This window comes from Manis pentadactyla, chromosome X (genome assembly GCF_030020395.1).
Source record: "Manis pentadactyla isolate mManPen7 chromosome X, mManPen7.hap1, whole genome shotgun sequence".
NCBI classification, from domain to species: Eukaryota; Metazoa; Chordata; class Mammalia; order Pholidota; family Manidae; genus Manis; species Manis pentadactyla.
Window position 1 is genome coordinate 134,491,168 of NC_080038.1, and position 72,089 is coordinate 134,563,256.

The 72,089-nt window shown below is 40.3% G+C and overlaps 1 long non-coding RNA gene across 1 annotated transcript; it reads left to right on the forward strand.

The window, feature by feature from the left end:
* The first annotated feature begins 2,326 nt into the window (after positions 1-2,326).
* On the forward strand, positions 2,327-47,321 carry LOC118913884 (uncharacterized). The gene is made up of 8 exons (XR_005025387.2): positions 2,327-2,415; positions 4,264-4,300; positions 5,067-5,263; positions 20,908-20,987; positions 40,896-40,969; positions 41,510-41,999; positions 42,159-42,733; positions 43,286-47,321. It is a non-coding gene; the product is annotated as an uncharacterized LOC118913884 (long non-coding RNA).
* The last annotated feature ends 24,768 nt before the right edge of the window (positions 47,322-72,089 follow it).

Below are 72,089 nucleotides of genomic sequence, written 5' to 3' on the forward strand. Positions count from 1 at the left end.
ACTTAAAAGCTTGAAGTTGAGCCTTGCCTGTGGGGCCTGTGTGGAGATGTACCAAGTCGTTCGGCCACCTGAGCAGAAGAGTCCCCTATAACCAAGAACAAATAGTGAAGATTAATGGAAACTTTTAACTGTATTGATACACAGCAATAAAAATGCTTTCTTTATTACAATAAAATTATAGTAATATTTAATGGGTCAATTGTGAAATTGTTCTTAAAAAACCTTCAGTAATGGTAAATCAGGATTTTACCACTAGATGGCGCATGACAAGGATTCATCATTCAATTGGTCAGTACAGAAACTTCCTTCTCTGAGGGATTACAAACCTAAATGCTATGAAATCCGAAACGTATATTAATTTTTTAAAATATAATTATTTGCAATAATTATTTTCTTTAAGGTGTTTTTTTTATTTTCTGGATTTTAGATAAAAAAATAATAGTAAAAAAGGCATATACTCAGATTTACCAATTACATATTGCTACATTTGCTTTACATATCTCTGATTTTTTTCTAAAGCATTTCAGACTAATTTGTAGCCCATTAAGGCACTTCATCTCTCAATACTTAACACGTGTCTCATGAGAACAAATCCATCATCCTACATTTTCATGCCAAACAACTTTTACATTAATCTAATGTTATTTAATATCTAGTCTATATTCAAATGTCCCAATTTGTTCTCCAAATGTATTTTATAGCTGTTTTATTTTCTATCCAGGACCCAAAGATCACACATTGTATTTGGTTGCCATATTTCTTTTCTGTCATGCCTTTTTAATCATCTTTAATCTGGAACAGTTTCCCTGCCTCTCCTTTAAACTATGACAATGCTATACAAATGCACATATATGTACATATTAAAAAGTTTAATATGCATTTCTTTACTTCCTCTACCCACTGGAAGTCCAATATTTGTAGACAATGTAACAACCCTAATTATAAATGTTACCCAAAATTGATGAAATAAAAATATATGTTAACAAAATATCTCTATTTCTAAATGCAGAAATTCTACATGTTGTGTATAATGAAAACCCATAAGTTTTGGGGGGTAATTCTTTGTTATATTATGAGCTTTTAGAAGAGAAACAGTGTTTTATTCATTTTTATACTCTCTGCCCCCAGCACAGTATTTTGAATGTTGTGAGACTCAATACATGTTTGTGGGGTGAATGAATGGTTTTTCTTCTCTTTTTTATTGTAGTAAAATATATACAACATAAAGTTGATCATTTTAACTATTTTAAGTGTACAGTTCAGTGACATTAAGTACATTGACATTGTTGTGCATGGTTCTCTTAAAAACCCTAGAGATATATGTTAACTGCAGAAAAGTCATTAAATAGATCATCAAAATAAAAAATGACTTAAACTCCCCTTAAATTTGATCATCCATAGAAAACCCAGACATAATCACTCTTAAAATTTTGGTGCACATTCTTCTGGATTTCTTTCTGTGCATTTATTCCTATCCACATTAGTTATAAAATGATCATATTATTATATATATTATATGGTAGCCTGATCTTATTTCCTTAACATGTACTCAGCATTTTCCATGTTAATAATTACAGATAAATGGGTTGTTTTTGATCTGGTTGTATTTCATCCACTGTTTTTATGACATGTATCTCCAGTAGCCATGCTGATGGGTGGGGGGGTCATGGTGACGGTGCTAAGGACACAGATGACACAGATGACTTCTGTGCATCTTTTTTTTCTCTGAGCACAGTGGATAACAACACAGTTTTAGGGCCTGCATTTCTAGTTGTGGGGCTGTGTGTAATTTGGGGGACCACAGAAAGGCATCTTTTGCTGAGGCCCCCATCTTTAGGGTAGGAGTCTAATGAAAGCATTGGACCAAGGGAGGGCACAAGAACCATCTCTGTCATTTGAATGGAATGTCATATGAATCCAAAATCTTCCTCTGGAGAACTTGTTATTCAACACCTGACTCTCCTTACTACTTACCTGGGGAAAATGTGTATTGAACAACAAAATGGTAATGCTCACTACCAGAGGCTAGACCTTGTCAATGTGCTCTGATGCCTAGTAGGACCACTGCAGGAAAAAATATTAATGAGACTGTTGCTAGGAGACGGGAGAGTCAAAAGTCCATGGCATTGTAGGGGTTCCACTGGAAATCAAAGCACTTTAGGTGTGTTTTAGATGAGAGGTTTAGCTATTAAAATCCATCCTCTGATGAGCATGTACTTTTTAGCATCTAATGTTCCATATGATTTTGTGTTTTTGGAGGAATTTTGAGGATAATCCCGGGGCATTTCATGTTTTTCCATAGAGCTAATCCCTTCTTCAGAGCACAGCTCATTTCAAGTGGCTGCAGCAGCTTTCCCCCTGCCCCTTGAGTGCGGCAGCCTCAGAGCTGGTGGAGAGGCAGAGCGCATGCAGTTGGTAAGTAGCTGAGAAATCGTTTGTAAAACATTATGCTTTTTAAAGCAAGTGACATGTTTTGATGGAATAGAATAATGCAGAACTGTGTAGGAATTTCTGATTCTAATCAGCGGTATTGGGAAAATGGGTTAATTGAATTCTCAGTATCTCACAGTCACTTTTATAGTTTAAAGCTTGTTTCTTAAATGGTGAATTGCTAGAAGGAAACAGAGAAATGTCCCTGTGTGATTCTGGTAAGATATTTCCCAAAATAAGACTCGATCAAGATGTTAGTAAAAGGAGAAATTGCATTTGGAGCATCTCAGCTGTACGATGTTTGGATTAGAAGTGATGAAATGGGTTATGGTTCAAGATGTTCTCAGATCTGCTTTCCTTTCACAACATGAAGAGAGCATGATTGCATGCTCTCTCACTATGTTATTGCATAGTGGGGAGAAAGATACCATGCCTCATTTTTTTAAATTAAGAAAACCATGGGACCGATGTCTGTACAGGAGAGAAAATGAGAAGAGGCAGCATGTAATGTTCAGATTAATTGTTTCATGGAGGAGATGAACATATATTGAAGGGGAAAAATGAAAATTTGGCTTTAGGATGAAAAATCATGAAAAAGAAATAATGAATATTGTGATTGTGCCTTTATTTTTAAAGTAATTCATTTGTATTTGTGGACCTGAATTCGTAAGGACAAGATAGTCCAGTGATTCTTTATTTGAAAAGGGATGTGAGAAGGATAGCAGAGATTCCTATCAACAAAGCTTTTACGTTTGTTTCTGAAATGTCCCTAGAAATGTGTAAGCTTTTGCATCTCCTTTTACCTGGAAATCGCTTTTGTAGATCTGATTCTGCAAGAAAAAAAGCTGAAGTGGTTTTTTTTATGTCTTTGAAATTCAGATTGTTTTGACACTTCGACCGGAAGAAAGGAGAAAAAAGATAGGTAGATATTTGAGTTAGATGATGAAACAGCAATCAGGGAGGAAAAATAAGAAGGAAAAAGCTTAAAAGGAAGTCCCCAAGATGGGCCATTTTTTCCAAGCTGAAAATGTCTGCTGGTAGCATGTTTTGCAGGGGGAAGGGGGAAAGCATGTTGAAAGCAAAGGGAGGGGGCATTGAACAGAGCACTGCGGCAAAGAGAATGACTGACGCGTCCGGGGACATGTGACCAGTCTCTAGTGTAGAGAAGACAGTTTTCCAGGAGTCCATCTTGTATAAGGAATTCTGTACCTGTTAACACGCAGAGCATGTGTAATCGTTACGTAGTACATACTGAGTTTGTTTGCCTTGGTCCTCCATCGCTGTGCATGGGTACATTTAGTCTTTTCTTTTTATTGTCTTTATTACTAGACTTTCTTTTCTGTGCCTCCACTGCTTTTATAGAACTTACTAATGTTAGTCTTGTTAAAAATGCTATCTTTCCCCTCTATTATAAAAATATCACCTAGTCAGTGTAGAAAATTTAGAAAAACCTAAAGATGATGATAAAAATTACCCATAATCCCAGAACCTGGAGATAATTACTGTTAACATAATTACTGTCAGACCCTGTTTTCTGAATACAGTCAAATAAATGTATAAAAATATATATTTATATACAAAATGAAGACAATATGTGTACAGCATTCAGCCTTCTTTAATCATTAAACAGTATATTGGGAGCAATTTCCCATACTTTTAAATAGTCCACAAGAATGTGATGTTTTGTGAATGCATATTTTTGATCATATAGGTGTGCCACTAAATGTCTGTTGAATGTTCGTATGTGCAATTTTTGCTGTTATAATTTAAGGGATATCTTTCAATATAAACCTATGTGTGTTTTTCTGTTTTTTGTTTTTTGTTTTTCTCTAGGACAAATTCGTAGATATGGAATTTCCTGGATGAAATGGTATGAATCAGTTTAAGGTTTCTCTCCCCCTCCATACATATCGCCTAATTATTTATCATATGTGGAAAAACATTATTTTCCACTTGTTTGCCTATTGATTTTTTAAATCATTTATGCTGGGTTTTTAAAACATGTTGCAGCCTTACATTTTTAGATGTCCACAGCTATCAGTTTTTGATTTGGTGATTTCTATCCTTTGATGAGTACATTCACCTGTATTTTTTTCCTTGTCATTTCATTGCTTCATTTTTTACAATTAACTAATTCATCTGAAATTTGTTTGGTATATGTTATGAAGTAGGATCTAATTTTGTTTTTTTTCCAAATAGGTCATCATTTTTGAATAATCCAACCTTCTTCCACTGATTTGAAATGGCAACAGCTGGTCTCTCATTAGATAGGGTGTAGCATCCACAGGTCGGCCATTTTCTCTCTGCCCCAGAGAGGTTACAGGCCACAGTGGTCCTCCTACCTTGCTGCAGTTTCTGGCAGCATCCTAGAGCATCACGTTCGTGCTTGGGTCTTTCAAGGATTCTAGGCTTGTGCAGTGTAGGGCAGTGGTTTTCAAAGATGAGTTTAAATTTTTGAATATTTAAAACTTTTGTTTTTACCAGCTGCTTTTTACAAGTTAAAATGGAGGAATCTGAATACATAAAACCACTGTTCCAGATGTGCTGTTCCTCTTTGACACACCCGACATTCTGTGTGTTCAAAACTTATGCCTGCAGTTAGTGTTACTCTTTCAATCTCTTTTTCTACTCCTCAGGTACTTGGAGAATTAAAGCTGTCTGGATTCAGTTCCTGGAATTTTCTAGAATGGTGTAAGAGGGAAATGTAAGATATGTATAAGGAGCAGAAATAAATAATGTTTGTCAGCCTGTTGCTGGCAGGAGTCTGATCTAGGGATTTAAAGGAGGTAGGGTGAGTCTCAGTCCATGCTATTAAGGCCACCATCTCTTGCAGGTAGGTACACAACCCAATGATTCACCTCTTCACTGCAGGTGGAAGGCTGGAGCATAAAACATGGAGTGTTTTAGTGGGAGATGGGTTAAATGGAACTCACAGAAATACTTGATTATTAAAATCACCTGCCACCCACTGTTGATCCCTCATTCCTATCCCCAACACAGCCTTCTTTCTCTCTTGACTTTGACTCTGGCCTCTAGCCGTTACTGATTCTGGAAGAGAAAAAGGGGACGTGGACGGGAGGATGCCTTGCCCGCTCTTACTACAAGGGGCTTCTTTGGCTCCCAACCATGGCCTCAGTCATTTCTTGACTTGCTGCTTTAGGCTGTGATCTGTTTGTGACTGAAGCTGGTTTCCCTAGCAACGGCAGCTTGCCAGGGCATGCGCGTTCTCTCTTCTGCAGTGGCAGAATGCAGCTGTGGAGGCGAGGGAGGGGTCTTGGGGGCTCAGTCGCTGAAGGAGCCATTCTGCAGTCATGATGTCAGTTTTTCTAGGCAGGACTGCCACCTTTATTTTATATAGAGCATTGCATTTTTAAAAAAATCTTCGGAAGGCTTTGAGCCACTGCCAGTTTCTTCCTCACAAATTTGCTGCTCTCCCTATGTCCACCAGTGACCATGCAGTCTTCCGAATCTTGGAGGCCACTAGTGCCTGCAGGGCCCCAAGGGGATTCATGATAGTGTGGGCACAGAAAAATAACTGCGTGGTTTTAAACCTCCTCCAGTTGCTAGTTGCATGACCATAGTACAGTAGTCAGTTTCCTCAGATATAAAATGGGGATAATAATACCACCTTGAGAACAGTGTCTGCTACATAGTAACCATTGCATAAGTGTTGGCTATTGTTTGCAGACATTAAAGGAGATTTGCCCTGAAACAGACTTCCACTGCAATGTACCAACTCACCCTCTAATGTCCCCTGGACAAATAACACGAACATACATTTGCCCCTAAGGCACACAGACATTCCCCATATCACCCTGACTCTCCAAGAGGCACCCTGCCATAAAGACTAACCATGACACACAGATAATCCCGACATTACCAGCTGTCCCCACATCACCCAGACCCTTCTCCTGACACACACAGTCTGTCTGAAGCACAGCACACAGATTCTCCCAGGAGCACCCATTTCTCCAGGCAAAAAGACTCGCTCTACAGCACACAAATGCTTCCATGGCATGCAGTCTGCACCACCGAACAGGGGCCCTACCCATGGCACATAAACACTGCTCACAGCCCAGATTCTCCCCACAGCACACAGATTCCCAGTGCCTGACAGATGAAACCCATAGCTGAGATTCCCCCCTCCCACCACATGGACCCTCACCCGAGCATACAGGCACATCCTGCAGCAGGACTCATGACTCCCACCAAGCTTGAGGACTCCTGCCATGGCACCCAGACAGTCCCTAGAGCATGCAGACCTGCTTCACGGCACATGGCCCTGCCCCGCATCACACAGACTCGCCCCACAGCACTCACACTCACTCCAGTGTGCACAGAGAGAGACACAAAGAGTCTCGCACTAGACATAGACTTGCCCGTGGCACACAGAGAAGCACCACAGGACCCCGACCATGCCAAAAGGATACAGACTTGCCCCATAGGACTCAGACAACACCCAGATTGTGCAGACTTGTCTCATAAAACACGAAACCCATGGCTCAGAGAGTCTTCCCACCATACACCAATTCTCCCAACAGCATACAGACTTACCCCACAAACACAGACTGTCTCCACAGGACACAGGCAACCATGGCATACAGACCCTCCCCAGCTTGGACAGACTGGCCATATGATGCACAGCCTCTTCCCAAGACAGACCCGCCCATGGTACAAGGACATGCCCCTAGAAACACAGATTAAACCCGCAGTACACAGACTGTCCCCACAGCACTCGGACAAGCTCACACCACAACACAGAGATGCTATAGTATATCTTAGAGCACCCATAACCCGCTATGATGCACAGGACTGTGCCACAACACAAAAAATTTGCATATAATATACCGGTTCATTTCACAACAAACACAGTTACCGTACGATGTAGCTACTTTACCGTGGTGCCCTCATTTGCCCTACATCATCCAGACCTCTGGCAAACATACAATTACCACACAATGCACCTGGCAGCCCTGTATCAGCAAACACACCCCAATTCCTCAGACACACTGTGATAAATACACAACTCACAAGGCACAGCACTGCATCAAAGCATGATGCTTGGCCCCACGACTGACAGATCTAGTCTTTCTCTGAAGTGTTCAGATTCAGCCCTGTGGCCACACAGACCCACCCCTCAGGGCCCAGACACAGACGTGATCCACAATACCCTCACTCATCTTATAACATAGCTGTGATGCACAACATAGACACAGTGCACAGCACAACACTCCACCCCCATAGTGCACAGAACTGTGTCACAGCACACACGTGCAATACAGATTCCCTCACTCCCTGTGGTGATTACATAGTGCAAACACAGGCCCCAAGACATGTGCAACCATTTGCTGTATGACTCCCAGATTTTCCTCAAAGCACGCAGACTGCTTCCATTACTTAACACTGCTGCCCATGAATGAGACAGGCCCAGCCATGCAAAGAAATGCACCAAAGTGCACAGATTCACCCATCAATGTACATAGTTGCCCCACAATACACACTAATACCACCAAACACGGAGACTCACCCAAAATGGACAGACAAGCCGTTCAGGGTGTAGACTTGCCCCATGACATAAGCATACCCACAAAACTTACAATTCAGACATGCCTGTAAACACATAGATTTCTTCCTCAATGCCCAGAACTGCATCACAACACAGACTTATTCTAAGATGGGAAACCTACACAGAAACGTTCCCCACTGTGTAGAAACACAACCATGTCACCTGTGCAAGGCAAAGATTTCCATCAGAGCCTACAAATAGGCTTTATCATACTGTGGAGCTACAACTCTGGCCCACAACATAGGTGCGGCTTACGTAATGGTTAAGAGCAAGGTGTCTGGACCCAGACTACCTGGGTTTGAATCCAGGTTCTGCCCTCTCTAGTTGTCACCTTGGGTAAGTATATTTCTCTGTTCTTTAGTTTGCTCATCTGTAAAACAAAGATAACAGTAGCACTTATTCAAAGGGTCTCATGTGAGTATTGAATGAGTTAGGATATGTTAAGTGCTTAGTACAGTGCCTGGCGCTTAGGAACTATTTCAATTGTTAATTTATATTACTATCACCATCCAACAACACCAGAATTCACCACATCATATGTAGACTGGCCCGAGAACACTGAGAAACACTCTAGAGCACACAGCACCCCACCACAACACCAACACACCCTACAGAGCACAGAGAGAACCTAAATCAGATGTCACTCACAACACACACAACTGCATCACATTTAAGAATTTGCTTTATAATGCACAGGGTTACTCCATTATACACAGATTAATCCCACAAAATCCAGACTGGATGCATAACACCCAGCTTCCTCCCACAAAGCACAGACCCACAACACACACACACACACGCACGCACGCACGCACACACAACTCAGCACTATACCCTATATTACACAAACACACATAGCCACACAGATTTTTATCCCATAATGTGTGGATATATCTGATACTCACAAACAGGCTTCTGAATTCATGCTCCAACACTTGTACCATGATCCTAAGTCTCATCCTGCAACACACAGACTCACCCAACAATTCAGGGGTGGCTCCCAACACAGGCTCACTGCAATACACAGACTCATGCAGAGGCACCTGCACATGTTCTACAGTCCATAGACCTGCTCCAGAGCAGTTTAGCATGCACAGACGTGCCCGGTACAAAGCATGGAATTCATTATAACACACAAACTAACACACAACATAAGTTCTTTCCCTATAAACTCAGACAGCCTCACAAATACACAGAACACTCCATAATACATATTACATCTCCCAAGACACCTAGAGGTGCTTTAATATCTACAGAGGAGCTTCACAATGCTCAGCGTTGCAGTGCACAAAACTTTGCTCTGTGATGCACAAACCCCTCCACCCGCAAAATGCCCACCTGCCTCTGATTCACAAGCATGCTGTGTAGCAGCAAGATGTTTCCCATGAGCACAGAGAGGTCCCCAAATGCTCAGACATAGTCCATGCACATACACACACACATGCACCCTACAACACACAGGCATCGTACAGTGCGCAGAACACCCCCTCGGTAGCGATCAGCCTCAGAATACCTGGGCACCTGTACAGCGTAGACACCCTCCTCAGAGCAACATGGCTCCCCCAGGACTTGCAGAATTGCATCACAATTTACAGACATCCCTGATAAAGCACAGACTTGGACAACAATACTGACTCATTCTGCAAGGCATAGAGACATGCCATAATCCAGGGACTGACTACTCACGACACATAAACATACCTTTCAAAATAGATGCTCTTGTAAACACACAAAATTCTCTGACAGCTCACAAAATCACATCACCACACATCTTCCGTTTAGAGCAGAGGCTGGCCACACAGTTCACATGGTTGACCCATGGCAGAAAGCCTTGCCACACAGTGCAAACATTTGCCCCTTGATTTCCAAACTTGATTTAAAACAATGCCCTCTGAACAAGATCCGGTCCCTCAATTCACAGATAAGCCCTGTAATCCTTGGGTAAATTTTTCAGTCCCTGGGTGCTCTGCAACCCAAGACATGCCACATTACCTAGACATACCCCACAAGGCCCAGAGACCTGCCACAAAGCAAAACACCCCCCCAAAAAGGGGCGGTACAGATTGTGGTTAAAAGCTTACACTTGAGGTTCAGACTTACTCGGTTCCAATCCCACTTATCACTTATCACTGTGTGACCTTGGGAAGGTTTCTTCACTTCTCTGTGCCTTTTCTCAGGTATAAATTGGGAATAATAATGCCTGTAAAGTGTTTAGAACAGGGTCTGGCATGGAATTAGTGTTGTCAATGTTAGCTGATCTTGTTGTTGTTGTTATTGTTGTTGTTTCTACACATGGAGCTGGACCCTAATGGTAAGAAGTAATCTACAGCCATCCGAGCTAATCCACAGCATGTGTAGTATACCCCCACAAGGCCAGAGCCACATCACAGCTCACACTCCCAACCCTTCCTTATGATTCCAATATGGACTGCACTTAGCCGACAGCACCCAGGAGTATCTACCACGCAGTGTCTCTGCATAACACCGAGACTTGTCACACAACACTTATACATAACACAGACACCTACACACAACATCCCCATGATATAGAAGCTTATCCATGCGGAGACTCAGCCCATTCAGCTGAATGCTATCATATATGTGTACATGTTCCGTAATATATGTACCACAGAGCATTGGCCACAGAACACAAAGAAGTCACTTTAAAATCCCTAGAAACCATCCACAACACACAGACTTCTAGGACACACAAAACTGCATCACATCATCCCTCTCAAAACCCACAAACATCGCCCGTACACCCCAACTTGCCCACAATGCACAGACCTACTGCATAATGCACAAAAATCTCTCCACAGGATCCAAGCTTGCTCTATAACACACACGCTTGTCCCACAGCCCAGGGATTGTCCCATTTGCCACAAACATGATCTTCAGTGTACAGAGGCATATGACAAAGCAGACATGCCCCACGATGCCTATACTAGGCACACAACACACACACACTGGCTCCATACAAAGACTTAACCAGAAATACTGAGAAACAACCCAGTAAATACTTTCATTTCACAATAACAAGACTTGGCCTGCAACATACAGAAAACCATCAACACAGAGATCCGATGCATAATACCTGGCTATGCGCCAATGTGCACACCCACTTCACAGTGCACACTCCTCCCACAAAGTGGGGAATGGCATCACAACACACTGGCTTGCCCCACTGGGCACAGTCTAGCCTCACAGTACCCAGACGTCTACAGTACACAGCTCCCAGCCCCCCAAAGGGAACAGAATTACATTACAATGCAAAGGCCCCAGACACCTTTAGTTGTCTCCACATGGTCCCCCAACAGACATGCAGGAACTATACCATTCAAATACAGCCTATAACCACAGATTTCTCCCATGATCTGCAGACATGCCCCATCATGCATCAATATCTCTTACAATGCAAATGTCTGCCTGCATTACCACACTCACGTCAGAACATCCAGACTCAACTCACTGCTCACAGATTACTCTACAACCCACAAACATGCCCCACAACATAGACCTGTTATGCTGTGTTCACACTTTGTAGACCCACAAGCTCACCCCATAATGCACATAATAATAACACAGAGCCAAGGTATGCTCCACAAAGCCCAGACTGCCGCCAATGCACATTCATCACACAGCACAGCCATGGTGTATAATACAAAGCATAAACCCCAACAAAACACGGATAAACCCGACAATGCATAGACTTGCCTCATAACACAAGGCATCCAGGCAACACACAGACTCTTCTGCGGTGCACAGGCTGAATCACAATGCACAAGGAACTCTTGTTCGTGATACTGATTTGCTGATTTGCATCACAATAGGCACAGCCGCTCCACAATGAAAGCCCTAGAACCACAACAGCCAGGCTCCCTACAAAGCATTCTCCCTACATTTCCACTGGAGAGGCCCTATACTGCATAGATATGCTCCCCAACTCACAGGCTTGCCCAACCATACCTGGACACACCATACAATGCATAGACGTGCTCTACAATGCAGACAGATGTCAGAACACTCGTATGCAGCACAAACATGTCTCATTACACTCTCAGTCCTCCCCAATGCACAGACTTATCTCATGAAACACAAGTTCATCCCACTAGTCTGATCTAATACTACACTCCCTAGACTTGTCCCTAAACACAAAGGCATATTCTAGAACACAGAGAAATGTGCCACAGCATCCACAATCACACCGTGACACCCAGATCCACACCACGCTGTCCAGAAGGGCAGCATATCATTAAGGCACAGCACACACTCTTGCCTCAAAACCACACAGCTGTGCTGTGGTGCACAGACATGCCCTACACCCAAGATATCCCTTGCAACACCCTCACCTTGCAGTGAGAGGGAACACGTGTCTGACAAGGAAAACAGGAGCCATAAAGCACCAAGACCTGTCCTGCAGCACAAAGACATATCCTGTAAAACACATCCAGAATCTATCACCCAGATTCACCCAGCAGTGGCGAGCTCATTGCACCACATACAGAAATGCAAAAATCCTAATGCACAGACACAAATGCACAACTCAGACTCTTCCCCAAAAGCACAGCATCATACCACAAAGCACCATATGCCCCACAATACACATATCAAGTCACGATGGGGAGACCCAGCTCATGTCACGTGACTCTTCCTGCAATGCAGAAACATGCCCCAATATTTATCTCTTCTCCCATGACACAGTCATCCAGACATTCTTTACAATTACTAGATCTAATGCCAAGAGTGCCCACAACTCAGAGACCCAGACCAAAGAATACGAAATAACCCCTGGGCCTACAGATTCCCCACGCATTGCATAGAGTCAACTCATGGCACATAGATGTGCCACACAGTAATCAGAGTTGACACAAAACCCACATACACACATGTTTTTACATACAGCCCTCAGCAGAAAGACTGATTCAAAACACTTGGGGTCAATGACAACACTCAATCACCTTCCCCAACAAGGAATGGAATAACAGCACAAGACACAATCCATCCTACGATATATAGAACCATTCCCAAATTAACACTCTTATGCCATCGTGCAAATATTTGCCCAAGCAGTGCACACAGATGCACTACAACGTGTAGAAACACCCTACAATGTAGAGATCTGCTCCCAGATACAGACTCCTCTCACGACACACAGGATTACATCACAGCACATGAGCTCACTATTCAATAAATAGATTAGCCTAACACACACTTCTGCTGCATACCACACTAAGTCCACGAAACCCGGGCTTGCCTCAAAATACAGGGATTTGACCCAGAATCTCAAACTCACAGTACAACACACAGGCTCTAAAGATAGCTGCCAAAACACATTAAAACAGGACATTATACCCCCGTACAAACACCCTCACCAAGCCCATGGTGGCCCCACAATGGATAGAAAGTAACAGCAGCACTCTAACTCAGCATCCAAGGGTTTGAGTTGCCCCACAAAGTACAGAAGTGCCTCATAATGCACAGCCATGACCGACAACCCACAGGCCTACCCAAGAGAACAAAGTCTCACCCCACCACACACTTGCTACACCATTCCCAAATTTGCACCAAACAGTCACACTGAGCCCAAAATACACAAACCCACCTGCATCAGACACAGCATGACAGAATCGATTCATGACTCACATTTATCTCACAGTGCCATACACACATTACAACGTATACAAAACAACCACAGCTTAGCTACTCACAAAACAATGCACAGGATCCAGTAACAGACAGCACTCTCTACAACGTCCCGACTCACCTCACAGTGCTCCAAATCGCATAAAAACACACACCCTTCCAAAATGGACACCTTCTCCCCCAGCTCCTGTATGTACCCCACGATACACAAATATACCTCATGAGGTGTAGACTCCCCATAAACACACAGTATTGTGTAACAATTTACAAACATTTCTCATAAACTTATACTCCATGATGAATGGGCTTCACCACACTGTCCAGTCACGTCCTCAGACACATGCACTCACCCCTCCCCTGCCAACAGAGGCTTGTCCAGTAGCTCCACAGGGGGCCATAGAACACACACTTGCCCCAAATGTGTAGAATTTTACACAACTTCTAAATTCATCCTATAGTGCATAGACTTTTACCCTACACGTAGTGTTACCCCAGAGACTTGGCTACAAAAATGCAACCTGTGATGCATCAGAACCACCAGACAGACCCCCGGACCCACAGACGTTCACAACACCAGAACCTCTCCACAGTCTGCACATGAGCCTCCCAATGTGAAGACTCTCCCATAACTCCCACACTTATCTCTCAGAACCTAGACCAACTTACGTTACACATGCTCTATTACAAAAGCCTCCCACCACAGCCCATGGAATCCTATCACATTCCACAAATTTACCTCACAATGCAAAACTTTTCCAGAAATTGCTAAGACTTGCTCCATAAGGCATCCAATATTACTATAACACCTGAATTTGCCTCAAAACTCAGTCTTGCACCATGATACTACAGAAATGCCTCATAATATTTACTATGAACTTACAATGAACAGACTTGCCCCACAATGCCCAGACTTACCCCATAACCCAAAGACATCATGTTCCACAGTGCAAAAATCTCCCTAAAATGCAAATCCTTACTCTACAATGCAAACTACCCCAATGATAAGAGTAGGCTGCAAACATCCAGCCATACCTCCACGTCACAGTCTTGCCACACAATGACATGACCTACAATGCATAAACTCACTCCACAGTTCCTAGATACAGCCAACTTACTGTGGACAGATGTAGACTATGACACGAAGGTTTCTCCCCCAAACACAAAATTGTGTTCTGATGCATAGATTCACCCCAAAATACACAGTCACTCTACGAGGCAAACACCCCACACAGAAAACATGGCTTCCAACCCCCAAAATTGTCCTAGGACACACAGACTTACCCCACAGGATGAAGACACTTCATATTGCACAGTTGTGCCCCTCAGCAGACATGCTTTACAACATAGCCTTGCCCCACAAGGCAGAAGGCACAACACCTGGGCAAAGCCTTCAATGAAAAGATGATGGTACAATGTAAAACACCCTGAAAACGCACACACACTTCCCCAGTCCCAGAACAACCACAGCATGCTCAGACTTTCTCCCAAATGCAAATTCACTCTGAAACACCTAGAATCAACTCACAGCAAACCCCTATCAGGTTCTCCCCACAGGGCACCACAGCTCTCAGACTCTCCTACACACACACAACCTCATCAGAATGTCACATCACCCCGCTAAACCAATACATGTTCCACAATATTATAGGCGAGCCACACAATACACAGACTTGCCCCACCACTGAAAGACACATCCTGTGATGCATAGACATGCCCTGCCACACAAATGCACCCCACAAAACAAATCACCCAACACAAGGATCCCAAACTCAAGACATGTACAGTTACACACTGGCATACCCCCAAATACACAGAATTACTCCATAACACAGATATGCCTTACAGCACACAGATAGTCCCACAGCACACACAAAAGCTCCCCCACACCCAGACTTGCCCTTAATAACCACACTCTGTGCAACACTAGAACACACTTTCCACATCAGCCTATGTCATACAAACTTGCCCCACAATCCATAAGACTGGACCACAACCTCCAGAAATGTCATACTATGTACACATACAACCCCACCTGAGGGACTCTGCCCTTTAATAAAAACCCACACAGATTCCCCATAAGGCACAGACACACCTTACAATGCAAAGACTGGACTGATGAGACAGCAATTTACTAGAGAATCTCTAAATAATCCATGACACATAGTGTCACCCTACTATTCTAAGATATACTCTACAATGTACAGGCTTCAGTGGAAGAGCACAGCACCCGGACATGCCCTACAATGTGAAGACATGTTCTACCGTCCATAGACTTCCCCACTAGTGCATCCAAAAATTACAGCCCTAAAGTAACAACCCTCAGACTCTCACAAAGCACAGGCACTCCAAACCAGATGCTCAGGACTCACAGGGCTCATAATTCATAGAGACAACCCACAATCCACAGCCTTAATGTAGAAAACAAGTTCAGTCATAGTAGTCACAGACTGACAGCACAAGAAACCCATTCATAGGACCTACAATTCACCAACTTCACACATCCCACATACGTACCCCCTAACACCTAGACCTACCTCCCTTTAGACAGACTCACCCACAACATAAGACTTATAACCACAAAATACATAGAATCAACCCACTAATCCAGAGAGACTTCTTTGTAATAAAAAGATTTTCTCCACCCCATCCAGCCTCATACGACAGCACAGAGATTAGCTCTACAGCCAGAGACCTAACTTGGAATACACAGACTCACCCCACAACATCTACACACCAACATGCCGCCTAACCCAGAAACTTGCCCAGAACACTCGAGACTTGCCCTACAGTCCTCATAGACCCATACCGCAATGCAGAAACAAGCTATGCACAGAAAGGCATGATCCACGACACACATATTCACCCCACAGTACTGCCCCAAACTTCACTGACACCCCTAATAATACCCAGACTTGCTATAGAATACTCAGAAGGCCTCACAACACTAAAAAAAGCAGCATAATACATATGCTCACTCTAGAACATTCAGATTCACTTCATGAGGCACAAACTCACTCTATCACATTTAATTGTCACAATATGTTGCTGCATAGCACATGAAGAGAGGATCTACAGAGCTTTGGCAAATGACCTCACTTCTTTACATCTGCATACCCATTTGTAAACATGGACAAAATACTTCTTTTTAGGCTACTCCAAGAATTAAGTGAGATACTCTCAGGAAAGACTAAAGGTTCAGAGCACAGTGTTTGAAGGTAGACGTGCCTGCTCCCAGTCCTGGCAAAACCACATCCTGGCACTGGAACCTCGCACATTCCATAGTAGCAATGGTCAGTGGTAGAGCAGAAGGAATATGTTGGTGTCAGTCAGGCCTGCTTTTGAATTCTGCCTCTGCCACTTACTGGCCATATGGCCTCCTCAATGGTGTGGGCTTTGGACCACCAGGAGGCAGCATGTGGGCCTTGACTTGGGCCAGAGGTGAGCAGGAAGATAAGAACATGCCAGGGTCTCAGACAGAAATGTCCCCAGTGGCAGTGGGATTTGAAGACTAAGCTACCACCAGCTTTTTGTCTTCAGATTATAAAAAGCCTGTGTTATTATACTATAGTTACCAGGCTCAATAACCAACATTTTTCAAAGAAGCTGTTTTTTAATGTTTATTTTCTCAGCTACTTCAAGAGTAGGAAGAAAATCTTGAGCCCCTTCTGCTGGCTGATCCTAGAAAAGCAGGTGTGGAAATGGCCAGAGAAGTCTTTCCTAAAGAGAGTGCTCACATCTATACTCCCACATTCATCATAGACAAGTATATATAAACCAGAATAAACACACACACACACACACAGAGTGCCATAGAGGTTCACACTGACTCAGACCTACAGGTGTGTCATAATCCCAGACACTTCTTACAACCACAGCCAAAGACATTTGTTTGTACAAATATGAACATAAACCCAGAGTCCTAACAGTGATCATCTCAAGTACACACAGATACACTTACGCATACACACAAATATACACAAGTGCCCACAGTTCTGTACATAGACACAAAGCACCATGTAGTCATAAATATACACTCTACACTTGCATAGACCCAGCAGAGCATGCCAAGACATATATATGCCAACCTAAGCATCCAGAGGATATGTGTACTGATTCATAACCTCAAAGGTATACAAACACAGATACACACACATACACACATACAAAAACACATAAATGCTTATAGAGGCTCATGAGGCACAGATTCTCAGACACTCCCAGACATTTATGCAGAAATGTAGACAAGCATACAAATCCATGCATTTTTCCCTGTGTATACATATATCCACAGAGGCAGAGAGTCATCCGTATGCAGATGGCGGTGTCTGTGTTTTATTGATATGCAGAGACATGGAGACATTGACACAAACACTGAAACATGGAGATTCATTCATAGGTAGATGCACGTGTTTTAAACATGTACCCACTGGCATTTTCATGTTCATGGAATCACAAGCATATACACACAGAGGCATAGCTGTTGTTAAAACACACATACATAAACATGCTTATGCCTGCACATGTCACATAGGTGCTTATGCTTACCATGACAACAAGTGAATGTGTGCACACACATGCATGAACATGTATAAGGGGTGCACATGGGAATATTCATGCATGTGGGCGTACATATAGAAATACACAAGCACACAGGTGTGCACACATACATGCACTTGTACATGGAGACATATACATACACACACAGCCAAAACAGAGATGGACTGACAAAGAGATCTCCACTTGCAGATGCACACTTAGATGGTGGTACATACACTTAGAGAGATACATCTTCCCTATGCAGAAGCAAATATCCACACATATAGACACATGCCTTAAGACCTACACAAATCTAAACACAGACAAACACAGCTGCACTCACACAGAGGCTCACTCAGGTGTGCAAGAGGAGCACTCACAGTCACATGCCCGTGAGATACACAGGCGTGTGTGCAGAGGCAGATATGTACATGGACGCACACCCACATAGACTCACAAAGACGGGCACAGAGGCTTGTGCAGGTGCATGTAGAAGCATATATACAGACATATACATGCAGGCATTCCACACAGATGTACAGATAGACACGGAGGCCCAGAAACATACACCTGAACAAACACAGAGGCACACAGATACACACAGAAGCATGTGTGTCTCTTGAGCAGTGCATGCAGACATAGAAATGTGTGCGCCCACACCAGCAGAGTCCAGCACAGCTTCACAGACGTATCCTTGCATAGACACTTGTGTGTACAGTCATATGTATGCATGCAAAGACAGATGAGTGTACATTCCACAAAGGCGTGCACAAACCAACCCAGGGACAGAGACATGCATGTCTACACAGGCATGCACAATTCCCATGCCAATAAGGTCCACACATACACTCAGCAACACAAACACGTGCACGCAGACACACAGATTCATTCACCCAGAGTCATCCATAGCTAGCCATTCTCATACAGATTTATGCAGACTCACACATATATGCCCCCTTAGACATGGAGATGGTCACACAGATATACAAACAGCGCAGATGAATGAAGACCCAGGCATGGACATGTGAGTATAGAAGCACCTAGACATAGATAAAGAGGTTTACAGGCAAGACTGTATGGGTACAGACACATAGACTCCCACTTAGGCGCACACACACACACACACACACACACACACAGCTATTGTGTACACATGGACACACGAATGTGCAGTAACTCGTACAGGTGAATATTTGCAAGCAGTAAATGTCAGGACTAAGCATGTTCATACAGACCTAGATGCTGTCTCATACACATGGACTCATGCAGAGACTTACATGTAGATACAGGTACAATCACATAGACTTACATAGGTACACATAGACATGGATACTGCCCCCAAAGAGGACAAGACTTCACCCACTCATATGGTGCCACACTCCAAAACCCCCTTACAGGCATTGCACACAGCTCTGTAAATGCACACACATATTCAGACACATAACTGCACATGCAGATGTACACACAGAAGCCAAGTATACCCACCCAGGAGTGCACAAATGCACAGCATATAAAGATAAGAGGCACATACATATCTACAGACATCACAGACCTAAACACACTAAAAATACAGACATAAGCACAGGCACACACATGCACATATGCACAGACACACATTACATGTCAACATAAACACACATTGGAGTGTGCTCATGTGCATACACACACACTGCTCTACAGATGTACTCCTGTGCCATTTGGCATTCAGTCCTAAATGTACATTGATTATATGAATGCGCACACACATATACACCTGCCAACATATAAAAGCATACATGGACTTAATTATGCTACAAACAGAAACAGAAACTTACACATGCACAGACATAGAGACACATGCAGATTTATACATATGAAAACACAGAGATTCAATCACATATAAAAGAACTCACAAGCACTTTTTCAAAGGAGGCTATGACTTTTAAGTACCTTTTTCCTAGCCTCTTCAAGAGAAAATGAAAATTAATGAGCTACCTCTGGTGACTATACTTATAAAAGCAGATGTGGAAATTACCAGAAAAATGTCTAAAAGGTCTGGCGTGCACCATGTGCACACACACCCAAAAGCACACGTACTTCCACATGCACAGAATCACAGACATAGAATCACACGGAAGCACTGAACTGTAAATGTGCATAGCCAAATACAGAAAGATCCATAGACAGATGCACACACACACACACACATACACCCCACCGAGATATCACACAGTATAATGATATTGAAGGACATGGCTTTAGAATTTGAAAACAAACCAAACCCGTGTTTGCATCCTGGCTCCAGCACTTACTAGCTCAGTGGGCCATTTTCCTGCTTTCTCATCCATAACATGGGGGTAATATTAGCATCTATCTGAGAGCTGTTTGAAGATTCATTAAAATGCATGATTTAGTCCCATGCTTGGAATGATAGAGATACTGCTGCAGCAGCTGCTTTTTGGTGTTGCTAGAGCTTCAGAAGTTCTTGGCTGGAATAGTGTTTGGGTTTTGTGGTCAAACTGCATGGTTATATTGTAGAGGTGTATTCACATTCTGTAAATGGTATTCATGAAGAATAGATTACCTTTGCGGACAAGGCCATTTCTGAAATTTTCAGAGACAGTAAGGGATTATTATTGTTCCTGACAGATGGAAAGACCTAAAGGAAATATTTCCGGCTATTGTTGTTTGTTGCAGTTGTCACCGTTACTCGTACACTTTTCCTGCACTCGTACGCTTTTCCTTTTTTGCAGATGTGAGCTGGAGAGAGCCAGCTGGTGGGGGAAGAGGGATCCCTGCCCAGTGCCCGTTTGCCACCTGGTGACCATATTGAGTAAGTACAGTATTTGTGGATTGCTCAGAAATATCCCTTAGTTCATGCCTCTGAGGATGGATCTATTACTTACTTCTAATGAGACAGAGTGTAGTATAAATATTATCCCTAGTTTTCACCTTTCTAAATATAAGAACTCAGGAGACTTTGTTCTTATAATTTAGTAGAAGGGAATGGAATGAGTGTGCAAGTCACGGGTTAAAAATCGTATAGTGATGTTATTGAAAATAATTTGTAATGTTTTAATTTTTTCATTAAAACTTTATTTTTAACAGACAACTTGATTAGGTCTAAGTTTAATTCAATGAAGGCAAAAAGTCCCAACTTATAAAAGGATTTGTTGATGAATCATTTATTTCTGAGTTTCTGAGAAGTTTACCAAAATGACCTTACCAAGATTTGGCAAACAGTTGCTACATCTGTTATACTTTCATTTTTAGGCATTATTTTAAGTCTATAAAAAATACTTAGATAAATACGCCCCAGCCTATACAATGATTATGATAAAATGCCTTTAATTTATTATCATTTAAATATATAACTTTGAGGCTGCAGATTTGGATCAGCAGTTTCATTAAGAAGTATATTTCTAATAAAATGTAATTAGCAAAAGCAATTTTCATATCAAAATAATGAGCCAAATCAGCTTTACCTTCAGAAAAGTGTCTGACTTCATTTTTCAATGGAGAAAATGAATCAATATTCATTCTTAAGAGTATTATTAAAACCATGGAGAAATCAATTATGGAACACTGCTTGTTAAATAGTTTACTAACAAAGTAAATAGAGTTAAATGATAATGAGATTTTTATCCACTTCAAAATAAATTAAGAGATGAAATAATAATTTTGTTTCTCACATGTAATTTTAAGTAAATATAATATGTAGCTAACATAATTCATACATGAAACAAGGAATCTGATGGCAGGCATAGCTTCCTTTGGTAAACGTGTGCAGGTGACTTTAAAACTCTGGTGTTGGATTTCTGGAAATAATTTACTAAGAATCATGTATAAAAATTTACAAATCCATTAATAAGACCACAGAATCAACCTTTTCAACCATATTTTATGAAAGAGAAGTGTATATAGCTAAAAAATAATTACTCTGGCAACTACCATATTTTATTTTTGATAATGGGGGTAGAAAACATGTAATTATTTATAAAATGAAATAAGGATTGACTTTAGTTGAAAAAGATTTCAAGATACAATCAGAGAAAACAGGCTTTAACTATTTTAACTGAATGATGTACCTTATATGAAAGAAATCATATGCAATTTCTATGTATAAATTTTAGCAGTATGAACATTTTGTAGTACAGGAAAACATTCCAGTTATATTTAAAAGAATCAACATCAGCAGTATATATGGATTTTAGTTAGGCGGTGCTTTTCTTTCCAGTTAGTGACATATTTAAGTGATTATTTTTAAGAATAGCTGCAAAGTAATGCCGAATCATAAGTGGAAAAAAAAGTTGTTCATAAGTATATCAGGTTTAGGTGAGAATACACGTGGAAGTTGAAACTTTTGAGAGTGAATTCTCTGCAAACTCTCCATGTTCACATACTTATTGAAAAGAATTCACATATTTAGTCTTGTTTGAAGACCACTGTTCTAGACTATGTTCAGCAACATTGCTCGGTATTGTTGACTGCCACTCTTGAATTTCTGCCAAATGCTTCTATGACTGATCATGTCTGAGCAAAATGTTCTGCAAGGGGCTATTTTGTTTTGCTAATAAATGCATGTATTGACTAGACCTACATTGTCCACTATGGGAGCCACTAGCCATGTGTGGCTATTGAATATTTGAAATGTGGCTAGTGTGAACTGCAATATATTATAACTGTAAAAACAATACATATTAGGTTTCAAAGACAGGGCAAACATAAGTCAAGCATTTCATTGATGTTTTTATATATATTACATGTTGAAATGATAGTGTTTTGGATACAGTGAGTTAAATAACAATGTTAAAATTAATTTCACTTGCTTCTTAAACTTTTTTAAATGTTGCGACATGGAAATTAAAATTACATATATGGTTTGCATTGTATGTATTAGATGATAGTGCTGCTCTAGAGCTTATATTGGAATTCTCTAGCTTTCTTCAAAAGCGTGACCACAGGAAAGATTGATTTGCCCACTAATCTGGCCTAGTTAATTGGTATTCTGATGTAGCTTGTCTCTTTTATTAATGTTTGGATTTCTAGGTTGGGGACTTTCTGGTTGCAAGCAGGAAAAAGTAAAAAAACAATATTCCATTAAGAATACTTAAAAAGTAGTCCTTTATTAGTACCTGGAAATTTTCCAAGTATGAACTTTGGGAAGCTTCTCAGTGAGTGCACATGAAGCTTTTCAAATTCTTCAAAACTGTCAGTGGTGGATATTGCATTCGATTGAAGATACGAAGTTTTTAATCACATTTGAGATGCTTTTTTATGTAATTATGTTTTAATGGAACAAACCACTTCCAAATAAACTATAATGCAATGCTTTCATATCCATATAATTTTAATTTTATACTTACTGAGAGCTTTTTTCAGCTGTTTAGACATATTTTTTTGTTGTATATCACAATACTACAATAGACATGGCCAATTTGAGTATTCACAGGCAATGACAAGTCCATTTCAACTGCCTGATGGCCGACAGCGATTGTAAAATGCCATTGAATATAAGGAGCATTCGATTTCAGAGATGTGAAAATGTGAAACAAATACACATCTTAGAATTGGTTAAATACGGTAAGCCATTTTCCAAGAAAAAAAACACCACAGAGGGCAGACAACCAAATTCCAGACATCAAGCTAGTGAAAACATCATTTATGTGTATTACTGTGCTTACAAAAATAAGATGTGACTGTCCTTTAAAAATTTGTCATAGCATACTTAAACAAACAAACATTACATTATACATTTCATCTAAATTATCGTTTGATGGGTTTTTTAGTATTCTTCTGTGTTTCCTGGCTTGGAAGTGGGAGGGCTGGGAAGAATCAGTGAAGAAAAACCTAGACTGTCATCCAGGCACTGTGGCACATCTCTGATTCTGACGCTCTTGATGAAATAAGAGATTTACAAGAGGTAACAAAACCAAAAGTTTTCATGCATTGACACAAATAAGAGAGCCAGTAACATGTTTCTTCCATTGTTCCTACAGTTAAACGTCATACTAAGATTTAAGCATGTCTTGGCTTCAGAAGCAGGGCCAACTTCATGGGCCTGTGACTTGTACAGTCTCATAGGGCTCTGTGCTTAGAAGGCCTCCGTGCTTGCTTTAATGTTCTGTTTTCATGGTCTTAAAATTCTTAATTTTTGAAAAAGGGGTCCCACATTTGCACTGGGTCCCACAATTGTGTAGCCGATACTGTTCAAAGGAGATACTTGCCAGAGAATAATTAACTGGTTACAAAATTAAATTAGGAGCACTGCTTTTCTAATACTGTGTACTGAATTCTTTCTGTCAGGATTCATAAACATAGTATTCATAAGCTGCTATTGCTGCTGTTGGTTTTAGCAATAATAGTTGTGGAACTAGGACTCTGAGTAGTAGTACTACTCAACAGTGCCTTATATTGACTCCCCCCATTATTCTTCCAACATGGGGCATCTTCTGTGTCTTTATTTTCTTATCTGTAAAATGGCAGTGACATTTCACCCACCCTCCTTAGTCCCAGATAAGGCTGTTAGAATCAGATTGAAATGCCCATGGAAGTACTTGTGATCACAAAAGGTTGAAACAGATATAAAAGATTATTTATTCCCCTCCCCAGCATGGAGTCTGGGCAGCAATCACCTGCCTAGTGTCCTGGGGACTAACACTGGGCTCAGCAGTGAGGTCGCTGTGGCTCATGACTATGGAGCAGGCATTGCAGGGGCTCCTAGAGCCACAAAATCAGTGCCCTTGGAATTTCAAGAGCCAGACCATTGCATCCCACTGCTGTCAAAAGGGCCACGTCAAGGCACTTGGATGGAACTTGCGGACATGCAGACATGGTGAGAGGGCAGAGAAGAGAGGGGAGGAAGTACAGCCAGGAAAGGCCAAGGGAGCTCCCACCTTGGACTGCCAGTTTTCTTATTGCAAAGACTGGAATTGTATTCAGAATTGCCATTACCTGAGTAATAAAAGGAAGCTTTTGCCTCCATTGTGTGAAGAAACTCATTTTCCTGGATGTAAAGGGGGAAAGTGGCACCAGGGAGATCTTGAGGAAGTCAGGAAATGCCATATGCAAGAGTGCCTGCCAGTGACTTCCATGGTACAGCCTGAACGTCTTGTTTCAACAACTGCAGGGGTTTGCTATGATGCAGTGGACAGAGGTGATAGCAGCATTTCAAGTGAGGCCACAGAAAATGCCATTAGAAATATCTTGGCAATGTTCTCTGTCACTGATGGGCCATGATGATCAGCAGTTTGCCTTTCTCACATGTCAGAGATCCCTGAAGACTGTTTCCTGTGGGTAGTGGAAGCAAGGATCAGGGTGCAGGATTTTAGGAGTGAGCGTCCAGGAGAAGGCTGTTGCCTGGCTAAGATGATGCAGTCTATTTGGTTGCAAATCTCTGTTGGGAAGTGAGAGGGTTACTGCCTGTGTCAGGATGCAGGCGGTAAAATGGGTGGGATGTATTTGCATTATTTTGATTCTTTTGTACCCAGGTTTGCGTACTAGGTACAGTCTGCAGCATGTACTGCAGACAGGGTAAACCAGCAGCAGAGAGCCAACGTGTGGTCTGTGATTCATTCAGATCTGACACTTCCAGCTACGTAGCAACTTGGTTTGGGGAGGACACATGGCAGCCTAGACTGGGTCTGGGGACTAGATGAGGCTGCTGATCAGGCAACTGCATTTGTGTGAAAGAGGGTTTGAGCATGTGCACTGAGAGAGGCTTTCATCACAAGGGATCCTGCAGAGGGGAGTTGGCTGTTGCATGCAGAGGTCCGGGTGCCAGCAAAGAGGTGCCTGAATGTGAGAGGATAAGAGTGGGGATCATTGTGAGGGGCTTCCTGGACTAGTTGGATGGGGGCTACCTGCACAGGTGCCTGTCACTGACTTAGGTCAAGCCAACTTAGATGGGACTCCAAGGTTTTTTGAGCTACCTGCAATTCTGTGTGAAGTCCCTACTGTGTTCCCAGACCAACCAAGAGAGGCCACACCTGTTGGTGAAGGTAGGCTTGAAGCTCAGCAAAGACCTCATTTTTAGTATAGGAAGGTTTTGGCACTTCTCTTAGGACTCCAGTGGAGACTAAGGACCAGAGAAGATGATAAGTCTCAGAGTTGCAAAGAACCCTTAAAGGCCATTTAGTGCAATCTGGTATCTCAACTTTGAAGTCTCAGTAAATGGTTTCTCCTACCTCTGCTTCAACACCCCTAGGAATGAGGAGCTCAGTATTTCCTGGGACATTCTGTTCAGTTTCTAGCCATGTTTATTAGTTCTGCCTCATAGTGGACTGCAATCTGTCTCCCTGGGATGCACATTCTGATCTCTGGGGTAAGTCACCTCCTGCCAGTGCATGGTCCTTTTGATCATTGAAGATAGCTCCTCTCCCATTTAGCTGTTCCCTTTGCCTAGCTTAGCCCTGTGGTATTCCCATTTGGTGATTTGGGTACCTATTACCCTTGTTTTCCTCCTCCTGACAGTCCAGGACAGCAGAGTACCAGAGCCTTGCACAGTCTGACAGCTGACTAGCACCCCTCTATTGACCCTGTGACACTTATGGTCAGATTGCATTGCTGCCTCACTCCGAGTTTCCAGACAGTCTAAGTCAGCTGGAAGATGCTCCCAAACCTGCTTCACTGAGGACTACAGGGATAGTGGGCTTCTGACCAAGTGTATTCCACCCACTGAAAACTAGGTCATGGTGGCACAGAGAAGAACAAAGCAGAGGGGGGAAAGTCATCTCGTGTGTCATCTTTCATTGAGAGCTTCAGTACCTGCTTTTCTTTTTTTCATATCTCTAGTTTATTTACATACCATTTCATATGGAGTCTGGGAGCCTGACAAAGTATGGACAAATAAACCTTAAATGGGATTGAGGAATTGTGTTTATCACCTGCATTACTCACAATGAAGCAGAGATGAGCTTGAAACATCCTTCCTTTCATCACGTCCCCGTCCCCTGCCACAGCCTTAGGAATGAACAGCACTACCTGCAAATAGAGGAAAACTTGAAAATACAGCAATTTGATGTTTTTCTTCCTGTAGATTTTAGCTAATAAGTTTGTTCACTACATGGGCTGAAAAGTGTGATATACATAATAATCCCCAGCAGAATGTAAAGAAAATGTGATGTGGTGGATTTGTGCTTCCTATAATTGAATAAGAGCAGGATCCAGTGTAACATTACATTTTGAGAATGTTCATATTCCTGATGGATTTATACAATCAGCACATATCCCAGTGATCACTCAAGATCATGTAATTAACACTCCATGCAAGGGTTAAATGCAAAATTAGGACAAGAGGGGACGTAGCTGTACATGTATTTATGGAGATAGTAGAACAGACTATTTGCTACTGGGAACGTTCTGGAAAGAAGAGCCATATGGGTATTGTACCATGTTGATGAAGAAGTTCCCCCCCACCCCTTCGGCATTCACTGCATTTGCTGCTCCTTCTACCTGTCCTCTTGGGGCTGGAGTTCCTGCTGTCTCAGAGCTGTTCCTTGCCTTTGCCCTACCATTAGTGCGCTGAAGAAAAAAGCAGGCAAGCTTCAAATGCAAACCAGACTCATTTTTATAAGGAAAGATAAAACACTTTTCCTGAATTTTCAAAAATCTTTACTGTAAAAGCATAGGTGTTTCCTTGGTAGGAAAAATAATAAATGCAATAAAAAAGCTTTATTTAAGAAAGGGTGGGATGAGCTGGATTTTGCATTTTTTCAATTTGGAAGTCTCTGGACTAGTGAATAAAGAATTACTTTGGAATGAGTTGTGTCTTGGCCTGCCTTTTCATGCAGAGCAGCACAGTGATTGCATGTGAAGCTAGGTGTACTGGCTTTGATCTTTGTTCTCTCTCAGCTGGCAGTGGGAAGGGATGGCTGTGCCCAGGTGCCTTCGCTAAGAGCAGAACGTTTTGAACGGGCAGAATTGGCCCCAGGCAGCATAATTCCACTGGTGCTTTGGCCTGTTTGGCTGTATCTCATCCCCACCCTGGACTCTGATTTCCCCCTCTTTGGACAACGGTCCATTAGCAGGGACCAGAGTGTACAATGGGTGATGATGTCTTGTGCACTTGAAGAGGTACTTCATGCTCCTTTGCAGGTAAAACACTGAGATAGAAGAATGGACAGTAACTGCCACTCCAGAAGAAACCACCTCACTTTTCATTTTAATGAAACTTACATAAGTTATGAGCTTCGAATTTAATTTAAATATACCAGAAACTAGGCTTCTTGTGTAGAGAAAGGAAACTGTGAGGCAGCAAAAGTGTTTCATTTAGTTTCATGGTAATGGCGGCAGGTGAACACTTGACCTGGCGGGCACAGATCTCTTCCTCTGTATATTCAGCCTCTTTCTCTTCCTCCACCCAATCAGTTAAGGGTCAGTTCTCTGATGTAATTCTGTTCAGTTTATGCAGACAAGGAAACATCTTATGATTGAGTGCCAAATAATTACAGTTTACCCCATTGGCATTTACTGGCAACTCACATGTTGAACAGGAAGGCAGAAAACTTGGATTCACATCTAATCTATTGATTAGTTGGGTAATCTTTATCTCATTACCAGTTTTCTTATCTGTAAAATGGGAAGAACAGTAATATTTCCTCTTCCTCCCTCACAATTATTGTGAGGAAAAATGAGAAGATTTGTATGAATAGACATAAAATATAATGTGCTATACAGTTGTGAAGTGTTACTGTTAATTATAATGATAAACATAAGTGAACTTTCAGATGTGGAAAGCAGTATCTAACATATTTAGTGAGTAGCTTTCATTGCTCCAGTAGTTATTAAAACTGGAGATTTTAACGTATACTTCCATTTCTTGGATCAAATTTGCAGACATCTTTTGATGCACTTTATAAAGATAAGGATAGTTCAGCTGAATTCAATCAACCTATTTGTTAGGATGGTCAGTTTTCATGGATGTAAAAAAATGGTGCTTCCCCCAGTTCTGTAATAGCTTTTAGATGACAGCTCTGTAACCTGTCCAGTGTGAGGCAGTGGTACAGACGAGACATTCCAAGTGGCCGTGGGTAAAGGAATATAAAACATTTTCTAAAATTCTCTTGATTATCCTGATGGGAGAGTTTTTGTGATGCATTTTGTTTAGCCCAACCTGAAAGATAAGCACATTGGCACAATTTATAAAATAATGAAAGATGGGGGAAGAGGTTTTGCAGATGGTGGAGGAGAATAGGTTGATTCAGAAGCACACAGGTACCAAAGCAAGGAGTTTGAGAGCAGTTCAAGGAAGGCTCGAGAAGCCAGAATAAAAGAGCAATTTGAAGCTGAGCAAATGACCTAGACACGAAAGAAGAGAAACACAGCCTTCAGCTTGTGCCCAGGAGAGAAGCAGACTCAGAGCATATACAAATTATGGGAAGAAGTAGGAGAGGAGGAGAGAGGAGCCTGGAGGAGGAAGAGAAGTAATATCTGTGGGCAGCAGCCTGGAAAAGACTTTAAGTTTTGTGACTTACAAGCATGACTATTAATAGAGGACTGTTTAACCTGTGAAATAATTGCTGTGCATCCAAAGCGAGATGCATGTGATATAAAATAAGACCTGAGAACTTCAACTGGTTTGCCAGTGCACAAAATAGATTTTGAAGAGGCTTCAATTTCTTTCCATGGCTGGGTGAGCAAATTGGCTGAGGTGGAGTTTCACAGGAAACAAGAAAATTAGCTTTGTATTTGATGCAGAGCATTAAGGCTTCCTTAAAGAGATTAAATCAAAACCTTACTACAGTCCACTAATGCTTTATTAATGTAGCAGACATTTTTTGCTTTCAAGTTTTTCATTTAAACTTCTGTTTGCGAATATTATTAAATTTCTTGAGATTAAGGACCTTTAAAGCCCTTCGTTTGCAAAGCCTACTATTCCATTCTCTGCGGGAGCTCAGAAAGCCCTCTGCACATTTATCCCACAGTCCCCATTACTGCCTCAGGTTTAAGAAAGACAAAGGGGAGCAGAAACTCTTTGCGGAGTGAAACTTGGCTGGGGCAAGCAAGATGTCCCCAAGATCCTTCCTTCACGTTTGCCATGTCACCCTCTCATTCTCCCGGATACCTGAGTGGTGATTATTCTAGGGACAGGGCATTGTATTCAGCCCCAGAGGGGAAGTCTGGCTCAGCCTCTTTAACGGGCTTGCCAGAGTGCCCATCCGGAACGGTAGGATCTCCTGGCTCTGGATTCTCTGTTCTTTAGACTTTTCTCCCACTCTCCCTTTGGCTGTCACTGCCGTCACCCACACTGCTCCTCTTCTGCAGTTTGGCTGTCCAAACTCACCCCATCCTCATCTCAGACCCACCCTTATCGTCCCTTCCACCACAAGTAAGAAACAGAAACTTCAGTGATCTCTGACATTTCCAGCTTTGCATACTCCAGGGGCAAAACCTAAAAATCTTATCAGCTCCGAGGTTAAGAGGAAGAGGTGGACAGAACAAGGCCCTAGACTTTCTTGTAGGAAAAGGCTTCTCTGTCCTTAAAATCAACGACCCTTCACTGTGCCTGTTACTCTAACTGCGTTGGCTTGCATCTTCCCAGTATGGCTCCTGAATGCAGCCAGAGTAACTGGGCTCTGTGCAAGTCCATAGTGAAGGTGCTCTTGCTTTCTCTGTGCAAACATTCATATGTCTTGGAAATGTATCATTGATTGGGAAGGCTGTCTTTCACAATTTTTTTGTGAAAATTCACATCTGATTCCTACTGGGTAGTGTAAAATTGGACAAACAGTGTATTGCTTTTCTGGGTAAATGGGGATTTTCTCACCACTGTGTAATTAAATCAGAATAAAGAAAAGAAAAAAAGAAAAAAAAAACCCTTGCTATGGAAACAAAGCTTCCATCCTTAAGCCCTGATTTCAAGTGTTTATCAAACTGCCTGTCTCTTCTCCCTCTCATCTGTGTGTCCCTTTCTCACACAGATCTAGTCAAAATGATCTAAACAAATTATATAGATATCAATCTGTAAAAAAAATGTATCTCCTATAATATTGCATATATATGTCTTTGAACACCTAGATTTTTTTGATATCATTCAACTATTTTCATGTTCCCTTCTCATGCATCTAAGCATCTTGAGGCTGGAAGTTCTATCTCCTTTACTTTCCACATCCCTTGGAGGGCCTAGCATAGCGATGCCTTGTGTAGAGGTGCCCAAAGATTGAATGCACTGAGGACAGAATCAGTGTGTACGTGCCGTTTTGGCGATTTGCTCAGTTATGAAGTGTAACAGCGACAAGCCATAGAGAAGCCGTACTGCATGGGGCCACATCAACCCTAACACAAACCATTCAAGAGAATAATGCAAGGAACAAAAAGAACCCAAACACATTAACCCACAGCCCTCTTATAGTATGCAGTTGCCTATTAGGGAAGCACATGATGATCATTGCTAAGGGTCTTTCTTTTGGGAAAGACTTTTTTGTTCCCACCTGCTCCTGAATATCAGGCAGGTTGCTATTAGTGTTTAAGTGACCTTCACTGACTCTTGTTTTCTTCAAAAATAGATGAGAGACTAAAGAGGTTTGTGTAACCAAGCAGTGGCCTTTAACACCCCAGACACCCTTTTGTTTAACACAAGTCTGTTAATGAGGCTTCTGATTGCTCCTTCCAGATGTGTGGATTGTTCCAGAAATCAATCACTCTGTTCAAGTGAGAAACTCTTGAGTTAATTCGGTCCTTTAACCACCTCATTCTTTGTGTGTGTGCTGAAACTGATGGTTGGGGAGGCATCAGATAAACTGTACAAAGCTTGCTACCATAAAAAAAAAAAACCACAACAACAACAAAGTGGAAATTCGAGATTTTAAATTTTAACATAAAATGAAAAGCTTCTGATCAGTTTCTTTGTTTTATTCAGTATTAGAGAAAATATTTCTTTGCCAGTCAAGAAAAAGGAGAATTAGGTCAGACACTACCTCCTCAATTACCAGACTCTTTCAGCATAGTGAGAACAGCCTGATTCCAGAGTGTGCAGCCACAAATATCAGTACAATCAGTACAAGCCCTTCCACCCTTGGGCCTCAGTCTCTTTGTTCATAGGTAGAAGAGTTGGATCAAATATCTACCGGCCCTTCTAGTAACTCTATGAAACATCTTTTCCTTTATTACTGTACATAGAGCCATTTGGGAATAGTAGCTAATAGGGAGGTAAAAGTCATACCCACTCAGAGGATGATGGTCCTTTAAACATACTCCCATGGTAGAAGTGTGCCTTCACCTCCAGTATAGAGTACGTGTAAAATACACACCAAACTTACAAGATTTAAATGAAGAAATCGTTGACTATCCCATTATTTTTTATATTGATATGTTGAAATGATAACATTTTGAATGTATTTGGTTATATAAAATAAGTCATAAAATTAATTTACCTTTTACTTTTCACTTTTTTCCATCTGTTATCGAAGTATTTTAGAATTATATACATGGTGCATATTTCTATTGAACAGTCCTGTCTAGAGAGTAGCTCCTATGCATGCAACCTGAGTTCCAGTTACTTAGAAACCCCTCCCCAGGTTGAAACCATCTACACTTGTGTTTCTTAGCCTGGGATGCACTTTAGAATTACATGGGACTCTTTTAAAAAATACTGATCCTCTCCTCCCTATGGCTCTAATTCATCTGATACAACTCATAATGACCTTTCTTTTATGCCCTGAATTTCTTCCATAGAGCCATAGCTGGTGTGATCATAAAGAAATAGGATGCTGTTTGATGAATGCTAGAAACATGTATAAACCGCTGGTTGGACAGCTGCTGGGCCAAAGCAGGTGCAACACTCAAAGAGGCTTAGCTTAGACTCTCAACGAGTTCTCAGGAGCAAAAGGGCCTTCGCCTTAGCTCTTCTGTGATTAAAAATCAAGCAAACAGACAGGAAACAGTAACTTGAATTAATTGATTAATTCTGTCTTAGTTGCTGCTGCTTATTTGAGTTTCTGAAATCAGCTTGCTGCATTCCATCTGGCCTCCCAGGGAGATACTTGGCATCACTTGGTCTGTTTTCAGAGAGGAAAACCGGGCTCAAGGAGTGTGACCATCTCCTTGGTTAAGAGAATTCCTTCTGCCAAATTTTTGTTATTTTGTTTAGTTTTAGTTTTAGTGGGGGGATTTTGTTTGACTCCTAAGTGGTCTAAGGAAAGGAATGTAAAAAAGGTGGTTTGATTGGAACTGAACTGCCCTTTATAATGGTGCAAGCAGCCAACAAGTTCATATTAATGCCTCATAGCATAGGCTGCATTTTCTAGCCTGACCCTCAAATTCTGGGGGTCGCCCTCTCTGAGGCCTGCTATCCCCAACTGCTCACCGGATCTGTGGTTACTTATGGTCAGGCCCTAGCATGGCCTTAGGTAAGGAGGCAGCTGCCTTCCTTCTCCTGAGAGTCCCCTTCGTTCTCAGAGCTGTAGGCACCTGCCCAACCGCTATGGATGACTAACACCGGAGTCCTGATAATGAATTTGGAACAGGTTTTTGAAATAACAAAAAACCCCAGGCTTCTAAGTCAGACTCTACTGAATTGTATTTGGGATCCTGGAAAGTCACAGTACTTCCTGACTCTAGGTGTGCCTGAGAAAGAGGTGCTGAGTTACTGGGCAGTTAATGGCCAGATTTGCTACCCCCTACAGTGATGCAGTGGAGAGTTAATAAGAGAAACATTCCCGTGAAAAATCCTATGTGTCCACAGTGCCCTGAGGTTTGACCAATCCTCTGTCTAGGAGTTTTGATTAAATGCCACTTCCCTGAGTTCAAGATTAAGTTAAAGGTGTCCCTGTTATCTGAGTTACTTTGGAGCGGCTCTGCTACTTACTAGCTCTGTGACATTGGGCAAATAAGTTATCTAAGCTCTACTTGTAAAATAGGAACTGTAATAGTACCTACTTCATAGTCACATGAGGATTTAATGAGTTACTCAACATATATCTAGCACCTTACACAGTAGGTATCGTGCCCAGAATAGCAGCTGAGGAAAGGTTTCTGGAGCGACTAAATGAATGAATTCGTGAGTATTAATGTTTAATTCATGAACAGAGATGCTTACAGAGATGCCCTCCTTTTGGATCAATCTGAAAGTACAGGGTTTAGTATGGGAGCTAATTACTAAAGCCTAATTAGTTTCTCTATCAAATACTTAGACTCAGCTTATCTCTGTTCCCCAAAATAGATGCTAGACACTGATGGAGAGCTAGAGAAAACATTTCCTACCAATTGGCTTTGAGTCTCACACTGGCCAGAGTGCACATTTTATGTTGCAGAGAGATTTTAGGGGATCAAATTGTTCTCAAATTTGTGAAAAATGATAAGTACAGATAATTTATAGCCAAATATAAGTAAATTCTACTAAGTAAGGAGCTGTAAAAATAGGCAAGCATTGAGTTAGATTGGTAATTATCAATTGTATTTTATTGAAACATGTAAATTTAAGTGCATGAAGAGAAAAGGAGAATTCTCTGAACTGCTTATATTAACCTTTCCTTCCCAAAAATAGAACAAAGGGTGACTAGCAGCCCAACTTTTCTTTTTAAGAACAGGTATAAGAGGAGAGTGATATTATCTCAACAAAGAGATATTACATAGAGCCATGGATTTAGATTTTTTTATGTAAGGTAAGATTTGAAAAGATAACATCATGCTTTTTTTACTGAGTACAGATTTCATACTGTAATCATAACCTAAATCACATTTGAATGAAACTTTGGAAATAATACAATGTGAAACCTCATAAATTAGGAGATAGTTGTGATTACAGTGAATAAAAGTGGCATGCTTTGAAATTAGGCCAAGAGTAGAGAGTGTCAACCCTGACATAATTCAATGGAAATCTAATTTTAAAGCCACATCACCTCCATGGTTTCATTTTATTTTTTTTAATCCCAGGATCATTTTCTTTTGACATCTCCATCATAGGAGCTCTGTGGAATGGGCGAAAGCAGCACAGAATAATAGGACCTCTCGTGTGTGCAGAGACAAAGTGAGAAAGAGACAAAGTGCAACAAGAGTAAGGGAGGCTGAATGTACAGCTGGCCCAGCAGATACTGCAGTGAGCCAGGTCACAGAAGCAGTTGGAGCTTTACCGTGTAGCCCATGAGCCTGGGCAAACATCAGGAAATAGATGTTTACAATGCCATTGCTTTATTTTCAATTTTGTTAGTAGCTTTTTAAATCAGCGTGGTATTTTATAGCAATTAACTATAATTACAAATCTTAAAAACATTTTTGTGGATAATTACATGCCTAAATATTGTTCCTTCATTTTCATTTAATTCTAAAAGAAATTAACTGTGCCATTTTGACAAGTGCTTCGTGTTCTTAAAACTGATTGTGAATACTCTATTGCTTAAATTTGTTGTTATACATTTTCACAAACTTTTCCCCAGTATGAAACTGTCTATAAAGGTTTGCAGTTAAGTCCCCTGTCTGTACACTACTCTTACACCTCTGATTGCTTGAAAGGGACTGTCACCACTGACAAAGAAAAACGACCCACCCAACTAATCAGTGGCAGAGTAGATGAGATTTGAGCTCCATAATTTCCAAAGGCAATTGTTTGGACACTTGGCAACAGGCCACCAAGTGAGTTATCGATCCCTTGGATCTCAGCCCATTTTGCTCACCACGACTGACTTTCTGTCATCAGGCCACTAAAACTGTGTGTTTGGAGGAGATGAAAAAAACATAAACACACTAGTAGTTTCTGTAACTTGACCGGCTCAAACTATCGAAAGTAAGATATCACAGGCATCAACAATAGGGTAGTGGAATGGGAGAAATACTGACCACTTGGGCTTAGATGTGCTGTATGCATCTCCAAAATCCAGTTAACTGGCCCAGATAACACCTGCAATGCTGTGGAGGAGAGGGATCAAGGTAACAGTACTGATGAGGAATTTCACGAAGTGTTATATTTGCAGTGAATTCTTAAAAAGAAGAGCAGAGTAAAGGGGAAGACACAGAAGCCGTATGACCAAATTCCAATTCAAATGTTTATTGACTATGCAACCTCTCATGATTTTGTAGGGGGATAAATTAGGTAATGTTGGTACAATCACTGAGGATAGGTAGTACTTGACACTTTGCAGGTTCTTAGCAAATGTTCTTTTTCTTTCTTTCCTTAACTTTTACAGTTGTGTTGTTCTATAAAGAACTCAGTTTTGAAGTCCTTAATTTCGAGATATTTTATTTTTACTAATTTCTCAATCAGTGACCTAAAAATGACCCATTATTAACTTGTAGACCCATATAATTTTTTATATTTTAAAACCTTTCTGCCATTGCATTATAGTACAAGTTTTTTGTTACTTTTCTTGTATTACCAGGCACTAAAATAATTTTTCTAATAATGTGAAAGGAATACTAGCATTGGGGTACAAGTGCACTGGCAAAAGAATGCATAGTTTTCTTTTCTAGAATGTATGCAGGTACTGTATGAACCTCAAGATAATTTTTTCTTTATAGGTTTTTGTTACTTTGTCCTGTTCTCTTGGAAAACGTTGATGTTTACTCTTCTAATTTCTCCAGTGGCAAAGCAAAGAATAATGCATTGTCTTAAATGTCAGTACTGACAGTGGTAACTGATGGCCACTTGATTGTATAGGTGTGAGTGACAGGTCCCAGAACTCACAGCCCTTCCACCACATACAGCTCACCTCAGCTTGGATGGCTGACTCCTACCCAGCTCGGCCTTGTTTCACTTGTTCGTTAAGGGGCTACATTCATTGTGAGGAATCATTCATCCAGAAAATATTTATTGAACCCATTTACTTGACCAGGAGTTCTGCTGGGTGACAGAACATGGAGATGCTGAGGTTCAAGCCCAAGTGGTTCCAACCTTAAGGTACCTATAGTCTAGTAAGTAGCTAAGACCTGTCCATGCATAACTCTAACAAAGATAAAAAACAAAAATGTCCAAAGGAAGAGCAGGAGTTATTGAAGTTCAGAGAAGGTAGTGATTACTTTCAGTTGGGGGAATTCAGGAAAGGCTTCACCCACTCACCATTCAGAATTCATTCAACAAACAAATGAGCAAGAGACTGCTAGGCTGAGGACACGAGAGAAAAAACTGCCCTAAAGGACTTCACCTTCTAGAAGGCAAACACTAGACTAATGATAGCACCCTGGTGTAGGGTTACGCGTTACAGAAGATGAGGGAAGAACAAAGTGCAGAGGGAGCTAGGAGCTAATGTCTTTGGGGAAGCCAAGGAACGAGCCAAAGTTGAAACAGAGTTTGAGCTGAGCTTTCTCTAGTGAGTTTATAGGCAAGGGAATGTGACTGCCATGCATGTAAATAGGTCTCCAGGCAAAAGGTGCTAAGTGCCCTAAGATAAATGGAGACAAAGAGCTGTGAGGGAGGATTCAGGGGTGGACGTGTTTACTTGCGGCTGGGGCCTCAGGAAAGTGTCAAAGAGGGCAAATTGGACCTGGGCTTTAAGGATGAGAAGTTCAACAGGGAGAGGGGTAAGGAGGGGATACTACAGAAGGAACAGTATGAGTAGAGGCACGGCCTGTTACTGATGAGTCCTTTGAAGTGGCTGGAGGGGACTAGCCCCAGGTGGTGACAGTGTGAGGCAAACCCCAGATGCAGCTGGATCATGGCAGGTAGTGAATGCCTAGCGGGGGTCACGGACTTGCTTGAGAATGCTGTGTGTCTTTTGTTCTGACTATGCTTTGGGATTGAGTGAAAAGTGAGGGCCCTGGAATTGGACAGCTTGGGTTCAAATACTGCCGTACCATTCACATTCAAGCTCACTGGTGAACTTGAGCAAGGCTCTCTGGGCCTTGGTTTTAACATCTGTAAAATGGGACTGGCAATACTACTATTTCCCAGGGGATTGGCTTGCTTCATCTGTTTGAATCTCTTAGGATAGTGCCTGGCAAGAGGGAACACTGCGTGTGTCAGCTGTTAGTAGCCGTATATTCGTTGTAGCAGTGACAATAAATCTCTGTTAGAAAGAGTATCTGGAGTATAAGGAATTTTCCATAGGGAATTCTTGTGCTGGGAACTTGCAGACACATACTTTTGATGACCTGACCTTCTTGAGAAAACCAGTAGCAAACCTCAGGGGTTATTTAAAGATGATCAATACTATCTGCTTTGCATAATTGTTGAGGTATGCCTCAGTTGAGCCACGTCATAGCCTCATATAATATCCAGGTCTCAGCAGCTAGAAATGGCCCAACCAGAATGTTGGCTGCCAAGACAATGTGAGCAACTAATAAAACAGGTCGAGGATCGGGCCCAAGCTAGCATTTCTGAGAGCCCCTCCATCTAGGACACAAACCACATCATCCGCAAAGCTTGTGAACAGTAGGGATCACCTGTGGTTAAGCTTAAGGCTGTGCTGAAAGTCTCGCAAGGCCAGAATTTAATTCACATGTCCCAGGTACCTTAGTTTTCACACCCCTACCCTCCAGCGGAAATTTAATGTGAACGTGTTGCTGTGTGCAAGTACTATGAAAGTGTTCCCACTGGGGGCCTGTTCACAAGAAACAGGCCCAGCCTGAGAACAATGATCTGCAAAGCTGTGGAATCTGTTCTTTCTTGTTGTTGACCCTTTGTGCATTTTTGGACACATTTGACAAGTACAGGTGCATTTAGCAGGTGGCCCATGATTCAGTATTATTCCCCTTGTGTGCCCAGCTCTAGATTCAGCATGGATGTCATCATAAATGTGACTCTTTCTTATGGGCTGCCCTCACCTTTGGTTCATTGAATCTGGTTCTTGGTCATCACTAAGCACAGAGGCTGCTGTTGTAAGACAGAGGCATCTTAGTAAGTACTGGAAGAGCCCACGTGTCTCCCTTCTCAGATGAGCTTTAGCATCGTGAGTTCAAAGGTCCCTTTACAGATTTACGACAAGCCCCTGGAAGTTCCTGAGACACAGAGCAATTAAAATGGATCTCTTTTTGAGACCTCTGTGTCTTTCACTAGCGAAGCTCTTTGCAAATAATATTTTGTAGGCCTAAAAGTAAGGGAATCATCTTGCATTGAAAAAGTTATTGTATGTCTTAATCAAAAAGGATTTAAAGGTGGCTGGTGGCAGGTATTCTGCCAGTAATCAAATAGCCCTTCAAAGATTAAGCCTTAAGTGTCTGCTGCCCAATTTATGCACCTTCCATCAGAAAGAGGATCTTAACTCATATCCTGTTTTTGGTAAACATTTAGCTAGAAAAAATTGTATTTGCCTCCTTAGAATTGGTTTTCTTGAGGGGACATTTTGGATGGCTCATGCTTATTTTAGAAGACTATCCATGGAAGTTTCCTAAAATAAATGTACTTGTGGCAAACAGAGACTTTCAAAATCATTCATAAGGTAGAACTAGAAATGTAGAAATGAGAGAAGCTAAATTCAGAGCAGTTAGGTTTATTGAAAGAACATGGCAGTTGGGTTTGAGCCTACCTGTCTGACCTCGAATAAGCTAATGTTCAGACTCAGTTTCTTCACCTGAAAAATAGGGCCAGGAAGATCTTTTTATAACATAGTGTTGTGCTGAGGGAGCATATATTAAAATAATATATGGGAAATGCTTTGTAAGTGGCAAACTGCAATTCAAATGTAGGCAATTACTGTTATTATCATCACTGTCCAAGGTCCTACCGTTTACAGCTAGCCGGTCGGTTTGTCAAAAGAAAAGAAAAGGAAGCAAGCAAGTACTCATATCTTTCCCCACTAGATGGCAGGCAGGCCACTTGGTTAAATACCATCTGGGTTAGGGATCTAACCCAAAGCAATACTCTGTTTTGCGAGGCAGTGCCGCAGTGGACAAAGGGTGAATTTGAAATTGTGAAAAGCGAGACAGCCTGTATTGTTAAAACAAATATCATCAAAACGCCATTGGTTTTCAATTTACCAAAATTTTGTATTTCTGAAACATGGTCCTTTTCCTTTGACTATGAGCAAGAGGACAGTCAGCAAATAATTTCTGCAAATAAGGAAAATGTTTAGCCCACTCAGAGTGCTAGCTAACCGACTTAACAATTACTTATAGCACCACTTTACAGTACCAGTTTCATCTATATCAGGGATAGACAAACAGCTTCTGTAAAAGGCCAGATAGTAAATATTTCTGGGTGTGCAGGTTTATCTGTCTCTGTTGCATGATTCAGTTTTGCCTTTGTACTCTGAAAACAGCCTGAGACCATAAGAAAATGAGTGGATGTGGCTAGGTTACAATAACATTTTAATTATGGATACTGAAATTTAAAATTCATATCATTTTCATTTGCCACAGAATATTCTTGTTTTGATTCTTTTCAGCCATTTAAAAATGTAAAAATCATTCTTAGCTCAAGGACCATACAAAAATGGCCCCAGGCTTGATTTGGCCCTTGGGGGGAAGTTTGGCAGATTCCCGGATTAATACCCTGAACTATTAGATTCACAATCCCCTCAATTAATGTAAATCAACTTTTTACTGCTTCTGTATTTCAATGTGACTTTTTTTTGCATGTATAAATTATTAAGAATCCTGGTGATATTTTTTGCCTACCTCTCAGTATAAACTAATTTCTTGTTTGTTAGACTATGAACAAAAGAATTCAAGTTGTTACCTTGTTCTTAGAGTTGTCAGAGAAAAGAGGACACCAGTTAAATTTGAATTTCCTGTAAACAATGACTAACTCTTTAAAGTGTGTCCCATATATTTCATAGGACACACTTATAATAAAAAAGTATTGTTTATCTGCGATTCAGTTTTAAGTGGGTGACCTGTATTCCTATTTATATCTGGCATTTGTTCTTATACTTAGGAACTTTGCACATTACCTATTTACTGAGGCCGTAAAAATAACCAAAGATCTGAAGAGAGGACTCCTGAAGCAAGGTAGGTCTTTAGAGATTTGGGCTAATGTGCACACCCCCTCCCTCACTTTTTAGTGCAACGTAACACATTAAAAAAAAAACAGCTTTGTGACCCAAACAGTCATGCTTTACCCATTTTCCAGGAGTATACGTTGAGCATTCTGAGCTGCCAGTGTCACTTGCACAAGCCATTTTAATTGCTTTGTAAGAAACCTGAAGGAACCTGTGGACAGGCACTTGCACAGAGCTTCTGAGAAATTTCAGGTCTTAGGAAGGGTGGAGAGGGACAACAAATCCATCCCCCCAGGCTGGTGTCTAAGGGGCAGGGCTTTTTTCAGATCAGTTCAAGCCCACCCTATTCTAACCACATTTTCGTACCTCTGGATGGAGATTTTAAGTGTGCGCAGGCAGTGACTGAGAGAGCTTGCTGTAGGGGCGTTTCTTGGGGTGCCTATTTGTTAGGGAGCACTACTGGTACTAAATGTTGACACATTTAATTTGGTGACTTTTCACGGAAAACATCGAATGCTGTATCGTCCCCCACATCTGATGTTCCTTCCAGCTCTAAGCCTTGCCGCCTGCCCAGGCGATCAGGACGGTGGGCGACTGTTACCGCTGAGGAAAAACAAGAAGAGCTTGGCGGGGTTTCTTAGCGCTTTGGCCTTGAGATGGGTTAATGGACCGTGCTTCTCGCTGCCCTGCCGGGACGGAGTGGGGCGGGTGGCCTGAGCGGGGCAACCGAGGGGGTGTCCTGACACAGCGACCAGGCAGAAGTGGCAGCGCCCGGTCTCCCACCCCGGTGGGGCAGGGGCCGGCCCCGCGCGCAAGGAGTGGCCCTCGGGCGAGCAGCGGGGCGGCAGGCGGGCGGGCGCCGGAGGGGCCACCCACGCGGGCAGGCTCTCCCGGAAGCAGCTGGGGGATAAAGGCTGCACTGAAGGGCGCTGCTGCAGAGGAGGCGCGCTGCAGAGACGACACACGTCCTCCCCAGAGGGGGCAGATTGTGCTTTGGCGGCTGGGAGAGGAGACCGCGCGCAGGGAGCAGCCACCCGCAGGTAAGCCGGCGTCCTATCGGCGTTTCTCCAACCATGCTGGTGTCCCTCGGGGGCTGCCACCGATTACTCGCGAGGACCTCTTGGCCTCCCCCTGCCCGTCCTGCGGTGGCCCTTGCTTCGGCTCCCAGGCACTCCTCCGGTTTTTTACCTCTTCTCTAGCTGCAGAATCCTGGCCGTCACTTACCCCTCACTCGAATGACCACGGCCGGGATACGGTCGAGTGGACGGAGGCATTCGCCTCAGGCCCAAAATTTAAGGGCGCACCAAGACACTCAGTAAATAAGAAAAAAAAAATTAATGCCGTATCTTTAAAATTCAAAGTTAATACAAAAATTCCATGATGAACAATGTGTGAAAATGTTAAAAATAAAGACATGACCCGACCCTGACTTGGCACTTGGCCACGCTTCCTCACCCGAGTCCCCAGCTCTGCAAACCAGCTCGGAAGTGATCCCCTCCTCTCTCCGCGATGTCAAGTCCCGGACCTCTGCCGTACTCAGCATAGGCTCCTCCGTTGCAGTGAGTTGGGTTTTCCCTGTGTACGTGCCTCCCTAGCTGTGCGGAAGGAAGGAGGGACGGCTGCTTCCCCACTTGTGCCTCAAGGAGCCAAGCCCCGCGCTTTGCACCTGGCGTGGGGCCAGCGTGGAGTTCGGCAGACACGGAAGGCCAGAGTTTATGCAGTGCTGGCCTCAGGTTGCAAAGTTCTGCATTGGAACCACCGAACCCCCACCGAAGTAAGGCACAAGTGAAGTTGTGGTCTCTTAATTAGGATTTAGGAACCCATTCAGAATTGCGTTGAATACAAAACGTTTTAAAGGAATCACAAGTACCAGGGAAGGGCTTTGGGGATTCTTTTGCAGAAAAAGGGGTGCCTCGGCCCTTGGGGACGCCTTGTTCCTCTCTAGTCTGCCAGGAGCATTTCTTGACACGCAATTTCAATAAATTTGCAATGATACAAGCCCCTTTAATGAGGAACACACGCCGTCATTTACAGGGCATCTCCCTTATCATACCTAATTTAACGCTCCCAGCAGGTGGCAGACACTATGTTAGGCGCTGGCAAAAAGTGACTTTCAACTGTCATTATCTCCTGGAACCATTTTATGCTGATCTTGTATTGTTTGCTGCCCGTAGTGTTAAGAGAGAGAAAAAAATGACGCATCTCCTCCAGGCTCGGGAGGTGGGCTGGTTATACTTCAGGTTGGGATGCAGCCGCCACTAGGTTTGTGATTCCTGGACTCCTTAAAGTGTTCCCTAACTAAATGCATCCTTTTTGTCTTACACAGGCCAGTGAAAATAAGGTAAAGAGGAAGAGCAAACGGAGGAGGGGATCATGAAACTACTGTTCAAATTTATGTTCTTTTTCTCAAAAAATATATATATATTTGGAAGCTTTGGGCATGGCCAGTCTCCTGAAAGATCAGGGGAAAGGGCGAAGTTGTCGGAGCACTTCCCCAAGTCCTGGTTTACTAAACTGAGTTTGCTTACCTTGAGGTGCTAAATAGTCAAACATTCTGCTTGGCATGAACTGGGAAGAAATTGGGGAAGTGCAGACCTTGCGGACTGCGTGCGGCAGGGCTCACCACCCACCTACCTCCGCTTCAGTGTTCCTTCTCTGCCCGGGTTGCACTGTTCCACTCTGTAGCCAGCGGAGGGCACTGCTGCTGCGTAGAATCCATTTTGACTTTTTGGGGGAAAAATTTTCAGAGCTTAAAAAAAAAAAAATACTTGGCTCCAGTAAGAAATATGTACAAGCTCCCATGAAATTTTAATGTGGAAAAATAGATTATTATTAAGAACTTATGGATTTCTATTTGATTAATGGCCCATCGAACCACGAGAGGACAGTGAAGATGTTTCATAACTGTCTTTGTTATCAAGATTAAAATAGCAAGAACAAAATAGCAATGTTATAATAAATATCAGCATGATATCCCTGAATTATTTAGGGAACAAACAGGACTTTTTCTCCTAGGAATGTGTGTGCCAAGTCCTAGTAATAAGGAAATAGGTCTGATTTGTCCTAAACATCTGCTTTTTTTATGCATTGCAAACATAAGCCCTTTCATTAATATCAGGACAGTTAAACGTAAGTCCATCTTACCAAAGAAATGTGGCATCTGAGGTCCTTTATGATTTGCCTCAACAGACTTTTCCAAATTTGTTTTTTACTATCCACTTCAGCCACCTTGTGTTTTAGCCTCATCTAGTCTAGTCCCCATACTTCCAGCACTTTCCTGCCTCTGTCTTCGCCCCGTTCTTACTTCCCACTCAACTCACACCCTTCTGCATATACTGGAAATCCTATATTAGAGCTTTAAGGTCCAATTCAATGCGGACCCTTTTGTGAGTGCTGCATGCAGGTCTTACTGGCTCTACTGTGAGCACTTATGCAATGAAATGACCTATTCTGTTCTAGATGTCAAGACATTCACAAAATGATTAAAACATGGGGAAACAGAAGGCACTACAAAGAAGTGCCATGAATGCTGTAATAATCAGAGTAAGTACGGGAGGGAGGCTCTGGGAGCTCTGATCAGTGGTTCCCAGTCAGAACCAGCTGGAGGGAGCAGGGAAAGCTTCTTGGAAAAGGTGGTGCTTGAACTAGTGTTGAAAGCTAAGGACAGCTGGATGGTTGAGGTAGCCCCTCACCTGGCTGGCTTGTAGGTTACAGGGGAGGATGGGAGGAGGTAGTGGGGGAGGATATTAGGAGAGTAAGCAGGGTGCCATCAATCAGAGGAAGGTGGGACTTTGCTCAACAATCCCTGGGGCCTCATGGGAGTGATTTAAAGGGGAGTAAGTACTGGATTAGACTCCTATTTTAGGAAGGTTGCTCTGGAGGCAGTGTGGTCAGTAGGCTTGATAGCAGGGTGATGACAGAAGACTGCATTATTCTTCAGATGAGGAATGAAGGGCCTGAACTGAACCAAGGCACATAAAGTGGGAATGGACAGAAGGAAGAAGGTTAGGCCCCAAGAACACACTGTTTGTGCACAGACTCTTATGGAATGTGTGGCTTTCTACCTTCTAATGTGTTATGTTTATCTTCCGAGAAGGCTAAGTTCCTTGAGATGGAGGCTTTTCCTCAGTTCATTTGTTCCTCATATCACATGGCCTTGTACATGATAAGCTCTTATCAGCACAAGTTGATTGAGGAGAACGAAATCAATGTCTGAAGTGTTTGATCATGGGGGTTTACTTTTGAAATGCTCTGTTATTGCTCTTTGGTCTCAAAAGTCAGTTGAATGACATCTTTGTTTATCATGTTAGTAAATGCATTGTGGGAGTTTATAAATTTTGAAAAAAATAAGATTTCTCATTGTTACCATTCTTACTGGTTACCATTTATGGGTATTATACTTGAAAATGTTAAATGATTCTAAGGGTCTGTACTTTTTGGGCTTGTGTATGTGTTTTAAAATTTTTGGAGGAAAATAATCGCTCTGCACAGCTTATATAAAAGCAAACCCCTTAAGACCAAATGTCCTTTCATAACAAAAGCTGCAATGAACTCAATCCTGTTTATTCATACAAATCCTCACAGGGTGTGGCATTTACAAAATTCTTTGTTCTTCTCAGTTGAAATGCTGTTAGAAAAACATCTTGAGAGCCTCCTGCCATTTTGGGCACTTGAGCAATGTGAGCCCCAACTCATGACTTCAGAGCTCAGTCAGCTAAGCTTTATTTCACCTTACAACGTATCCTAGGCACCCTTGGACTCGCAAGGACTAGAAGAATGATGTTACACTGTCAACCCTGTAGATAAACATACTTTGGAAAAATACCCTGAGTAGAGTTACACTTCATTATACTGTTAAGCAGGAAAATACATATGATTGGGGTGGAAAGAGAAAAAGGCCAGATAAGTCCACTAAAAAGACCCAAAGTTAATCAATTAAAACTCAAAAAACCAGGAGCAACTTGGCCTGGAATGTTTGAATATTCCCCAGATAAAGGAAGGTACCTCAGCATAGCCCATGTCTTTATTGTGTTAATCATGCAGGCCCAGTTTATTTTTTATCTTTACCTATATGCTGTTTTTTTCTCCTTCCAGCCCTAATCAAAAAGTTTGTAACCTAGGCAACAAATTTAACATGCAGGCCCAGCCATAAACAACATAGTAAAAGGCAGGAAGGATTACATTTTACAGATTATATTTTAATACCCGGGAAGTTAACAATGTAAGATTCTTAACTTACTCTTTAGCAAACAGACAATAACTCAGCCCACCTTGGGGGCTGGGCAGGCAGCCTTGTTTGATAGCTCCCAGACTAAGACTCCAGAGAAATCAGAGCAGGAAGCTGCTTGTGTTAACTTAATTCTAAGTATTCAAAGACCACTTAACAGGTCTACACCCCCAGGCCTTAGTCACATTCCTGAAGAATCCTTAAAAGAGGGAACCCCCAACCTTTTGGGGCACTCCTCTCTCTGAGGTCGCGCGCACTTTCTGAGTGCGAAACTTTAACTTTTCCCAACCTTTCAGGGCACATCTCCTCACTGAGGTTGCCTGCTGCACTTTTTCTTTCTTTAAGTAACTTTAAATAAAACTTTACTCTGCTTCACTACTGTGTCTCTGCCCTTCAATTATTTGTTGTGGCAGGGACAAGAACCGAGGAAAATACACAACGCTCCCCCAACAGTACCATTGTTTATTAGCATCCTAACAGCTTCCAGACTGTATAGCTTGCAGAACTGAAAGGCAACATAGGATGTTTATTTTAGAGGCTTTATTCTTCACAGTAACTTGGCTCTAGCATCTTGAAAACGTGACATATCCTTAGCAAGGTCAGAGAACACAGGATGAAACTTTGACCCTAAGTGAATTTTATGGGTAGAAGTATGTTCTATCATGTGAAATTTGTCTGAGTGAAGTTTTGCCCAGTGATATAGTTAAACATAGTAATCATTCTCCCTACTCAGGGTTATCCATTTTTATCTCGTCTGCTTCTTACTTCTTTTCACAAATGTCCATCTCTTCCATGGTATAGAAAAGAGTTGTTTATTAGTGTTATGAGGCTGAACTGTCACCAGCTTGAAATAATCCAGTTTTGGGTAAAATTGCTGTAAATCTTCTGTTCCAATTTGGTAGAGAAAAAGAAAACTTGGAAATTGAGTCTTTTACCTTTAAATTGATATTGGGATTCAAGCTTTATAATGCCTTAATGATGCCGGGGTTCTTGTTCACAAAGCCGAAGAATGAACTTCACAGTCAAGGTAGGACAGCAAGGTACAGGCTTTTATTTAGAGGTAAAGGAAAGAACAGAGCTCCCGGCTCACGCCAGGCGGGGACAAGAGAGTCCGTAGTGGTGCGTTGTCTAGGGGGTTTTATAGACAGTTGAGGATTTCTCGAGAACATGAAAAAAACTTAGGGGTGTGGACTTAAGTGGTCCCTGAATATTAAAAATTAACGTAAGGAATTTCCTGCCTTGATTTCTCTCTGGGACACTGGCGCCTTGGTCGGGGAGCACATCAAAAGGCTTCCTGCCCAGCCCCCAAGGTGGGCTGAGGTATTGTCTACTTGCTAAAGAATCTTGCTTCTTGAACTTCCTGGGTGTTAAAATGCTATCTTATCTTTAAGATGGAATTCTTCCTGTCTTTTACCATGTCATCTACAGCTGGGTCTGCATGCTAAGTTAGTTGCTCAGTTTGCAAAATCACCTTGTCTGATCTGAAGGAGGAAAGACAGCACATAGGCCTGGGCCTTTTAGCATGCTAAAGTGAATCTTACACATGGTTACAAATGATTAGCATAATAAAACATGTGCTACTCTTCTTTATCTGGGGAACATTAACTGATCTCACTGAAGAATGATTCTAGAGCTCAATGTTTAACATAGAGTTTTAGTAGGGGGGTTTCCTTGCATGTAGTTACATTGCTCTGACTGCAGATATCCCGCCCTGCCCCCTCCAGAGGCCCTCACCCTACTCTGACTACATCCAGGGTCCCTGTCTCATTAATATTTAATCTACTGACTTAAAGTGAGGAAAATATTTCATTTAAAGTGATTTCTCTCCAATGATCAGTTGTTCTTCAGCTGTAACTTTTCACCTTATATTTAACCTGCAAAGCCTCTGATACATATGTAATAGTGCCTAAAATGTAGGTATGAAGCATGAGACTGATACTTCATGCACACATGTGCACACACACACACAGTATTAATTATGAGAATGTTTAAACCTACAGAGAAATAGAATAGTGCAATGAATGCCCACCAACCAACCGCCTGGATTTAACAATTGTTAATATTTTTCCATAAAATAAATGATTATGTAATATGTATATTGCTTTACCTCTCCCCACTAAAAGTGAATATTTGCCTATATTATCTGTGTAATTCCATTATTATACCTAATAGAGTCAACAGTTTTCACCTAACAGCCATTTCATATTCAGATTTCTTCAGTTATGCCAAAACTGTGAGTGACTACTTATTAATTATTAGGGAAGCTGCTATCAGGAGATCAGAGGTCTGAGAACTTGGTACTGTCAGTTGATCAGGAGTGTAGATTAGTAGCAGAACAGAACTTAAGCCAACAAAATGTATAGCAATTGTTTATGCGTTTGGAAACATTCCCCTCCTCAAGCTACACTGATCTCTGGAGAAACTGAGTTATCAATTGCAATCAACCTGGGCCACCAATTTGGTCACTGTGGCGCTCTGACTCTCCCAGAATGCCTGTGGCTCTAAGAGAGGGGAAATGCCATTGAGAGAGACCTTCAGACACTCTTGTAGATGGATAGTTAGTTATTCCAACACCATTTATTGAGTAGTACATCTTTTCCTCAATATCTTGAAGTAGTATCACTGAACTATAAAAATAATAAAAGAAAATCTGTGGAAATATCCTTATCACCTTAGAGGGGGGAATGCTTTTCAGAACAAGGCATGAAACATTTGACTACATAAATATTTGAAATGTCTTTATGGTGCTAGACAAAATAAATAAAATAAGAAAGTATGTAACAGCCTTAGAGAAAATGTTTGAAACTTAGAATTAAAAATAAGAATTACCTAATATGCTAATAGTGCCTATAAATCACTAAGAAAAGTATTTCAAAGTGGGCAAAGGATATGAAGAGACAATTTAAAGATGAAGAAATAGAAATGGCTTACCATATGGAAAGATGATTAAAGAAATGAAAATGAAAACAAAATGAGGTACCTTGTTATTCACCTTTTGCTTGGCACAAATAAAAAAGATAATTACAAAAATAATATTTCATATTGGTGAACATATGGGGGAAAGGACCCTCATCTGTGGTTAGTGAGAAAGCAAAATGGTTACAGCCTTTGCAAGGGCAATTTGGTATATATTATTACTCCAAGTTGCTGTTCTCCTCGCTAGCCTATAAGCTACTTATGCAAACTGCCTCTGTTCCTGACTTCATTTCTTATTTTTGTGTCTGCTTTCTCCTAGATGGTGATAATTTGTGTTTCTCATCTCAGCCTGGTAGCCTGACGTTGACTCCTGAGTTCCGGGATTGCATCACAATTGCAAGTCACTCACATACAAAATTCAAGTTTACCTAGTCTGCACCTTTGAAAGTTTTGGAATGATATGCAAGTTCAAGTCACTATCATGTGATCTTGCTGACTATCTCATGTGACAAGACCAACATCTCGGTCACTTGCTTCTACCCTTGTTCTTCTGCCTGTTGTTCCCTCCACAGCTGTCAATCACACACATTTATAGTCATACAAAAGCTCTTTGCCTTTTTGTCTTGTGAATGTTGTCATTTGCTTCTTATGTATTACATATTAGTGTTGTGTATTGCTCAGTGATATAAAACTTTCAATAATTGTAAACTTGCATAAGTTTGGGTAAGAATGGCATCCAAGCAGAAAAGCAAGAAGGTGGATGGCAGAGATGCAAGAAAAGCCAAGAGGTCAAGAAAGGTGATGTCGATAGCAAACAAAATGAGAGTTCTTGAAATGCTCAATAATGGTGAAACCAAGGCCTCTGTAGGGCATTTTTTTTGGTGTTAATGAATCTACAATTCGTACAGTAAAGAAAAATGAGAAAGCTGTTAGGGCCAGTGCATCAAGGGGTACACCAGAATCATTGAGAAAATCATATGTAACTAGAAATGCCAAAGTAGAGCAAATGGAAAAAGATTTGCATCTGTGACTCCAAAAACAGAGAAGGCTGAATAGACCTCTTTCCGTGTATATAATCCACCAGCAAGCATCACAAAAGTGCAAGTTTAAATTTCAATCTGGACAAAAAGTTGTAACATTCATTGCGAGTAATGGGTGGTTGGATAGGTTTAAGAAACGCTATGATCTGTATGAAAAGAAGTGGCTGGCAGAGGAGGCAGATTGTGAAGCTGCTGCGGCGTATCCTGGGTACTTGAAGAAACTCAGTGAGGAAAATGCCTATTTGCCTCAACAAATCTTCAGTGCTGATGCAACTCCTGTTCTGGAAGCGCATGCCTGCATGCACATCTATTGTGAAGGATGAGAAAAAGGCAGAGGCTTCAAGCCTGGAAAAGACAAGCTCAAAGTTCTGCTTTGTTCCAATGCTTCTGTCGGCTTTCTGGTTAAACCCATGCTGCTTCACAGATTCCAAAATCCTTGCCCTATTAAAAACGAATGCCAGAAACACTTTTCCGTCTACATGAGGAGAAACCATAAAATATAGATCACTGAGAAACTCTTTTTGGAGTGGTTTTTTAAGTGTTTTGTTCCTGAGGTTAAACAATGTTTAAAGCAAAAAAAATCTTGAATTCAAAGTGTTGCAGATTCTGAACACTGCTCCCACTGACAAGAGTGCAGTAATAACTGCGGATCCTGGTGTTAGTCATCTCCACTCCCCACAGCACAACTCCACTCCTTCAACCCGTGCATCTGGGGGTGCTAAAAATGTTCATGATGTACTATACTCGGCATGTATTTGACTACCCTGCAGATCTTATGAGAGAGACACCAGAACTTACTGTGAAAGGAGCTTGGCAAAACTTCTTCATTTATAATGCTTTAACAATGGCAGAAGAATCAGTGAAAGAAATAAAACAATCAACCGTCAATGGGTCCTAGAAGAAACTTTGGAATGAGGTTGTAACGGGCTCTGAAAGTTTCCTTTCAGTGGTAAAAGAAATTGAAAATGTTAGCATCTGCAAAACGTTTGGGTGGTGAAGGATTTGAAGACATTGAATTAAGTGACATTGCTGAACTATTAGATTCTCACCCTCAAAAGATAGTTCAGAAATATTTCAGTGATGTGATCACATCAAAAGTTGATAGAGAAGGTCATTGTAATTTAAGATCCAGAACTCAAAGTATGTTGAAGCACCCGCTTTGCAAATCAAATTGCTGTGATGATTCAGAGCAAAGAGACCCTTCGGTGGAACATTTACTGACCCTCAGGCAAGGATTAAATGCTTACCCACAACCCTATATAACAGTAATAAGAAACCTTCAAACAAAAGCCAATAAATCTTTTCTCTGCTTGCTTTAACAGGGGAGAAGAGGCTGGGCCATCAGGCCATGTCATTCAAACTGGTTCTGCAAACAAGGAGAAAGGCCACATCCAGAGAGCTGAACCTTGGGATTCAGACTTCGGCAGCTCTGATAATACGGTGATCCATGTGCCAGAGAATGCAAGTGGAGCAGAAGACTGAGCTTACTTAGAACTGACAAAATCCAATTTTTCTAATCCTTTCCCTACCACCACTGTGATGACCAGCATTTTCATTGATGTGTGATTATCCCCACACTGAGATCAGAGAGAAATAGAAATTAATTGCCCAATAATCACTATTGCTACTGTAAAATTAGTAAAATACAATCAAGATTCACTTTACACAGTGTTTCATTTCAGTGAACAAACCAGTTGCCTGAGCTGTCGTAATGCTCCTTTCCCTGCCCCAGTTTTTCCCCAAAGCTCATAAACTCCCACAGCACAGTTTCCCCTACAGTGAGGAAGTTAACTCTGGTACCTAGGGAGTGGGCTGCTCTGCTCGCTTGGGCAACTTGATTTTATACTCTTAATCCTGAAATTTATTTTAAGTCAGTTTAAGCCTGACTTGCTATCTCAACAGAAAGGATACAAACCCTCTCCTTCTAACTAGTTTGGTATAAGTTAATTTGTTTTGCATCAGTTGTATAAGGTAGCTAGGTCAGTCCTGAAAGGCAGTACATTTATAATGGATTCCCGGATTTACTTTCCTACCAAATCAAGGAAGAGAAGCTGCTAGAGTTCCTTTACATAGATCTTCTCTGTTCTCATATATGGTCTTCTCTGTGATTTGAACAGTTGAACATCCTCCAGAAAAGGAATATTGAAACTTCCTATACCCTAGAGGTGGTGGAAATCTAGTAATTTTCCCCCTGGCCTGGAGGTCTGAATGATTGGCTACCTGTATCTGAGTTTGAAGTGAATAGAGGAAAGGAAAAAAATACAAACGTTAAGAGGGCTTGCATAGTGACAGTTGAGATGATGGACATTCCTCAACAAGTTCAAAAGAGGTAGATGAGAGCTGAAAATCCATCACAGGGCGCTGTGCATCTAGTCACTCACCACAGTGCCAGGAGAACTCAAACTCTTGCTCTAAGCAACAATGGTTCTCAACATTGACTGCACATCAAAATCATGATGGGGAGCTTTGAAAAGTACAGATTTCTGAGACCTTCTTCTAGACATGCTGAATCAAGAATGGGGTCCAGCATCTGTATATTATGACAGCTCAAATGATTTTTGTACTGCAGCCACGGTTGTAAACCCCTTCTCTAAGTCTAAACAGAGTTTTAGTAGAAAATACAATACAAATGGTAGTGTGCCCAGGAGCTAGGAAACCTTGATTCCAAGTTTCTGCTCCGCCGCTAGCACAGGGGATGGTCTTACTCAAATCACCCTACTCTTCCATCATCTGTCAAATGAGAGAATAGGACCACTTGATCTCTAAGGTCCTCCTGGCACTGTCCTGAGAGAAAGGTACGTCAACCTCACTGGTTGATTTTGAGAGTACCTAAGCCCTTTCACAGAGACCAAGGTAAGTAGTAACGTTATTGTTTTGTATTCTTGTTATTTTAAAAATTGTGTTTGTGGTTCAAGCTTTACCACACTCTAGTTCCTCCTGGAAAAGAGTTACGCATAGATGCCATAGAGAAAAAGGGAAACAAACATACCATTGACTTCTTGAAAGGAAAGCCATAGAGTACCTCCTGGGAGCTTCTTTTTATATGATAATTGCTGTTTTTCCTCTGAGTTATGGGGGGTTTGGGGAGAATACTATGCATAGATGTTGTGAGTAAAACACTTTAACATTCTGTATCTGTTGTTTCCATAAACCAAAGCAGAGAACTCTGTATGGTTACTGTTTCAAGGTTCCATGGATACTTGGCGTATTCTTAATCATATCTAGAGGTAAATATTTTTAAGTCAATGATTGTTTAACCAGTATAATCAGTGGGTTCCATATGCCTTTAAAGAATGTGCTTTTCTGATAATTTTACCATTGAGATTACTGCCTTGTCAGCTTTTTCTCTCAATTTGGCCAAGAATTAGGGAAATCCAATTTTAAATTGAACAGTACCAACTAGCAACTGCTAATATAAAATAATACAGTAGGAACCTGACTATTGTATGGTTTCAGTTGTTGTGGGAATGCCTAGACTTTGACTTGATAGGTGGAAACATTTGTCTCGCACCCAGGCCATTTGAAATAAAACGTTGGGAGAAATCTAATTCTTCTTTAAGGAATTGTCCAGTTAAAATAATTTAAGAAGTATCGTTGATGAAGGTAAAGTTAGAATAGTTTACTGTGATTGAGTTGAACAAGTCAACAGACCGGACAGGAGGATGCGGAAGCCGGTATAAGCTACATGGTGGAAATAGAAGCTAGTGACAATACAGCCATGTAAATGGGTGCTGCTTTTTTCTTTCTTTAAATTTGAAGATCTAATTGGCTTTATTATATGATTGATGAATCCGGCAGCAGCCCATCTAGCAAGCAGACTCTTCTTTTTTCTTCTTAATCCCCAAAATTGAAAAGCTGAAATTTCTTATATTGTATGCACAGTTTGAGTGGAAAGAATCTTTCTCTTGTCAAATGGTTCAGGTAAATTCTTGTGTTCAATATTATGAAGTGCATGGAAAGTTCCTTCTTTATGAACATATTTAACAATGGCCAAAAGAAAAAGAGGGGTAGGGAGAAAGGGCAGCCCAGGTTGCTGAAATTTGTAGAAAATATTAGAAAACTGCCATTACCTTTAAAAAGAGCTGTTTGTTTAAATCTTTGAAGTTCAAAATGCACAGAAGGCTTTTTAAGGTACACATTTGGATTGCGTAGCTGCTGCCACCTGAATCTTAATAAAGGGCTTCTATAGTATGGATAGTCTAAAAGAGTGTGTGAACCATGTTTGTGCTGTGAAATACACTGATCACTGAACTTTGCATAGTATTACCTTCTAATGGCCTTTGACATCAGTGTGTTACGGTTGTTTATCTAGGAGTTTGGAAATAAACATGATGTGCTATGAACCAAGTGTATATGTTCTTAGAAACCATAAAACTAAATAGAAAACAGACAAAAGGATTAATAGTACATTTCATTAGCATGAATAACAAATATTGAGAAATTAAAAATTAATTTAGTGTGCTTGAGACATTGCACTCCATCTTTCTTGCATCACTACATAAAGCCAAAGATATGATTAACCCATCATTGCAAACTCCTAGAGTTGGCTCTTGATTAATTGTCAGTGGTAGGGTGAGTACCATAATGAGAAGGGCATGGGACTTAGAGTGAGGGCTGTGCCACTGGCTTCTTGTCTGCCCTGGGCTGGGGAACCACCTTTTGGGGTGAGTGGTATTTAGTCGTGGCAGGATAACCCTTAGGCTATTGGTAATGAGAAGTCAGCACAGGGACGAGGCTTTGGAATCAGACAGACCTGCTTTCAATCCTGTCCCTGCCAATTACCAGCTATGTGACTGTGGGCATGTTTTTTTAAACATTTCAGACTTGGGTTTCTAATCTGTTAAATGGGGTAAAAAAAATACCTGCAATATAGGATTGCTATGAGATTATATGAAACGCTTAGTACAGTGCCTGGCACATAGTAAGCGCTCAATAAATTGTTGCTATTATTATTATTATAAATAAGCCTTATAGAACTAGAATGTGATAGTTCACTGCTTTCTTTGCAAAATTTTAATATTTTGATATTTTATCTAATTTCCCTTGAAAGAGGTATGCATGATGGTTTTGAGAAAGAATAAAAATTTATTTTTAATATTTTTCTTTGTTAGTTCATAAGAGTTGTCTGAAACAGTATTTCCTTTGTCCCTGTTACTCCTTAACCTGTAGTGATTCTATATGCTATATTTATAATGTGGTTATAATTGCATGATATTTATTTATATGGTGATTAGAGGTAATGACTTTTTTCTCCACATAGATGTATTCTTATCCTCTAGAAAATAATCCATCCCTTTGGTCCCACTTTTAAGATACTTAGATCACTCTGTGTTAATAGGAACTAAAGATAAAGCTATGTAGAACCTACTTTGCTTAAACTAGCAAGTTACTAGCTCACCTGCTTTTGAGAGAAAGTAGATATCTAAGTAATCTTAGTGGATGGGGACAATTCCTCAAAACTAGCTTCTGAACTTCTTTATATTTCATCTTTTTTGTGATGGCATTCAAGAAGCTTTAAATGGTGGTATTCAGAAAGCCGAGTATTCATCATAATTCTAATGCTGTGTCTGCTGAGCAACAGAACCATCATTGCCTTAATTCAAGCCCCACCACCATTTAACCTGGTTGGTTGTAGCAGCCTCATAATTCACATCCCAACTCTTCAAGTGTTTTCACTTGGAGTCTTTGGTGTTCTAGTATGATATATGTCTTTTAATGTAGTATCAGGTTCTAATATGAAAGTCTTCCAACATTGCCAATGCATTTAGTAGTCTTTGGTATTCAGCTCCTTGCTGCTTGACTTATTTTCCTTGTGCACAATTCTGATTCTGGGTACTTCCCTATTCATAAATCTTTAGTGGCTGCCCATTGTCTATATATTCTACTACTTAACTTTTAATAATGGTCCACTCCCAGTGTACCTTAAACAATTTTGTCTGCCTATGTTCTCTTTCATGCAATATATGTGATAGTCCCTGTCTTCCTCAGCCCTAAGTATTAAGGATTTTCAGCCTACAGCTCAACCCTGATCTCTTAAGCTTGTCACGTAAGGTCCAATGGGTAAGATCAGCAAGCAGACTTATTACCTGAAGCCAAAGATGAACCTACCAAGCTGTAGTCTCCTTCCTGTTCTCCAACATTGCAGATACCTAGAGTTGGCTCTTGATTAATAGGCAGTGGTAGGGTGAGTACCATAATGGGAAAGGCATTGGACTTAGAGTGAGGGCTGTGCCACTGGCTTCTTGTCTGTCCTGGGTTGGGGACTCCCTCTCTTTGGGTGAGTGGTGCTTAGTTCTGGCAGGATAACCCCAGTTTTTAGTGGTGAGTTTCTTTAATTTTCTTTTAAAGCTTCCAGCCTACTAAATTAGGGAATCCTCACTGAACCCTAGCCTCCTTGGTTGGGGCGCTGAATGCTACCCACTTAATTTTAACTCTGAATATAAATCTCCCTGTTTGGGCCCCTGAATTAATTAAGTGGAGATCTAAACTCCATTCTTAGGTTCTTATCAGCCTCATTTCCTGGATGTCATTACATAGATAGTATCTTTACCATTCAGGCTTCAACTTGCACAATCTATTCTCTTGATGTGAGTGGTAGCCTGGAACATACTTAAGTTTACCATACCCTATATTTGGCATCTAGAGTTGGGCCTAGCAAATGAAGGCCCTTTGATCAAATATGGCCCAACTGTTTTTTTTTTAATAGAGTTTTATTGCAACACAGCCATGCCCACTCATTTACATATTGTCTATGGCTGTACTGCAATAGCAGAGTTAAGTAATTCTAACAGAAACTCTATGGACTGCAAAACCTTAAATATTTACTATCTGATCCTTTACAGAAAACATTTGCTGACCACTGATCTAAAGATGAGTAGTTCTACAAGCCCTGATACTGCTTATTTTTTGATAATTCTTTGTTCCCATTCTGTCAACCAATACAGACCCAGAAGGCCAGTTCATTGAGACTATGAAATAGGTTCCAACCCATTCAAACTACTTGCTTTTACTTGAATTTCCCTGCCTCCTTTTTGTCATCTTCCTAAGATGCCCTTTCCCTGTATTTTGATTTTTAGCAAAAGAGATGTCATAGTCATAAAGACTATTAGAGTAACCTTATGATATGTCTTTTAATGTAATATCAAGTTATAATATGAAAGTTGTCCAACAGTGCCAATATCTTTCATCATGACCTAATATCTCTAAGGTTAGGTCTTTCAATTCTTCAGTGTCTCTAACATCAAGTCTTCTGAGCTCTGTAGCTTCCAACATCTTCAATTGCTAGATCTTCTAAATGTTTCAACATACATGTCTTTCATTCTCTGGATTACAGAATTTCCAATGGTAATGTTTTCTAATCTCCTTAATATCAGGGTCATTAAAAGTCTGGATCTTCTAATATCTCCAACAATCAATCTTCAAGTTCTAGGTTTTGTCTTTTAAGGCCAGAGTTCTAATGTCCAGTTTTTCTTATGTTCTTAACCCTCCAATGTCTCCTATATACAGGTCATCTAGAGTCCATGTATTTCACTGTGTTGAAGTCTAGCTCTTCCAATATCTTCTAGAACTTGCATCATTCAGTTCCTATAACTTTTAGTGTCTTCTAATTCTGATTTTATAGTGTATTGTAGTCACTAGTTCCTCCAATGCCTAAATCTTTCACTATCTCTAAGAATCTGGTGTTCCAACATTTAGGTATTCCAAGATCTCTATTGTCTGAATGACTAGGTCTCTTAACATCTTGATCTCTTAATGTTTTGGTCTTCTAATGTACAGAGCTGCCAGCATCCTTGACTTCTAGCACCATGAAAAAATTACATCTTCCAAGTTCTACATCTTGTAACATGAATGTGTCAATGTCCAGGTTTTCCGATATCTCTCAATATCCAGGGCTTCCAATTTTAGTATTTCTAAATGTCTAGATCTTCTATTGTTCACCTCTTCCAACATTTAGGGCTTCCAAGGTACACCAGGACTGACAATGTCTGTAATATTCAGGGCTTCCAGTCTCCACAGCTTCCAATACCCATGAACTCTAACATTTAGGTCCTCCAAAGTCTCCAGTGTCCATAATAATCAATGTCCTCAAAATCAAAGGCTTCCAATGTCTCCAACATCCTGTGCTTCCAATGTCTCCAATGTCCAGGGTTTCCAATGGCGCCAGTGTCAAGCTCTTCCAACAACTTCAGGTCTTCCAGAAACTCCACGTCTTCCAACAGCATCAAGGTCTTCCAGCTAATCCCAGTCTTCCAGAATATCCACGTCTTCCAGAATATCCACGTCTTCCAGATGATCCATTTCTTCCAGTAAATCTAGTCTTCCAGCAATTATAGGTCTTCCACAAAATTTGTATCTTCCAGGAAAATCCATGTCTTCCAGAAAAATCCAAGTCTTCCAGTGGTTTCAAGGTCTTCCAGACAGTCCGCATCTTCCAACAACTTCAAGGTCTTCCAGCCAATCCACGTCTTCTGGAAAAATCTATGTCTTCCACCAAATCCATGTCTTCCAGTCAATCCAGATCTTCCAACTTATTTATGTCTTCTGGAAAAATCCAGGTCTTCCAATCAATCAGTGTCTTCCAGAAGGAAATCCAGGTCTTCCACTCAGTCCAAGTCTTCCAGAAAAATCTACGTCTTCCACCAAATCTAGATCTTCCAGTCAATCCACATCTTCCGGAAAAATCCAGGTCTTCCAACTAATATATGTCTTCCACCAAATCCAGTCTTCCAGGCCAACTATGTCTTCCAGACAAAATCTATGTCTTCCACTAAATTCAGGTCTTCCAATAAATCCACGTCTTCCAGAAAATTCATGTCTTCCACTAAATCCAGGTCTTCCAGCAAATATATGTCTTCCTTGAGATCCACGTCTTCCTGAAAATCCACGTCTTCCAGGAACCTCCATGTCTTCCAGCAAATCTATGTCTTCCAAACAATCCAGGTCTTCCGGACAGTTCGGGTCTTCCTGAAAATCCATGTCTTCCAATGATCTCCAGGTCTTCCAGCCCATCCAAGTCTTCCAGAAAATCCATGTCTTCCATCAAATCCATAGCTTCCAGAAAATCCATATCTTCCAGTGACCTCCAGGTCTTCCAGCCTAGTCAAGTCTTCCAGAAAACCCAAGTCTTCCATCAAATCCATGGCTTCCAGAAAATCCTTGTCTTCCACGAATGCTGTGTCTTCCATCAAGTTCATGTCTTCCAGTCTTCCCACGTCTTCCAACAAACCTATGTCTTCCAGAGAAATCCGTGTCTTCCAACAAAGTCATGTCTTCCAGAAGATCCACGTCTTCCAACAAAGCCATGTCTTCCAGAAAATCCACATCTTCCAACAAAGTTATGTCTTCCAGAAAATCTACGTCTTCCAATTAAGACATGTCTTCCAGAAAATCCATGTCTTCCAGCATCTCCAGGGCTTCCAGCATCTCCAGGGCTTCCAGCATCTGCTCGTCTTCCAGCACATCTACGTCTTCCAGCATCTCCATGTCTTCCAGCAACTCCTCGTCTTCCAGCATCTTCACATCTTCCAGCATCTCCACGTCTTCCAGAATCTCCATGTCTTCCAACAACTATACAGTCTTCCAACAGTGGCTCAATATCCACGTCTTCCAACATCTCCAGTGTACCGGTCTTCTAATATTCAGGTCTTCCAGTGTCTACGATATCCAGGTATTCTAACATGTTCCATAGTCCAAGTCTTCCAACCTATCCCCAGGTGCAAACTTTTTCAAATTTAGTCTTCCCAAGTGCAAGCCTTCCCATGTTCAGATATTTCCACAGACAATCTTCTAACTGAAATATTCCTGCCTCTAGTAGAGTTAGCTTTAAACAAATTTAATAGGGCATTCCTTCTTATAGAGCAGATCTTATGGATCAACTGTATTATAGCTTCATAGTGTTTTTTGCTACTAGGAAATGTGTATTTATTCTTTACAACTTTTTAAGATAGTGTTCATAAAACATCTTTTATAGAATATACACACTGATGTGATAAATTTTGCTACTTTGCTAATGATTATATTTTTTATACAGTCAAGTATGTTTAGATGCAAGTGAAATTCTTATTTTAATGAGAAAAATTCCTGTTTAGAGGCTATTATTTTAGATAAAGTTAACATACAGTGTATTTATCGATTTTTTGTAACATCAATTTTTGTTTGGTGTTATGTGACTAATAATAATAATAATAACACTTAACATAGCATTTGCTATGTCCAGGCACTGTTCTAAAGTCCTTACATGCATCAACTCACTTAATCTTCATGAGAATCCACTGAGGTAGGTGCTATCATCCCCATTTTACAGATGAGGAAACAGGCACACAGAGGTAAAGTAACTTGTCAAAAGGACACAATCAATAATACAGCTGGCATTTTTCCAGAGTCCCAGCTAGCCTGTTTTCAGAGTCCATGATCCTAACCACAATGCTATAATATCTGTTGTTAATAATCAAGATGAGAGTTATGGGATCCAAAGCTTGATTGCGCCTATTTTATGTGTAAACTATTGTAAGATCTTATATACAAATGTTCTCACTTTATCCTGTCACTATCAGAACCTATTTGTATTCACAAATCTCATTCCTCAACTGGCTAGTATCATTCCCTTGCTCACGTATGTGGAACTAGGCACAAACACTTCCTGATACCATTTTTAGGTCAAGGAGAAGTAATATAAAGAAGCACTGAGTTCGAATACCCTTTGCTTTAGGATCATATTCATAGCTCCATGCTTTGAGTACTGGTGCTTGGAATTTAACTCTCCCATCTGTTTTAATCCCTTACCACTGACCATTCTCCAGATTGCATCTTACCACCTAGCCCACTTACCATTAGTTTGTTTCTGACCTCCAGGATCCACCTGCTTCTTCAAATATCACTGACTTCCTGGATTCCTGACCACTGCCTTGTGTCTGACTAATGGTAACTACAACTCCTTAACTTCCAGAATGCTGACCTAGAGAACTCATTACTTGGTTCTCCAAGTCACAGCTCCTACCAGGTGCTTCCAGCAGCAATGCTTCCCATACCTCTGGGTGGCACAAAAATTCAAGCCACATAATGAAATTATGGTTAGACAAGGAAATCTCTAAAGATTTAGAATCATCTATGTGGTATTACAAATTAATAATAATAAATCGAAACATCTTATAAAAGTCTAATAATTTAGTTAACAAAGTGCTACCACTTCATTCATTAATTAATTCATTTGTTCATTCATTCAACAAATATTTATTGAGCGCCAACTGTGTGCCAGGCATATTTTAATGGAGCTTAAAATCATCTGGTGGAAACAGACAGTGTACAGATAACTGAACAATTATCAGTTGTAAGACCATGAAGGAAAAGTAAGTATAGGACGCTACGAGAGTCAGGAAAGTTAAGGAACAATTCATAAAGAAGTAACATTTATGGTGACTGAAGGATCTATTTTCTCATTTGATTATTACAATAACCTTGTGACTTGGATATGATGGATGTTTTTATATTAGTTTTATCTATCAGAGGTGAAACAGCCAGTACTAAAGATGGGCATCGGATCCACATATTTTGACTTCTTTTTTTTTTCTACTTCATGCTTCCTTAAAATACATAGTAAGTAAAGTTTTGGCAATATATATCCAGGGATATAAAAATGTTGGGACTCTTAAGTATTTTTATTTCAGTGAATCTACTCAGGGAAATTATCTAAAATGTGGATAATTCATGCACAGGGATGTTTCACATATAGTTATTTTGTATAGTGAGAAACAGAACCTATGGTTATAACTTTTAATGACATGGTTAAATGAATGTGCTATTTCCATGTGATGGAATACTCTTGCATTAAAATATTTATGGTATGTTGATATTACATAATGTTAAGTGTAAAATCAGCATACAAGATTATATAAAGTGATTGCAATTATTTTAAACACATATAATCAGAGACAACTGACTAGAAATAAACACACAGGAGATTGTGAACTAATTATCTCTTGGGTGGGTACGATTATGTGTGATTTTTGTGTACTTCTTTATGTTCTTTTTTTCTTCCAAAGTTCTTACAGTGTGCAAGTATTTTATATTCAGGAAAAACATTTAAATGTGCATAAAATGAATTATTTAGTCATCTTTTTATTATACATGTAATCAAGTTTTACTGTTGAAAACACTTCAAAATATAAGTAAGCAAATTGAAAGTTAAAATCTTAAATAAACTCAATACTCGGAGATAACTGCTGTAAAGTTTTTTATTTACATTCTTCCACATTCTTTCACAGGTATGTTTATTTTCTTTTACAAATGGAACCATACTGCCATTTAGACTATTTGTTTCCACTTAACAATAAATTACAAATGTCTTGCTATGTTAGTAACTGTGCATCTATGTTATAATTTTAATACATAACGTATTTACTTCATCTCTATTGGTGGACAGGTATTTTCATCTTTTTTTGTATCATACAAACTGTTGTGATGAGCACATGTGTTGTGAAAGCTGAGTAGAACACAAACTGTGTCATCCTACGTGGTGACCTTGTACATGATTGTGTACAAATTTGTTCAGATATTACTTAAGATAAATTCTTAAAAGAAGAATTGCTGAACCAAAGGATATGTACATCATAATGCTTATCACAGAAAAAAATTATAAGTAGTCCAGATGTCTTAAAATTAGCAGTGGTTAAATAAAATTGTATTATAACTATATGATGGAATGCTTTGGAGCTATTTAAGTTTATAGCTCAGAAGACTATTTACTGAAATGTGAATAAGTTTGTAGGAGCTCGTTAGTGAAAGGAACAAGTCACATGAAAGTATGTAAAATATTCAAATTTTGTGGAAGGGAAACTATAAATGTCCTCAGAATAATAACCAGAAGAATATACACTAAAATGTTAGCAGTTAAAGTTCCAAAAGGAAAATGGATAAATTGTGGTGTATTTACACAATGGAATATTTTACATCAGTGAACTGAATGCATTACAGCTGAACACAAAAATATGGGCAGATTTTACTTCTATAATGTTAAATTAAGATATCAAGCCTCAGAAGACTACATGTAATAGAATGTTCTTTTTTTATTAAACAAGTAAAATAAACACTATATTATTTAGGCACACATATTTTGGGGGACTAAAAATAGTTTATCAAAAAGCAAAAGACTATCAGTAAAAATTCAGGATAATGGTCACTGGGGATGAGGAAAAGGAGTTGGAATAGGGGAGGGAAACAGAAGTGGATTGGTTATTCTCAGTATTCTGGTGCTCAGTTTCTATGGATGAGTGAGTGTTCATTATAATTAAAAGCATATTATTGACTAATAATTGTATTATGAAAATTCAATAAACACGTTAATGTATAAAAATGAAAGAGGGCCATGCATGGATCAGTTAGACAGTATGCATGATCTATGACAGTGCTCATTGGATTACTCATAATCTAATTCTGTGCCCTCGAATTTCATGATATTAAACAGTAATCTCTGGGTTGTGGGAATACATGTGCTTTTTATTCTCTTGTGGCTCCTTTTATTCTTTTTTATTGAAGTATCAATAATGTACAATCTTATATTGGTTTCAAATGTACAACACAGTGGTAAAACAGTTACCCATATTATTAAAACCTCACCCCCTCTAGTGCAGTCACTATGTATAAATGTAGAAAGATGTTACATAATCATTGACTATATTCTCCATGCTGTACTACTGTCCCTGGGACCAACTCATATTGTGATTGTGAATTATTGTGCCCCTTTATTCACCTCACCTTCCCCACTGACCCGCCCTAACCCTGCCCTAACCACTAATCACTTCTCAGTGCCTATGAGTCTAGGGCTGTTTTGTTCCTTCCCTTTCGCTAATTTTTTAGATTCCACAAATAAGTGAAATCATATGGTTTTGTCTTTCTCCACCTGGCTTATTTCACTGAGCATAATACCCTCTAGATCCATTTATGTTGCAAATGGCAGGATTTCTTTTCTTCTTATGGCTGAATAATATTCCATTGTGTATATGTATCACATCTTCTTTATCCATTCATCTATTGGTGGACACTTAGGTTGTTTCCATATCTTGGCTATTGCAAATAGTGTGGCAATAAACATAGGGATGAGTATCTTTTTGAATCAGGGATTTTGTTTTCTTTGGGTAAATTCCTAGGAGTGGAATTACTGGGTCAAATGGTGTTTCTGTTTTTAGTTTTTTGAGGAACCTCCATAGTGCTTTCCATAGTGGCTGCACCAACTGACATTCCCACCAGCAGTGTAGGAGGATTCTCATTTCTCCACATCTTTGCTAACAACTTGTTATTTTTTGTCCTTTGGATAATGGCCATTCTAACTGGTGTGTGGTGATAGCTCATTGTGCTTTTGATTTGCACTTCCCTGATGATTAGTGATGTGGAGCATCTTTTCATGTGCCTGTTGGCCACTTGTACTTCTTTGGAGAAATGTCTGTTCAGGTCCTCTGTCGACTTTTTAACTAGATTATTTGTTTTTTGAGTGTTAACTCATATGAGTTATTTATATATTTAACCCCTTATCAGATAAGTCATTTACAAATATTTTCTCCCATACTGTTGGATGCCTTTTTGTTCTGCTGATGGTGTCCTTTGCTGTACAGAAGCTTTTTAGTTTGATGTAGCCCCAATTTATTCATTTTTTACTTTGTTTCCCTTGCCCAAAAAGATATGTTCATGAAAAAGTTGCTCATGTTTATAAGCAAGAGATTTTTGCCTGTGTTTTCTTCTAAGAGTTTCATGGTTTCATGTCTTACATTCAGGTCTTTGATCCATTCAAGTTTATTTTGTGTACAGAATTAGACAGTAATCCAGTTTTCTTGTCTTGCTGTCCATTTTTCCCAACACCAGTTATTGAAGAGGCTTTATTTTCCCCACCGCATATTCATGGCTCCTTTATTGTATATTAATTGACCAAATATGCATGGGTTTATTTCTGGGTTCTCTATTCTGTTCCATTTATCTATGGGTCTGTTCTTGTGCCAGTACTGTACTGTTTTGATTACTATAGCTCTGTAGTTTAGCTTGAAGTCAGGGAGCATAATACCTCCAGCTTTGTTCTTCTTACTCAGGGTTGCTTTGGCTGTTTGGGGTCTTTCGTGGTTCCATATGAATTTTAGAACTATTTGTTCTAGTTCACCGAAAAATGTTGTTGGTGTTTTGATAGGGATTACATGGTTTTATGGCTCTTTATTCTCTAAATTTTCTATAGGGAAAATATAATCTTATATTAATTGAAAAACAAGCCCAAAATTCATAGAGTAAGATCTTAAATTTGTTAAAAGTGCATAACAGGGACTGGAAAATGTTGATATATTAATAATTGCCTCTGTGTAGTGAGATTTCATATCATTTTTTTTGTTTCCTTATAGATCTTTAAAAATCCAAACTTATAGCATGAGCTTATGTTGTTCTTTTCTGTTACAAAAAAAAAGTACAAAGCACAGTAGTATATAAAACAAGTGAAAATATCCCTTTCCCAGTCTGACTGCCAGAGAACAGCCATCATTATTTGTTTGCTTTGAATCCTCCAAGTCCTTTTTCTATTTATGTGCAGGGGTTCTGCTCTGTTTTACAAAGTTATCCTATTCACATTACTCTACAAGTTGCTCCTCTGCTCTCCCACACACAGTAGAAAGTCATTGCTGTAATGGCTAGTAGAATTCCATAGTAGGATGTGCACATAATTTATTCAACTTTTTCCACATGATAAATCTTTGGGTTGTGAACAGTTTTTACTGTTACAGATAATGCTGTAAAAAGCATTCTTTTAAATCTATCTTTTGCACATTTAGAAGTATTTTTATAGGCTTGTTCCTTAGAAGTATAACTGCTACTGTTTGAGGTAAATTGCCCTCCCGGCATGCCAGACACCATCATTCTTTTTAGTTTTTGTCAACATTTTGGATGAAAAATCTAACCTCATTCCTGTGTTATTTTTCTGTAATCACTAGTACAGTTAAACATCTTTTAATAAAATTATTAGCTACTTATATTTCTTCTTTTGGGGATTGCTTGTTTATATCCTTTGCTTATTTTTCTGTTGAGTTATTTTTCTTCTTGTTGATTTTTAGGAGGTCTCTGGTTTTTAGAGCTGGTATTCTTTTGTCTGCTACATACTGCGAAGGTCTGTCAGTTGTCTTTTTAAAAGTTTCTTTATGGTTGTATTTGCCATAAAGATTTAATTGTGTACATAAATCCACATTTTAATTTTTTTATATAAGTAGGCTTCTGTATCCCAACCTTATAAAAATATTCTCCTGTATTTTCTCCTAATATTTTATGTTTTTATTGATTAGCGCTTTAATCTATATGCAATTGATTGTGTGTGTGTGTGCGCACGCGTGTGTGTGTGTGTGTGTGTGTGTGTGTGTATGGTAGAATGAAGAGACCTATGTTTATGTTTTTCAGAAAAGATAGCTAATTTTTCCTTATTTATTATATGGAATTATCTGAATGAATTTGGAATTCTCATGAATTATATGGGTATGCTACTTATGTTTCTTTTCTGCTCAGTTTTGTCTATTACTGAGCTAGTACCTCATTGCTTTAATTACTGTAACATTATAATATGTTTTGAAATCTGACAGGGCTGCTCCCCTTTCATTATGCTTTTTTAAGAATTTACTTTTCTATTTTTGTATATATTTTTTTCCAGATGAATTTTAGAATCAACTCATCAACTTCTGTTAAAAAAAAAATCCCTGGAAATGCCTCAGGCCTTTGAGTAATGTGTCAGAAATTGACATCTTTATGATACAGAGTTTTGCATTTCTCTTGTATGCAGGCATCACATTAAACTCTGTTCTTAACCTCTGTGGCTTTTTTTCAGTTAATTTTCTTGAATACTTAGGTACACAGTCATGTCAGTTTTAAGTAATGAAAAATTTGTCTTTTCCTTGCTATTAGTATCGAATTTGTTTCCTTTTAACACATTGGTAAACATCTTATGAGTTCCAGGAAAATGCATATTTATATTGATTAATAAAAAGCAGGCATTCTTTTGTTTTTGACTTTAATTGAAGTAGCTCATTGTTTTACACTAAAATATGATGACTGCCATTGTTTCTGATCGATATCCCTTTTCAAGTTATAGAAATGCTCTTCTATTCCTGATTCCTGATTGACTTAGAGTTTTGTTAGGAACAGATATAAAATGTTCTCAAATGCCTTCTCTGGCATCTACCAAGGTGATAATACAGTTATTTTCTTTAATCCACTAATGTAGGTCATTACACTAATAGCTTCCTGATGTTGATCTGTTCTTACACTCTTGGAATAAAACTGACTTGGTAGTGGTGTTTGGCTATGTAGTTATTTCACTTAGAATATAAAACTCTGTAGTGACAACTGCCTAGAGCAGTGCCTCCTTACCTTTTCACATCATGGCACCCTGGGTAAATGGCCAAGATTGCTCAGCGCAGAGGCAGCTGGCTTCCCAGGCTCTGCCTGGCTGCCTTCAAGGCCTTAGGAGATAAATATCACATTATACATAGAACCCATCCACAGGACACCACTACGCCAAGGCACACTTGTTGGGAAACTTGTCATTTACAATGATGTCCTTTACCTGATTTAATATGATTGTGTTACCTTTGTGATTGAACTTGAAAATGTTTTCTTATTTTACAGTGTGAATAACAGACACAAGCTGTTCTCTTGAACAGTTGGTAACACTCACCCCCATAAAACCATTTTGTCTTGGCACTTGTTTGGGGAGAGGGAGGGTAGAAATGTACATCCTTTTTCAATTTCTTTGATGATTAAGTTTTCCACCTCTCCTTTGGTCAATTTTTTCAACTTGTCTGTAAAATTCTTCCATTTCATTGGGATTTTTCAAATGTATTGATTGGAAATTGTACATAGTATTTTCTGATGTATTTTAGATTGCATATATGTGGCTATATTCCTTTTTTATTATTTTCTGTAATAAAACTTGATAGATTTATATTTTTTCAATTAACTATTAAAAGTTTTTTTTAAATATCACTTTCTGCTTGTGGTAATTACCTTTTTCTACATTCTTTGGTTCTGTTTGGTTTCTTCCTAGATTATTTAGGTGAATGCTTAATTTTTCAGTTTTTCTTATTTTGTATTTAATGCATTTGAATTATACACTTTTCTCTGAACTTGTGTTTGACTGTATCCCACAGTTTTCATATGCAGTGTTACCACTGGCCTTTTTTATCATCTCATCTGCAGTTAGTTTGTTTTCCTTTTTAATCCAAGTTGTTTAGAAGTGTATTTATTTCAACATGGTAGGTTTTAGTTGATGCTTTGTTTTTCTATCCAGTGTTTCCCTTTCATTATCGCTTATGCTGTCTCATGGATGGAGAATGTTTCCTGCATGAATTGTACATTTTGGAATATTTATTTGTGTCCTAGTGTAATACATTTTTATAAATATTCCAAGAGCAATAGAAGTAAATTTCTATTTTCTTTTTGTTTGGATAATATATCATATTTCTACATGTTAAATCTAACTTGTTCATTGCTATTCAGATTTTCCCTTTTTATTTTTTAATCTAAATTTTCTGATTAAAGTATGGAAAATTCCCCCACTGTTATTTTATCACACTCTCCTATTTCTAACCTTTTACTTTACATATTTGAATTTTTTTTCAGTAATTAAAAATTAAATTCATGATTATCATATTGGATTGTGTTAATTCACCACATAAAGATACCTTCTCTGACTCCTGTAATGCTTTTGCCTTAACACTGCTTGAGTTTTGTTCTCATTTGTCTCATGTATCTTTATCCATGCCAACATTTTCCGCTTTTCCATGTTGTTTTGTTTTAGGTGTGTGTACCTTTTCAAAACAGCATATGCTGAGGTTTTTTTTACCCCACCTGAGAATATTTGCCTTTTAATTCATAATTAAATATTTCACATTAATTGTAGATTTGCAATGTTTATTCTATCATTTTATTATTTTTATTTTTTCTCTTCTTGCTAGGTTTGTCAAAATGTGTGTCCTCCTTTTTCCTATAGCAGTTTAGGAGTTTGAAAGAACACTTTTAATAGTGGTTGCACATATATCTATATTTAGATACTTTTGTATTGTCAAAACTTTAAAAATGAGCATATAATATAACTTTATAATAAAAAAGGAGCATCTGCTTTTAAATGTGTCCAGTATTTGTTCATTCCTTACCAGTCTCCCCTCGCTCAGCTCTCCATCTAGGTTTTATGTCCTTCCACCAGCTGCTCAATCTATCGGTACTCCTGTCTATCTTGTTCACTATTACCAGATTATCTCCTTAAAATATTATTTTCTTCATATCACTGCATTCCTAATTAAATCTAATCTTCTACACCTGATTTCCACATCCCCGATGACTTTCCCTCCATAACCATTCCTTTTGTTTACTTCCCCTTGAACCACCTGTGCTAGACGGACTGGTTTCCTCACTCCCTCATAAATCAACATTTTTTCCTTCATTTCCTTTCATTTATTTTCTCTACATTTTTTCTATGTTTTCTCAGGGTCTGATCCAACCATAAAGAGTCCAGATACCTGTCTTTCAAGATAATTCTTCTGTCCTAAGAGTTTACCATTAGAGAAGACCTGCATCTTCAGGAAGCAGAAACATTCTAGTCACAAAACTGTGGCAACAGACTTCATTTCTGACCACAAAACCTTAAAGCATTTGATGTTTACTGAAAAGGGACATTTGACTGTGTAGTCCTAAAGTGTTTTAACTTTGAGACTGGTATTAACCCCTCACACCAAACCAAAGGTTTCTTTACACTTCTTCCTTAATAACAGTGCTTGTCAACATCGCAACATTTAAACCTCTCCCCAGTTTCTGAGTCTTCTCTAGCAGGGGGCAGTTGATCTCCCATTTCCTTGAGAATTGTTTGAGGCATATCAGCATTTAGTCTTTGACCTCAAGCTTCTGAAGAAGTTTCTATCAGCTGTTCTAGACCTAAAGCCTCAACAGAGCCTTTGCTTCCATTTCAGTCAGGATGGGCCTTCCTCCCTTAGAATGGAGCTAGGAATGGGGTGTCTTGCCAATGGGTTTCAGCCACGGGCAAGTTCGCTATGGATTCAATGTGACCAAAGAAATTGACAGCAAAACGTTCTTGGGGTGAAAGGGTTATACCCAACTTTACTTCCAGGTGGCAGATCAGTCACTAAAATCCCATTCACTCAGAACGAGTCTGCATGCAGCAAGCCGGTCTCTGCCTCTGGGCCCCTCTGTCCGCACAGCCGTCCTCCAGCCTCTCTGCCTGCACAGCCGTCCTCTGGGCCTCTGCACGGTTGTCCTGCACAGCCGTCCTCCGGGCCTCATTGTACAGTCGTCCCACACATCCATCCTCTGGGCCTCTGTCCTCAGTGCTGCCACCACTCCAGCCTCCGCTCTGCTCTCCTGCAGCCTTGCAGCCCTGCCACCATATCACTGAAAGCACTGGGCGGAGCTCTTTATATGGAGTCAACAGCCATGTATTGCCCCCAGGTGTGCAATGAGCTAGTCAACCAGAGCCAGGTGAGAATCCTGGCCACAGGAACTCTCATTTTATCCACAGGGTCCAAGAACTCTAGGCACCAAGGGAACATTTTCTTATCAATACCAAGAAATAATCAGTTATCTATAGCACTCCCACCCCAAGAAGACAAGGTCTTTAGCATACTTTATACTTTCATTTTCTTTACTGTCTCCTAGGAGGGAGTATGGCTAAAAGCAATACTGGCCTCATGGCATGGAGTTCTGCTGGATCAAGTCAACAAAGCCGAATTCTTGGGGAACCACTCCCCCTTTTCTAGACTTCAAAATATTTTTGGTTGTTTACTCTGTGCCATTTGCTTTCAGGACTTCAACTTAATAGTTTACTTAATTTCATAATATTCCTGGAAATTATTGAGACAATATATTTTCCTGCTCACTGTGGTTAGCACCAAGTCTTCTCCCTTCTTGCATGTATTGCTCATTATTAGTGAACAAAACATGTATTTTTCCCCCTTAAGTGTGGCATAATTCTCAGTTTTTTCATATCTCAACAAGATTCTTGAGAACATGTAGCTGCAAAAATCCACACAGGAGGGTGTCCTATCACATCTAAACTTACTGTATCACCACCTTTTTATATGTGGGTCTTAATGTCATTCGGACAGAACTCACCAAAATACGTATCTGCATTTTGAACTAAGCTCCGCATCAAAAACTTCCCATACTTATCAACAATGTGAAAAATAAAGGTGAGCCCAGGTGCTCATGCAATACTTGACCCTAATTTCCCACTTGGTGAGAAAGTCCATAGAAATGATTTAATATCTAGACTTACATGGTCCTGATAGTTTGTCTGAGGATTACAATCATAAACATTTTATACAACTTATTTCTTGATCACTTTATGTTGTCCCTTTGACCACCGTCATGGATATTTGGCCCTTCGTAGACTTCACTGGTTCTAGGGGACCATAATCACTTTTTAATGTTCACATTTTCAGGGATTAGTGGGGATGATTTTATGCTGACTCCTATGTCACAACCCATACGTTTCAAAGTGTTGTTCCTTATAAGAACAGGATGTTCCAAGCTGATTTTAAAGTATGCTACTCTAAGGACCCCAGTTTCTTTTTACTAAAAAATTGAGAGACCAAACTCAGGATGCTAGGAGTGGAAATTTTTTTTTATATAAGTGCTTGGTGTAGAACAGGTTTACATGGCTACTATCCATTTTTGTGATGAATCGAAAGGATTACTTTTTTAAAAATACACTGCAAGTTCACTTTACTGCTTTTAAACAGCTGTTCCTTTTTACCTAGTTAGATGAGGACTTATTAATCCAATTTTTCACTTGTGTTTTGTGCTACCAATTTTTTTCTCCTTTCTTACTAACTTCATTATACCATGCTGTGTGTTATGAAGCCACACTATGTATTCCAATTACAGCATTGCCAGCTCCACTCCCAATGTAGCAGTCTTCATTTTTATCCCTC